Here is a 72,089-nt window from a genome sequence, read left to right as displayed (position 1 = left end):
TTAATAACATAAAAAAATGCCTTCCAATAATGAGCACAAAATGCTTTCGCTCATACAGAATTAAAAAAAAAAAAAAATTAAATAATAACAATCTCAAATATTTGTTGAGGCAGTACAAAACCAAACTCTGGGAAGTATGCTGTCTGTAAGCATTTGCTGTGTAGAGCCCACTCCTCGTCAATGAAATGAATCGTGAGACTCATATATGGCTCCGATGTACGGCTAGACCATAGATCGGTGGTGGTGGCAAAGTATTTAATATCATTCAGATGAATTTCCACCTTACGACGGCATTCATCCTAAACCTGTGGCATCGCCGTCCGAGAAAAGTATTTTCTACCAGGGAGCACGTACCTGGGGTCTAACACTTTGATCAGTTTCCAGAAGCCTTCTTTTTCCACTGTGTTCAGGGGCATCATATCTTTAGCGAGGCAATAAGTGATAGCGCTCGTTATAGTTTTGCTCCGCTTTGACTGTTTTTCATACGGGGCAATGGCTGCAAAGCACGACTAGATGGATTGTTGTTTATTGATGCTACCGGGCGACGTGTGTGTGTAGCTTAGCTGTGTGTGTGGTTGTGCCTGCTTGAGCCCGCAGTGTCACACTCTCTGTGTAGTTAGTGGGGTGGTGCCGTTTCAGGTGATTGAAAAGGTTAGTCGTATTCCCCGTCCTGAATGGTACTACCCACCGGCATATTTTGCAGACCGGCTTCGCCTGTTCCTGGTCGCTTTTGCCATAACCAAACCATGTCCACACAGCTGACGTGGTGTGACCTTTTTTATCAACAATGTCTTCGAGTAAGGTGTCGCTTTCACGTTCGCCAATAGTTTCACGGTCCTCAACTTCATTTTCGCTCATTTTTTACTTCTTTCCCTTTCTCCCTCTGTCTTAGTCTCACTCTGTTTGCAATGGTAGCCACGCTGCTCGCTCGTGGGCGTGTCCTACCGGCATACAGCAGCCGGCAAACTGATACTGGTGTTGTTGCGCGGCGCCCAGGCCTACTTTTTAAAATGTCATATCGAATAATAAGTCCCAAGCATATTATCGAAATTGATCAAAATTTTATCGCGATCCCGAACCGAGATCAAATTATCGCCCTGCCCTAAAAAAGGGCATAAGGTGCCAGACTCAAGGCTTCATTCCTTCTTTAGCACAGGGACTTTTGGTCTACCAAAGGAGACGAGGGTTCAAATTCCACTCCTGACATTAATTCCATGCTTAAATCTTCCTTGCATATTAGAAGACCATGAAGAAAGCCATGTCAGGCCATGGTGAAAAAGGGCATTTATCTCTGAAGACGGGCCTTCAGTTCCTCCCATTAACATACACAATTCTGATGTGCGATGAGGCAGTTCTCCTGCAACATTAAGCTCTTTTCCACTAGTACTTACTCACAACCACCTCAATGTGGGTGGGGTCGTTATAGCAAGGAGGTCCAAAAGTCCTGTGATGTCAGTTTTATGTGACACAAACATGACACAACAATTTAGGACATCGAGGCGAAGGTTTACCTGCTGCTTGGTCTATGTCTTTGCGTCTAGCAATCCACCTCGTTGACGATCACAGAATACATAAAATCCAACTGTTGCTGTTGCCGGTTCTTGTTAAGGAGTAGCTTTCATGACTCATCAAGTGACATCACTCCCTGGCCAATCAGTTGCCTGCAGTCTCTAGATGTCACATTTTCGGCTCGACTCAACTCGACCCCGACCGAGTAGGTGCTAAAAATGTACCACCTGGTGCCAGGAGGTATTACCTCATGGAAAACCCTAACAGCTGAGTGGGATCCAGTCGAGTGGAGTAGGCAGAGGTTGAAAAGGGAGGAATGTGTTCCGATGTCATTCTAAATTTCAGAAAGTTTACTTAGACTTGTTTTATCTCTTCTTTTTTTTCGGAAGGCATGTTTTAGAACATGCGATTAGCCCGGCTAGCTCAGTCGGTAGAGCATGAGACTCTTAATCTCAGGGTCGTGGGGTCGAGCCCCATGTTGGGCGTAGCAGTTTTAATAATCAACAGATGTTTGATCCAGCACTTAAAGTCAAACTTCAGCTCTGTTACCACCATCACAGCGTCCTCACTGGTGCCTCTTTGAATGATCACAAACCTCCTGAAATGCACAATATGAATCAAAAACATTCAAACTTGCGCAAGAGCATTATGTTTACCTTTCTTTGTGCTCATGTCATTTCTGTATTCCCTTTTTGCTCAAGTATGATCATTCACTTTAAAACAAAAGAAGGAAAATCTGAATAACGACCCATGGCCTCTGGCCCTCTCTTGCATTCATTACTCATCCAGTGACATCACTCCCTGGCCAATCAGTGGCCTGCAGTCTGCAGACGTCACATTTTCGGCTCGACTCAACTCGAATCCCTGCCGTGTAGGTGCTAAAAATGTACCTGCTACCAGCTGTTACTCCCTCATGGAAGACCCTAAAACATGAGTCGAATATAGTCAAGTGGAGTAGCGTTTTGCATTTTGGTTCACGTTTGTCGTATTTTACACAGTCAGGGAAGTAATGGTGTCAGGATGGCCGAGCGGTCTAAGGCGCCAGACTCAAGGCTTCCTTCCTTCCTTACCACAGGGACTTCTGGTCTCCATTAAGGAGATGTGGGTTCAAATCCCACTCCTGACATTAATTTCATGCTTAAATCTTACTTGCATATGTTGTGGAGAAAAGGAGTCGAATACGCGTCGGTCAGCCTTCCATAGGGGAATTTATTGAACAAGCCGTCACAGCAAATATGCGTACAGAATGTTCACTGATCTCCAAAGAACTCATTTTGCGACACCCTTTTATACTGCCTTGGATCATAACAAGCGTACGTGGCCCTCTCTGGAGGCGCCTAGCTTTCGCCGTAATCATAAACAAGCTCATTCTAACTATCAACAATATTCATATGAACCAGTCAACAAGGCAAACGATGTAATTAGGCCATGTCATGAGGACTGTCATGACATTCCTCTCCCACATAGTCCCCCCTGAAATCACTTATCAGTGATTTAATAAAGAAATAATCTAAAATGAAAGAAAATCATCCCATATAGTTAGTTGAGAATTAATTAATAATCAACACTAAATTATTCTAATCTCACTCTCTACACTCTCAATCCACGGGAACATTTTGAATAAATGAAAAGGAATATATATATGTACCCGAATCACATTACATGATTAAATGAATTCGACAATAACACAAATTTCAACATCGCCATCACACTTGTCCACTGTTCGCAGTGCATAGGAGCGAAAAACCCACCGGCTGCTACTTTCGTAACTCATGTTCTTATTTTGGGAAAACTCACCTACGGCCCCACCCCACTTGGCGACCGACCACTTTACCAAAGGTCGCACTCCCGAACAGTTGACTAACACAACTGGCAATGGATATATTAGTGATTAGTTCTAATTGATAATACACATAGAATGAATACACCACCATCAAATTAATTAATCACTGTTTTGTACCAAGTACAATACATAAAATGATGGATTATCACACAACAATAGTAATAAAATGCAATGTAATGTGGCTTTTCCAGTCCTGTCCCATCTCCCGTACTCTGGTGTCGTCTGCTCCTGGCCGAACATCCATCCGGCTGGGTCTGGAACTGCTAAGCTAACTCTGGGAGGAGAGGTCGCCAGTACGTCACTCCCAATTAAAGAGGTCTTCAGCATCTCTTCTCCCTGTCAGGCTATACTTGGTTCCACCCTCTAGGAAAGAAACTTGTGAACCGTCCGTTGGTAACCTTCACTCGTTGGCCAGCTCTTCCATGCGTTGGTCCTCAGACCCGGTCTGGCATGGTCATCTGCCTCCAGATTCCTTCCACTGTTTGTTTGAACATCACTTGCAGCAAACACCTTCTCAGAATGGGTATAATGCAACACACCAATAGGGAGACCATTATCACTATCAACAATATAGCTATTCCCGCTTTAACTGTCATCGCTCCCCCTTCTCCCAAAATCCCAAGCAGACCAGTCCACCGCCATCCACCCCCACCAGCATTACTCTCCAGCTCCTCTTTCCGTTCTCTGATCTTCTTCATGGCCGTTGTAAACGTTCTATCAGCTGCCGTGTTCCCAGGTACAAATGTACAACATTTTCCCCAACCATCTGGTAAACACCACTTTTCCCTCTAATATTCATTCTAAAACTTGTCTGTTCTACCAAGCCATCATACTCGTCTCATGTAGTTGTTCTCCAAAGGCTACAAGCCCTTTACTCTTGTAGTTACGAATTCTCTGTTGGTTGTAGTATATGTAATTAATCCACTCCCCATTTTGTTAATTGTGATCCACGACAAAATAGACTCAAATCCAGCCGCAATCTCACTGCGTGCTTTGAACTCGAAAGGAACCCCTCTCGGCTGCCCTATTGTATCCAAGTAAACGTGCTTATCCATGATGTAGTTACCACTAAATCTTTTAACTCTCCCTTTTTCCACATCCAAACCCCAGTAACTCGTTTACGTTGTCATACACTAACACAAACGATGTTTTCATCCTCACAAGTGCACACAGACCTATCCACCTGTTGGGTAACACATTCAACAAAACATCATCTCCACACATCCAGTAACTATCAGCTATTGGGTGTGTCTGATCCCCAAACAGGTAGAGAGTCGGAATTGTCATTTCTATATCTTCACATTTTTGATCCAAAGGAACCGGATTTTCAAACCAATGGCAATTTTAGGTAGTGGCCAAGGGTTGCCAGGGCCACCACTGAAATGTCATTGGTCACCCCGATGGCCACCCTAAATCTGATAGGTAATTGATCAAGTTCGTCCACACAACAAACAAGAGAAACGCTGTCAGTCAATGGTGATGGCTGGCTGACGGATCAGTTTTACATTTTGAACTAACACAATAATGGTCGGACTGATGCTGCAGAGAGCTGATTTCTGATCAGTTTTTCGAGTGACCATGCAGGTCTGGGCGGCTATGGCTTATTTTATCGTTCAACATCTGGATACCCTGCTCAGTAGAGCCAACGCGAGATGAACACTGCCTGTCACCTGCAGCTCGCGCGAAACAGGATCAGAGAGCCCGCATTCATTAACTGGATTTATCGGATTCATACAATAAGGTATGGTAATATAATGATTTATGTTGTAATTTTCTCTGAGTGTGCAGGGGAACTCTATTCAGCAAACTTTATGTAAGAGGAACAGCTAAAAGACGAGAGGAGGGCACACGTTTTAGCTACAACCGCAGCCTGCAAACCAGTTAGCCAGTTTCTTTTTTGTTGTTGCTAACAGGATAAATTGAATATGAAACCTTTCAGGACAGGAGCAGCATACGTTTCTCGAAAGTTGGGTACTTTCATGAGTAGGATACAGACAGCAGTAGGCTAGCAGCTAATTTATCCTGCTGTATGTCAAAACCTAGCACATGAAGTGAACGTTTGAAGCCGGACTCTGAAGTTGTGGTGACTTTGACAGTGAGGAGCCTCTTGTCCGTGTCTTCAACCTATTTGAAGAAGTAACAACTATAGTTTAAGTAAAGTTGGAGTGAATCATTGAAGTGAAGTCCAGATCACGGTCACCAGCCCCCTGTAACCCACAGCGCAGGTCTACTTCAGAGTGTGACTTCACCCACCCATAAACATGCGGTACATATTTGACCACAAATGTATATCGTAATCCTGTTGTTCAAACGCAGCGAAAATAAATTGTCATTCACACAATATCATGATACATTCATCAAAGTGTAATATGGTTTCGAAACGTTTATAATTCCTCTTAGATAGAAGGCGCTGTACAAAATAAAAGTATTGTAACAACCCAAAATTAAGGTAAAAGCACACGGACTGGCTTGTTTCCTCCTCTCCCTGTCAATCACTGGACCGCAGGTCATGTCACTCAGGTGTGGGCTGGTGATTGGGGGAGAGGAGTGGGCGTGGGCAGGTCTGGTGCTCTCCTGGGGTTGGTTGTGGAGCAGGACTGAGAATCACCCGTGTTCTGTGATTGTACTGCTAGTGTAAAACTTAATAAAGAGCAGTTCGGCAACCGCCGGTCTCAGAGCCTCTGTGAAGTCATTACAGTATTATCATTATTATTATTATTATTTTCAAGCCAGTTCGGGTCTCATTCATGAAACGGATTTGCACAAGAAAATCTCCAGATAACCACTAGCTACGTTTTACCTCATGTCACGGTTAGCCACAAGATAGCTTTTCAAGCCAGTTCGGTAACTAGATAGCTGGCGCTACCTAACTGAAAAACTTTGATAACTAGCTAGCTACTGGCTAGCCTTTGACATATTGAGCTGAAACCAATTGAAGTTGTGGCATTTCATATCATTTTTGTTTTCGTTCTTAAAAAGTCTGCTAGTTGGCGTTGGCTAATATGCTAGTGGTGGCTAAGGCTAGCAGAATTTCCGTGTTTTTTGGAACCATACAGGAGTTTTTCAGCTCTTAAACTCATCAAAAATCAACTGCGTTCAACTACGTCAGAGAACAGACTCACAGGTTTAGCAATTCTCAGTTTGAGATTGAGTCTAAACGTGCAAAAAAATTAGATTTGGATGAGTTTGTTAAGAGATTTACTGCACAGCACAGCAATCGTCACATACAGCTTCTGTAAATTTGATACTGAATAGCAATCAGTTGATTTACATATTTTGTTATTGTTAATGGGGGGAAAACATTTCTGCTGCTACAATAATCCCAAGGGAAACACTGTTTTAATATACTAAAAAGTGGAATGCTCATGTATGTAGACCAAATATTGAATTTATCACACTTGGGTGTTGAAAAAAACTGTTGTATATGGGCTCACATAAAGTACAAAGTACGATGGGCTTCCTAAAAGAATTGCCACCCTACAATATATGCCTGCCACCCCTCTACCACCCCATGTATAAATCTCTAGAATCGCCACTGTTCCAAACCACACAGGTGTCCTGATAAATATTGGTTTCATATTTGCGTATGGAAACCAAGATAAAACCCATGTGACATTGCATTTAACGGTAGTGTTACCTACGTGAGTTCCACTGTCATTAGTAAATCCACCACTCGTAAAGCATTCAAATTCACCATCGTAATCTACTTTATAATCAGTCGGAGGCCTATCCTGTGATGTACTATGATTAAATTCAGCACAAGAAGACTCCAATTTGTGGCCCTTATTTTGAAAACATTTATATAATTTATTTGGCCCACACATCAACCTGCACTTAATCCCACACATAGGAAACAATAACCCTTTATCCTCTTCCGATGTGAACCTACCTCCTCTGCATTCCCGTTGCTGGACCACCGCACCGTCCCTGAAGGTGTGTGGCTCTGACACAACAACAGGCAATGCTCCTGGAGCATGATTATTCTGTCCTGTAGTGCTAATGGTATCAAGTCCCCCTAGACCAGGGGTGTCAAACTCAATTGCACAGGGGGCCAAAATTCAAAACACACTTTAGGTCGCGGGCCGAACAGAATAAACATTTATTGAACACACTAAAACATAGTGTTTGAACGCAATTTGAACATAAATATGAATAAAAACAGACAGGAATGTTATTCTGGAATAAATAAACTTAAACTTTAAATAACTTAAAATATCTTGCTCTCCATAAAAATATCCATCCATTATCTATACCGCTGAATCCGTCGATCGGGTCGCGGGCGGGCTGGAGCCTATCCCAGCAGTCAATGGGCGAGAGGCGGGGTACACCCTGGACAGGCCGCCAGTCCATCGCAGGGCCACATAGAGACATACGAGACAAACAACCATGCACGCTCACACTCACTCCTAAGGACAATTTAGAGATGCCAATCAACCTAACATGCATGATTTTTTGGACAGTGGGAGGAAGCCGGAGTCCATAAAAATATATCCACTCAAAATTATACAAGTTAGAAATATGAACATGCTGCAAAAAACGCCTGAAAAAAAAAATTGTGACAGTGTTTGTGCTTTTAGTAAACATTAAAATAACAAATCAAAGCATTTGCATTTCTTTGCTTTTATGTCATTTTATATAAAAAAACTTAAATTTTAAATATCCCAGATGATTTTACTCTCCATAAAAATATCTCCTGTCAAAGTTATACAAATTAGAAATATGAACATGCTGCAAAACAAAACAAAACCTGGAAATGTAAATTAAAAAATTTATGCTTTTCAGCAATAACAAATCAAAACATTCAGTTTTCTTTGCTCTTATGCCATTTTATCAGAGCTGGATGCTTGGCATCTTTTTTTGGCAACAAGTTTGTTTATGTCTGGCGTGAGGTCCCGTGTTGTGGAGACTCTCAGGATGGACTGCAGGTGCTCATCAGTGAGACGACTCCTGTGTGCTGTTTTGTTTGTCTTCATCACTGAGAACAGCTTCTCACACAGATATGTGCTACCAAACATGCACAAGGTTCGAGCCGCATGTAGACGGAGCTGGGGCATTGCTGCGGGACTGGAGTGAATACACTCTGTGGGCCCTGCAGTGTCGTACTTTGCCTTCAGTGTCTCATTACACTGCAGCTCAATCAGCTCCATCTGAATCTGCACAGGTGCAGTTTCCACATTGACGGCAAATGGGTTGCGAAGCAACTCGAAATTCTTTTTTTGCTTTTCAAAGTCACCAAAGCGCCGCGCGAATTCCATGCGCAGTGCGCTCAGTTTATCAGCAAAGTGTGTATTTGGGAACACCGTTGTGCCGACTTGGTTCAGCATTACTTGGCAAAAGGGAAAGTGGGGCAAGTTGCACTGGTGCATTTGTGTCTCCCATAAAATCAACTTCACTTGAAATGCCTTCACTGCGTCATACATGTCAGTGATCATGCGGTCACATCCCTGGAGCTGGAGGTTTAAGGCATTGAGATGAGCTGTTATGTCAGCCAGAAACGCCAACTCACATTTCCACTTTTCATCCCGCAAAACGGTGGAGTCTTTTCCTTTACTGTCCATGAACTGACAGATTTCGTTGCTGAGCTCAAAAAATCTGTTGAGAACTTTTCCCCGACTTAGCCAGCGCACCTCTGTATGATAAGGAATGTCGGCAAACTCTGAATCTATCTCCCGCATAAAGGACTGAAATTGCCGGTGATTAAAACCTTTACTTCGGATAAAGTTTACGGTTTGCGTTACAGTGCTCATTACATGGTCCATCTTCAGGACTTTGCCACATAGTGCTTCCTGGCACTGCATGAAAAGAGGGATTTGTGGATGTATGTGGCCCCTTACATGTCCGCATACGTTAAGCCCCTGCATTTGCGGTGGTAAAAGTGAAAACTTGGCCCAAGTTGTCGCAAATTGACCTGGCAACTGCTCCCCCATGCCCCCCTCCCCTCCCCTACGGATGAACCGCGGATCGGGCGGATGACACGCCGAAAAATCGTATTTTAATTAAATTCGGGCGGGTTGCGGTTGAAACACCAAAAAAAACAAAAAAACCCATAATTTTCCAAAGGTAACGAACGAAAACATACATTACAAACAGTATAAAACAAAACCAGGTTTTAGATTTCCTGCGTAGGTCTTCTCGTTTGTTTGTGTCCGTTACTAAGGCCATTCGTGGCCTACAGTTAGCACATAGGACCCTAGTTCTACGTTGCTTGCTAGCAGTGTTGGGTGCGTTAAACCGTGTGGATTAAAGTGGAATAATTGCAAGAATCCTGTGATCAAGACAGCGTTTTAAGGTAGGCCATCTGGTTATTCATTTTGCCCGCCGTGGCATGTTGATTTGGGCTTAGACTATGTGCTTTGAAGTTGTTTTACATTCTCTGAAGTAGGTTGGGAACATTTGCGCTAAAGGATGGATTTATCGTGCTATGTAGACGGACTTTGTTGTCTAGATTCTTTAAAAAAAAATTGTACACTCAAAACGGTGTGCCCGTGCTCATCATGTTTTCCTTTTTTCTTGATGGAGTGTGAAATATAGCTGCAGATAGTATTTCAATGCAGACATGTCAAAACGACAGTGGAATGCACATTTTCAAGGTGATAGAAGGGTCGTGTGATGCTTGGAAATAGATCGGTTAAAGGATAAGACCGGTTTTTTGACATTGGGCCCTTGATTTCACATTATAACATGATGTTCTACTCACCCCTGCTTGTTGTTGGTCATTTGGAGCTGTTCCGAAGATATTCGAGAGGCGTCTGGCTGCTCTCTTGAGATATTCGGCCATGAAACGGTTTCCTATGGGCAAGTTTATACAGGCACAAACTATGCTGTTTATAATTTATTAATTACTCCACACTAGCACTGATAACGTGGAGGTGCGTCGCTTACTTAAAAAAATCCGGGTTACTAATTTTGAATTTTAGCCGAATGAATAAATAGGCAGCAGGTCTGTGGGCTGTCTGTGGCAGTAGCACGACGAGGACGTCAGTAACACCCACTTTACGACAAAAAAAATCAAAATTACAGTAACCCGGATTTTTTTAAGTAAGCGACGCACCTCCACGTTATCAGTGCTAGTGTAGAGTAATTAATAAATTATAAACAGCATAGTTTGTGCCTGTATAAGCTTGCCCATAGGAAACCGTTTCATGGCCGAATATCTCAAGAGAGCAGCCAGACGCCTCGCGAATATCTTCGGAACAGCTCCAAATGTTCAACAAGCAGGGGTGAGTAGAACATCATGTTATAATGTGAAATCAAGGGCCCAATGTCAAAAAACCGGTCTTATCCTTTAATCCGAAATGTAGAACTATATAGTTATATTCTGTATTAATGTTTCACATACAAGTGGGGAGACGTAGGGTATGCTAACCTGTGACTAGTGATAGTGTGAATGCCTTGGAAGGAATTCAATCGCTTGTGACGGCTGTGTGTCTTAAAGGTGTTCAATTTAGCTCCTGGGAGTGATTTTGACAGCACTATTATCCACTACATAGTAGTAGGCGGACTTATTGGCAAGACATAATGAACTACGCTGTTTGAAAAAGCCGATACAAATAGCCAAGGCACCTTCAATAGACCTACACCTATCGGCGGATGGCGGGCGGGTTCGGTTTTGAAAATCGGTGAAAAAATGTTTGTGCAAATGGATAGCGGGCGGATATATATTTTTTGCAGCGGTTGCGGATGGGAAAATACGTCATCCGCGCATCTCTAATGTAAATGCCAGTGATCAGGTCAGGAGCTGCCACAGTCATTTTCAAGTGGGGTGGGGTGAGGTGAGGTGGGGGGTGGGCAGGCCTGTTTCTACACGTTCACCATCACCTCCAACACCAGCCAAGTTTGTATGGAAGCAAATCGTAATCAAAATTCAAATTCAAATGCATTATCAGAAATGCTTTTTCATTTTAAGAATGTGGCTGCATTATTTGACTCATAAATAAAATTACTAATCAATCATCCTATTTGCATTTCAATTTTCTTCTTAAAGACTGCTCATTCTTTCACTTAATTCAAATGAAAAAGACAAAGACATTTGAAATTTAATTTTCAAAATATGCCTCAGCAAATAGATACCAAAATTCAATTTGAAATGTAAAAGTTGAAAATTCAAATGCATTATCAGAAATGCTTTTTCATTTTAAGAATGTGGCTGCATTATTTGACTCGTAAATAAAATTACTAATCAATCATCCTATTGCATTTCAATTTTCTTCTTCAAGACTGCACATTCTATGCCATAATCAAAAAGAAAACAAAGCGGACATTGCTTTTTCGTTTTCGTTGTCTGCATGCAAAATACTGCCCACAATTCGATAATGAAAAAGCAATCTGAGTGGCGCAGGAGAGTGACGTCACGCCTGCTGACCGTGCTACCCATCATGTAGGCTACGGTAGGGGGCGGTGTGCATATTTGCTGTACAGTTTAGCTGGCCAGGTGGAGTCAAACAATATATCCGATTCTGATGCCCGTGACCGGGTTGAACGGGTCACAGAGAGCTTGGCTGCATACTCTGCCGTCACAGATTCAGAGGTTAGTGCAGCAAGGGCTAGCGCGTCGCGGCTACGACCGGCCATGACTTTCTGGCCGCGGCCATTACTGAGGGAGCAGCCATTAATGAGGCTGAGACAGAAGTTGCGAACAGGAGTCGGGGGATTACCTTTCACAGGTAGGATTCAACATTATTATTGGTTGTATTTTGTCAATAGAATATTATTGTACTGTATTTGTGTCTGCCGGCGAAATTGTAGCCAGCAAATATTAAACTAGGATATGTTTATAGCCGGTGTTATGCCGAGAAGTGCACCCCCTGCTGGTCGTACTTTAAGGAGAGTCTGTGATGGAATGATATGATAAAACTACATCATAATTTGTTTACCTAATTGAATTAACGGATGCAAATCTCAATAAGTCCAAATTTATATATAAAATTAAAATAACCAAATTTCATAGTTTCAGGTTCATTTTTATATCGTTGCATCTGGGCTATAATGAGTTGAGATTGTTAATAGAAAATGTATCCAACCGTCTTTCGTGTTGACTACAAAAGTATTAGTCACAGCCCTTACTTTTGAATATATGTCCAATAATATAAAAATAGTTAGGAATAGGAATACTCTAAACTCTACAATTGTCGGATTATCATAATTGTACACATATTATTAATTTACATGAAGAGATGTGAAAAAAGATGCACGAATGAAACACCATTGTCAGCTGAATATTATTTTTTTTGGATAAATGTAGTAATCCACACCTGAAATGGTTTACGCGCGCTCCGTGAATGGGAATGCACTTCTCGGCAGAACACCTCTGTTCACATGGCTATTAGGCCAACGGAGACTTCATAAATCATATATTCCATAACACAGGCTTAGATTACAACTAACACAAGAAGGCTACTTTTGAAATAATGCAAATATTACTGTTATAACATTGACCATCAGATTTTACTCAGGTTTATTAATGACGTTTATTATGCCTGTATTATTCACATGTAATTCTTTCATCCTAACAAAAGTATTTACCTCATGTCTCATACCCACCCCTCAGATTGTCCGACTGAGAGTTGGTGTTATTCCTTCCATCTTGGGCTTACAGGTTCACCTAATAAGAGTAGGTGTATCATCATAAGGCTATTAGCATTCCTAAATTGAAATATTATCAATAACAGGGCAGGGTGAAATACTTATCCCTGTGTGTGTGTGTATTTTTATATATTTTAATATTATGCTTCTTCATTTTAGCCAGAAAAGGGCAGGACTACATGTTCTTCCAGAAAAGCTGAAGAGAGCCTGTCTGTGGCCACTCAGGATGACAGCAAGGGCTCGCACATTTTCTGGTGGGGGGGGGGGGGACACACACACTAGGGCCAGAACACCAACTACAGGTACCGTACATTAACAGCAGAATGACAGTGTGTGATAGACTGGTCAGTAGGCTATATTTATAAGACACCGATGCCCGTTGTCAGCTGCCGCTGTTTTGGCAGCTCGAGCCTTGTCGTAATTTTGTAATTTGGAACGGATGGAATGAGAATCCAGCTTTGTTATATACATATGTATGTGTATATATATATTTCTAGTTTTCGCCAGCAGACACAAATACAGTACAATAATATTCTATTGACAAAATACAACCAATAATAATGTTGAATCCTACCTGTGAAAGGTAATCCCCCGACTCCTGTTCGCAAAGTCTGTCTCAGCCTCATTAATGGCTGCTCCCTCAGTAATGGCCGCGGCCAGAAAGTCATGGCCGGTCATAGCCGCGACGCGCTAGCCCTTGCTGCACTAACCTCTGAATCTGTGACGGCAGAGTATGCAGCCAAGCTCTCTGTGACCCGTTCAACCCGGTCACGGGCATCAGAATCGGATATATTGTTTGACTCCACCTGGGCAGCTAAACTGTACAGCAAATATGCACACCGCCCCCTACCGTAGCCTACATGATGGGTAGCACGGTCAGCAGGCATGACGTCACTCTCCTGCGCCACTCAGATTGCTTTTTCATTATCGAATTGTGGGCAGTATTTTGCATGCAGACAACGAAAACGAAAAAGCAATGTCCGCTTTGTTTTCTTTTTGATTATGGCATAGAATGTGCAGTCTTGAAGAAGAAAATTGAAATGCAATAGGATGATTGATTAGTAATTTTATTTACGAGTCAAATAATGCAGCCACATTCTTAAAATGAAAAAGCATTTCTGATAATGCATTTGAATTTTCAACTTTTACATTTCAAATTGAATTTTGGTATCTATTTGCTGAGGCATATTTTGAAAATTAAATTTCAAATGTCTTTGTCCTTTTCATTTGAATTAAGTGAAAGAATGAGCAGTCTTGAAGAAGAAAATTGAAATGCAAATAGGATGATTGATTAGTAATTATATTTATGAGACAAATAATGCAGCCACATTCTTAAAATGAAAAAGCATTTCTGATAATGCATTTGAATTTGAATTTTGATTACGATTTGCTTCCATAAGTTTGTTGCTGTGTTGTCTTGAAAAAGAAGAGGTGCACGCTGTCTGCTGGTGACAGGTGATGCATATCTGTTTTTTTTTCTCCCAAACACCTCTTTTGTAACCGCTTTTTGTGGGCAAAATTCAAGGATCCAAGGATTCAAAGGTTTATTGTCATATGTGCAGTTAGAAACGTGTTTCCCTGAACAATGAAATTCTTTTCTTTGTTGCCCGCACTGGATGTCCAAATGTATAATAATAAAGATAAGATAAAGATAAATAAGCATGCAACAGCAATATTCTAAAAGGTTTCTTAAATAAAATAGAAATATAGAAATAAAAATATAGAAATCTGGCATGTATACATAATGTGCAGTAGTGCGCTCAGTGTTTTATTGTGTATGGCTTAATTCGGTGTCACAATGGTCACAATATCGCCGAGGTCTTTTCTTTGTCCTTGAGGGGTCCATTTTCCAAGGAGCAGATCTGGCGGCAGAAAGGTAGACAGAAATCGCTGAGGTCCCGTGCTGTGAAAACTGCCCTGGTTTGCGGAATACAATGGCTGGAAGACGACTTGCTTTCAACTCCCCAGCAACTCTCTGCGGGTCTACAGGTTTGTGTGTTTTTTTTCTACTTGCACATGACCATTTGATTGTTTAATTTTAGTCTTGTTGACACTGTACAGCACTTGGGACAGTTCTCGCTGATTTTAAATGTGCTGTATATTAAACTTACTTACTCACTTGCTTACAGGCAGATAAAAGTCCTGTTGAATGCTATGACCGGGATGTCTCGTATGGTGGCCAGCACTGTGGATACGGTCGTGGAGAGGGTTCTGGAGGGAATCGACCAGAGATTCGCTAGGTTGGAGGCAAGATGGCCGTCGAGAACGGACTGGAGTTACATTCCAGAGAAGTTGAAGAGCGCACCCCCAAGAGAAGGCGGATACAGAATCCGAAAATCGCGGTAAGAGTAGGTTTTTGACTGTGGCTTTAGGCTAAACTCAACTTAATTGTGTCCATCACGTGAAAACCAGTGTGAGTTGCTTTATTTAAAAAAATGATTTTCGTGTTTTCAATTTATAGGAAGCAGTTCGCCGCCTGCATAACTCACCGTGGCATTATAATCAAGATCAAGGGTAAGAATAAGTGAATGTTCTCCCAATATCTAGTTGAGTTGGACCCGATGTTACGTTACGTCAATGCAGTTTATTTTTATTAACCATAGGCCTGTTGTTTTTACAGGCTACTGTCACCTCACAATGTGGATGTAACGAGTCGCTTGAAGGAGGCGGTGTCAAACAGTCCGAACTTCAGAGAGGTAGACGGAGACACTATCGAGGGTGAGCGGCGCTGACTTTTACCACGGCTGGCACTGATACTTTTAAGCACTAGTCATTTTATTCATTCCTCTTGTTTGTTTTTTTTTAGCTGCGTGACGGACCTGTGTATTGTGCTACAGGCGCGTCTTGAAGCCAACCCGAAATACTCACAGTCTCACCACAGAAGAGTGAAAGAGAGTAAGAACATATACGCTGTCAATATGACTTTTGTTACTTTATAGACAAGTTGTCAATATGCTGTGCATGGCTAGACTATGTTTTCATTATTTATTGGTTATTCCAACAGCTCCCAGAAGCCAGCTTCTGATCCAGGATGAGGACGTCTGACAACTCCCGCAGACCCTGCAGGGACCGGAGTAATGCGAAGAATGCGGATTCCAAACGGCGGCGTTTAGGCTTATTGTGTATATTATAGGCTACAGCAGTGTGTGTGTATATAGTTTTCAATTCTTTATTATCAATATGGTTCTTATTACAATGTACGCTATCTACATTGTGTGGTGTGGCAATAAAAGCGCTTTAAAAAAAAAGTTTCCTTTTTCATTTCCTCAATAGATTCACGTCATTCATGCCTGCATTAGCCTAGTCATAGTGCAGCTTATAAGAATGACGTGAATATATGAAGTACACAAACATCCCAATCATTCTAATCACAATTATTAATCATAATTGCTGAGTGATATGACCATATAAAGTATGCATATATTAACCTTATTGGCCAATGGGCAGTCAGCTTTAAAGGAGCTTTTTTATGTAATCACGTGCCTTTTTCGTCCAATACCAGCGAGGCCAGTGAGAGGTCCAGGCACTCTCACAGCGGGGTGCTAATCGCTGGGCCATTAGCATCCCGCTGTGAGAGCCCGCCGCGAGTCGGGTTCGTTTCTGATGATTTTCTCGCTCAACAAACTTAAAGTTTGTCTGCCTGCAAGCGCCCAGGTGCGTCCGAAAATTAGGCGAATTCGCGGATGTTCACTGCCGTCCACAGTGACACAAATCCCTCTTTTCGTGCAGTGTGGTGTATGATGCAGTGATATGCTGTTAACTCACCAGTACAGTTCTCTTCCTGCATCTTTACTCGCATCCTTCGCACTAGTCCACTTTTTTCACCGCACATAGCCGGTGCTCCATCAGTTGTAAGTCCAATAAGTTTGTCCCAGGGCAGTTTCATGTCGGTTACACTTTGACGTACGTTTTCAAAAATGTCCTTTCCAGTCGTTGTCCCGTGCATCGATTTAATGTCCAATATTTCCTCTGTAACGCACAAATTGGAGTCCACCCCACGGATGAAGATGGCTAGCTGTGCAGTGTCAGTCATGTCAGTACTTTCATCCACAGCAAGAGAGTATGCAATAAAGTCTTTGCTTCTTTCACAACTGTGTTCTTAAATCAGTGGCCATCTCACAAACTCGATCAGCAACCGTATTTCTACTCAGGCTTAAATTTGCCAGCATCTGCTTTTTGTCTGGACATACGATGTCGCACACCTTGATCATGCAGCTCTTCAGAAATTCTCCCTCGGTGAATGGCCGGGCTGCTTGAGCGATCTCCTTCGCCACAATAAAACTTGCTTTCACAGCAGCTCTGTAAAAGCGCTCTGCAAGGCAGCTGAAGCGCTACAATAGCCGCTTTCGGACAGACAGTTCTAAGAAAGTAGTTATCAGAACTACCCTCCTCGAATTTCGTTCTGATAACTGTCCTTCCCCAGCGGAACTGTTTCAGTCTGCATTCGCACATGAGTCGGGACTTGATAGGGACTGATGCGGCGCGCGCAGCCGTCTGCTTCAGTGACGTGTTAGCCGTTAGCGCTACATTCAAACACAAAATAAAACGGTAAAAGTAAGGAGAGTAGAAAAACACCACCAAGAAGCTAATATGGAGAGCGGGAGGGAGGCCACTGTGTTTATGGTCTGCATGATGGTGATATTAGCCGCTTTCGGACAGACCGTTCTAAGAAAGTAGTTATCAGAACTACCCTCCTCGAATTTCGTTCTGATAACTATCCTTCCCCAGCGGAACTGTTTCAGTCTACATTCGCACATGAGTCGGGACCTGAGAGGGACTGATGCGCCGCGCGCAGCCGTCTGCTTCAGTGACGTGTTAGCCGTTAGCCGTTGAGCGCTACATTCAAACACAAAACAAAACGGTAAAAGTAAGCAGAGAAGAAAAAACACCACCAAGAAGCTAATATGGAGAGCGGGGAGGCCACCGTGTTTATGGTCTGCATGATGGTGATATTAATCATGGACAATCACATCAGGCGTCTAATATCGAGGCTGGAAAAGCTCACAGAGAGAGTCAGGAGACGATACTTTTTTATTTCATGAAGGAAGAAAGGAGAGCAGCGCTGCAGACAAATGAGACCAGTGTAAGTTTAACTTATTAAACACCCGCCGGTTGTGTCTGTGTCATATGAGGAGACATTTCAGCCGTGATAGCATGACATGGGGCGTAGCTACCGACCACCACACACCTCCGTTAGAATAGTTCTATAGAACTATGAAAAGACCCGACCTCGGAGAAGGAGCTAAATAGTTATAGGAACTAAGGGAGAAAGCCCCGAGTTCTGTATGTCCGAACATGGGAGAAAACGGCCCCGCGGATTAAAAGGTTATTAGAACTGCCAAAGGTTCCTACAGTCCGAAAGCGGCTATTATGGGATCTGTAGTTTATTGTGTTACCAGCGCTTCATATTGCCGGGCCATTAGTATCAATATTATAAAATGATCTGGCGGGCCGGATATAATTGCAAGCCGAGCCGGATGTGGCCCGCGGGCCTTGTGTTTGACACATATGCCCTAGACTTTCACGAGAAATCTTTCTGTTCTTACAACCATTGTGAACAACTTCTTCTGACCCAAGGACAACATGATCTCCCCAGATTGCCCCTTTGTCGTGGCGTCCGGAGGCGGTGATTTGGTCGTCTCCTCCTGCAGACCCATGAGCCACACTTCCTCACACTTCCTCACACTTCCTCTCACTTACTCATACTTCCTCACACTTCCTCTCACTTACTCATACTTCCTCACACTTCCTCTCACTTACTCATACTTCCTCACACTTCCTCCATCCTTTCTTACACTTCCTTTATTCCCACGTACTTATCTTCTTCACGCTTAACCGATAGCTCTTCACGACTAGCTCTAGTGTGTATTGCTGGCAACGTTCGTGGCGTGGCATGGTCTGAGTTCATCCTTTCCCTCGGACTCAACTCCGTCTGTGTCTTTAGCCCGAACCTTAGTGCAGTGATTCAAATGGTTCAAATGGTACCATGTGTTGCTACCTTCCATTTGAACTGCTGTTGGCGTTGCTCGCACCATTGTGTACGGTCCTTTTCATCTTGGCTCAAGCCACTTCCTCCGGAACACTCTGATGTGCACCTGGTCGCCTGGCACCACTGGCCTCTCAACCAGCTGTTCGAGACTCAAGTCTCTGGTCTCCTCCTGTAGATAGATTGTTCTGTGGATTGCAGTTAATTGCTTCATGTCTTCAAAAAGTGATACATCAGCTATATTCCTGAGGAGCCCTCTCCACATCTGCTGAATACAGAAAGTTTGGACGTGTTTGTGGCTGCTGCTGCTGTCTCAGCCATGATGTGTCCACACTGCGTGTTGTGTTAAGAAAGAAGGATCAGAAATGAGGACAGAAATGAGTGGATCTGAGGTGGAGGCCAGAGGCAGCTGGGAACAGAGGGACAGCAAGACGCTCCTGGACTCAACTGATGCATGTTATAGAAATAAGAGTTAAAAAAAGATAAGAATGCTCAGTGTGAGCAGCAAACAACATATTTCCTCTGAGTGAGGAGTCCCAGCTGCAGCAGAGACCTGGGATTGTTCCTTTTCCAACAGTTGGTGGGTTCCTCATAACTTTCCTCACTGCCAAAAGTAATGGGACACGTGGAGAAACCCTCGGGCAAATCGTCGTCTGCCATGTCACACCACTGAAGTGGAGGAGATGATTTCTTGGTTTGACTCATTTTGTTTGTTGTTTTTAAGAACTTAAAATCAAAATGACTTTTTAAGATAGTAAGTAAGCGTTGTTTCTAAGTGCTTGTTAAAATGATTATTTAAGACAGTAATTTAGTGTTTTTTAGGCGATGTGAAAACCGTTTGCTGTGACTTTCAAATATGCTTCAAAAACTGGACGTGTTTCTTCAGATAAACTCCTGACCAACTGTGAAAAAGCAGTGAAAATGTCTGGCCTGTATAAACTTTGTGATGTCAAACAAGATCAGAGATGACATCGATTGTGATGTCACTACAGTGATGACATCACAGCTTTGTGAAGGCTTCTGTTCTGTCTCTTCTGGTCTGTGGTTCCAACCACAGATTCTGGATGGAACTGAAGTCCGGATTCCAGAATGTTGATTTGTGTTCTCTGTTAATCTCTGGACGACTTCAGCTGATTACTTCCTGTCACTGTCACGTTGGAAGGTCCACTTCTGCCAGTTTTTCAGCAGCCAGCATCATGTTTTCCACCAGCAGTGTTTCCCAAGACAGAATAATGTCAGTTTGTTTTAAAATGTTGCCAAAATAAACTATTACAATTACAACAAATGTCATCTCAGGGCACTTCAATAATAAAGTCCAATTCAGGCCAATTGGAGTTCAATTCATTGTAATTATAATCCAATTAATTCAATTCAGAATGAATCCAATTCATTCATACAGAGCAATTCAAAAACTATTTCCGGGCAAAGTCAAAATCAAATCAAATCAAATTTATTTATATAGCACATTTCATGTACAAACAGTTCAAAGTGCTTTACATAAAATAAACGCATTGCAGCAGGGAGTGTAAGAAGCATTAAAAATACATAAAATAATATAAAGAGAAACAAATTAAATAATTTAAATGAATTTAAAAACAAGCAACAGTCAAGATAAGTTAAAAGATATCGTGCAGATTTCATGCATAGACACATGAGAAAAGTAATGTTTTTAAGCTGGATTTAAAAATGTCTACATTTGGTGAAAGTTTAATCTCCACTGGCAGTTTGTTCCACTTATTTGCAGCATAACAGCTAAATGCTGCTTCTCCATGTTTAGTCTGGACTCTGGACTGGACCAGCTGACCTGAGTCCTTGGATCTAAGAGCTCTGCTGGGTTTATATTCTCTGAACATATCACAGATGTATTTTTGGGCCTAAACCATTCTGGGATTTGTAAGCCATCAGCAGGCTTTTAAAATCTATTCTGTGACTGACTGGAAGCCAGTGTAAAGATTTTAAAACTGGTGTGATGTGTTCAGATCTCTTAGTCCTGGTTAAAACTCCAGCAGCAGCGTTCTGGATGAGCTGCAGATGTTTAATGCTCTTTTTGGGAAGTCCAGTTAAAAGAGCATTACAGTAATCGAGTCTACTGGAGATGAATGCATGGATGAGTTTCTCCTGGTCTTTTTGGGAGAGGAAACCTTTAATTCTGTTGATATTTCTGAGGTGGTAAAAAGCTGCCTTGGTGACAGCTTTGATGTGGCTGCTGAAAGTCAGATCTGAGTCTATCAACACTCCGAGGTTACGAACTTGTTCAGTGAAAAAGTCGGATGGTATTATGTCCAGAGTACAAGTGGTTGATTTCAGCTGCCGAACTGTTTCCTCTAGGATTTTTAAATCTACAATATTAAATTGTGACATAATGTCAGAGTTATTTCTAGGTTTTAGACACAGATTAGTTTTCTTGTTTGTCTGTGTTGCGTTAATGTTTTGTCTAATTGTTTTGATTTTTTTGGCTAAAAAAGTTGGCAAATTCGTTGCATTTCTCAGTGGAGAGGAGGTCTGGGTTTGACTGTTTAGGAGGATTTGTGAGTTTTTCAACCATAGCAAACAGAGTTCGAGAATTGTTGACATTCTTATTAATCATTTCAGATAAATGCAGCTGTTTGGCCTTGCACAGCTCATTGTTATAACTACGCAGGCTTTCTTTGTAAAGCTCATAGTGAATCTGAAGCTTTATTTTCCTCCATTTACGTTCAGCTTTCCTGCATTCTCTTTTCAGGTTTTTGACCGTAGTGGTGTTTCTCCATGAGGTTTTCTGTTTGATCAAGGTGCTCTTGATTCTTATCGGTGCAACAGCTTCCATTACATTCAAAATTTTCAAGTTGAAATGATCCAGCAGTCTTTCAACAGACTGCCATGTGTTTGCTGAGGAATTGTGCGTTACAAATATCCTCCCGAGGAAACTGTAATAGTGCAAAGTTGGCTCATGGACGGAAAAACAGAAGTGCTTTGAGCTTTCCACAAATGATACTCAACACAGAGAGGGACATGTGCTGCCTGTGCATATTTTTGCCTTTTAAGGCAGGTTAATTTTTTTGAATCACCAAAAAACTTTAAGTGCACCATTTCTGTTAATGGAAACTAATGGAAACTAATGGAAACTCACGACTCCCGCAAACAAAGCCCAACACTGACACGTACTGGCAGGAAACAGCAGAGGGTGCCCGAAACTAACTCAATTTGTTTTCACACTCAGGTGGTGGTAGGTGGCAGTGTTCTTCCCCAGGTGGCGGTAGGTGGCCGTGTTCTTACACAGAGGTCGATTTTTAAAACGCCCCCCAACCTTCCCCTGGGGCTGCCTTACACACAACTCTCTCGGCCGGGAAGTCGGTAGAGAGTGTAATGTGGCTGGCTTTCATGGTCAACAAAAGACAGACAGACAGATACAGACATGTTTTCAGCAGTACGTTTATACATTCTGTGTTGTTAGTGAGTGAGGCTATCGACCGCTGGGTCACCTCGACCCGGAGGACAGCACAAGGTATAAGAAGAGAAAAAAAGACGGTTGTTGCTCTCGTTTATTTTGTCGACAGCCATTCAGAGCAGCCTGAAGATGTTTGATTCTGCGACAGCCAATCAGAGCAGCCTGAAGATGTTTGATTCTGCGACAGCCAATCAGAGCAGCCTGAAGATGTTTGATTCTGCGACAGCCAATCAGAGCAGCCTGAAGACGTTTGATTCTGCGTCAGCAAATCGGAGCAGCCTGAAGACGTTTGATCGTGCGACAGCCAATCAGAGCAGCCTGAAGATGTTTGATTCTGCGACAGCCAATCAGAGCAGCCTGAAGACGTTTGATCATGCGACAGCCAATCAGAGCATCCTGAAGAAGTTTGATTATGCGACAGCCAATCACATGATGACGTGATTAGTTAACTGAAAATCTTTTCTTTTTTGGTTCATAATTGTTAATGGTTTCTTTTAGTGGTTATTCTGTTAGTTAGTTAGTTAAGTCAGTTATAGTTATGAATGGGAATGTTTGAATTGCTACCAGTGTGTGTGTGTGTGTTATATAGTTCCGTTGAGATTGTGTTTTGAATAAAGTGTTTGTAGTTGTTTGTACTATTTTGTTTACTGGGTACTCCTCTGGTTCCTGAGTTGTGCGTTTGGGTTCAAGTGCTAGTTCTATTAGTTAAACACATGCCACACAGACATGAGTTGTTTTGTTTTAACACATTCAAACCATTAAAATGGTTCTCCACTTTGTCCGCACACCTGCAACATTTTGGCTTCAAAGGAGCAAAATGCAAGGTCACATTACAGGGTCTGACATGTTCACTCTTAACTGTAGGCTATGTCAGGGTGTATTTTACTGTAATCTCAAGCAATCCTGACATGGGCCCAACAGTGAGGAGGACCACCACATTGTCCAGATTGAACATTCTAGACACCAAACTGCTGAAGACCTTGTATTGAGAGCCCGCTGGGACTTGCACTGAGGCAGACAGGAAGAGGCTTCAGTGGGTAATCAAAGCAGTAGTAGTATTAGCTAAATGAAGGAACAACATGAACTTGAACGTGAATAAGAAAAATCTGTGGAACTCTGTTATTTTATGTCAGGGACACTTTGTTTTGTCCATTTCTCAACATATTCTTATTCCGAATCATACAAGGCTGTAAGACAAAACATAATAAATCCCTGGAATATGGGTGAAGCTTGTCCACTGACATGTATACATACACAACCGCCATAAGCAAAGAGCAAAAGTTGGGGTAGTTTTGCATATTACATGGTAAGTGTCGCGGCGAGTTATGCTGTAAGACTGGAGAAGGTGGGAATTGACCAGGAGTTAGGCTACACTGGAAGTCCGGGAAAAGTAGGAAATAAGTGAACGGGATGTACACTCTAATACACAGTCAGTATTGTGAAGTGTTACCTAAAGTCCTCTGTCATTGTACAGAGACGCTATGATTTGCTTTTACAGAACCTAAAAAAAAACCTTACTGTTGTCTATATTCATAGACACACCCAGCCTCGCTTTCAATATAACACAAGCACTCACGTTCTATAATTGCCATCAGCATATTATATGAAAATAATATAAAACATCTTTTAAGAAGAAAAAAAAGACGGTTGTTGCTCTCTTTTATTTTGTTTTAAGGTTAGTAGATGTGCAATGTTCAGCTGTCAGAAATGAAAGGCAAGCCTAATCTTCTTTCATATTTGGCTGTGATCAGTTTTTTGTAGCCTATCATAATTTATATAGGCTATGACGTTCTCCCAAACAACCAGCTGTTGTAGTTTTACATAACTAAAATAAATGCAGCCTACTACCTACAATGGGTGTATAAAAAGCGGAAAATATGTTTGATGTTAAATTAGCACGCTACTTTTATTTTGGCGTTACTTCCGCTTCCGGTCTGCCCGCCGTCATGTTCGAATGTAAGAAACGAAAAATGAAAAAAGTATTTTCCAAAAACCAAATTTTGTCCGTTATTTGATTTTGGGTTTTCGTTTTTTTAGGAAGACAGAAAAATCCGTTTTTGGTTTAAAACGAAAAATGGAAAAAGGAAAGCTATTTCCATTTTTTCGTTTTGACAGAAAAACGGAAAAAGGACAGCTATTTCCGTTTTTTCATTTTTTCGTTTTGACAGAAAAACAGAAAAAGGACAGCCGTTTCCGTTTTTCGTTTTTTCGTTTTGACAGAAAAACGGATTATACTTTGGTACCCGGACCTGACAGCCAATCAGAGTAGCCTGAAGACCTTGGATCCTGCGACAGCCAATAAGGGCAGCCTGAAGACGTTTGATTCTGCGACAGCCAATCAGAGAAGCCTGAAGACGTTTGATCATGCGACAGCCAATCAGAGAAGCCTGAAGACGTTTGATCATGCGACAGCCAATCAGAGCAGCCTGAAGACGTTTGATTCTGCGACAGCCAATCAGAGAAGCCTGAAGACGTTTGATCATGCGACAGCCAATCAGAGCAGCCATAAAAACGTTTGATCCTGCGACAGCCAATCAGAGCAGCCTGAAGACGTTTGATTCTGCGACAGCCAATCAGAGAAGCCTGAAGACGTTTGATCATGCGACAGCCAATCAGAGCAGCCTTAAAGACGTTTGATCCTGCGACAGCCAATCAGAGCAGCCTGAAGATGTTTGATCCTGCGACAGCCAATCAGAGCAGCCTGAAGATATTTGATACTACGACAGCCAATCAGAGCAGCCTGAAGACCTTTGATCCTGCGACAGCCAATCAGAGCAGCCTGAAGACGTTTGATCCTGCGAAAGCCAATCAGAGCAGCCTGAAGAAGTTTGATCCTGCGACAGCCAATCACATGATGACGTGATTAGTTAACTAAAAATCTTTTCTTTTTTGGTTCATAATTGTTAATGGTTTCTTTTAGTGGTTATTCTGTTAGTTAGTTAGTTAAGTCAGTTATAGTTATGAAAGGGAATGTTTGAATTGCTACCAGTGTGTGTGTGTGTGTTATATAGTTCCGTTGAGATTGTGTTTTGAATAAAGTGTTTGTAGTTGTTTGTACTATTTTGTTTACTGGGTACTCCTTTGGTTCCTGATTTGTGCGTTTGGGTTCAAGTGCTAGTTCTATTAGTTAAACACATGCCACACAGACATGAGTTGTTTTGTTTTAACACATTCAAACCTTTAAAATGGTACTCCACTTTGTCCGCACACCTGCAACATTTTGGCTTCAAAGGAGCAAAATGCAAGGTCACATTACAGGGTCTGACATGTTCACTCTTAACTGTAGGCTATGTCAGGGTGTATTTTACTCTAATCTCAAGCAATCCTGACATGGGCCCAACAGTGAGGAGGACCACCACATTGTCCAGATTGAACATTCTAGACACCAAACTGCTGAAGACCTTGTATTGAGAGCCCGCTGGGACTTGCACTGAGGCAGACAGGAAGAGGCTTCAGTGGGTAATCAAAGCAGTAGTAGTATTAGCTAAATGAAGGAACAACATGAACTTGAACGTGAATAAGAAAAATCTGTGGAACTCTGTTATTTTATGTCAGGGACACTTTATTTCGTCCATTTCTCAACATATTCTTATTCCGAATCATACAAGGCTGTAAGACAAAACATAATAAATCCCTGGAATAAGGGTGAAGCTTGTCCACTGACATGTATACATACACAACCGCCATAAGCAAAGAGCAAAAGTTGGGGTAGTTTTGCATATTACATGGTAAGTGTCGTGGCGAGTTATGCTGTAAGACTGGAGAAGGTGGGAATTGACCAGGAGTTAGGCTACACTGGAAGTCCGGGAAAAGTAGGAAATAAGTGAACGGGATGTACACTCTAATACACAGTCAGTATTGTGAAGTGTTACCTAAAGTCCTCTGTCATTGTACAGAGACGCTATGATTTGCTTTTACAGAACCTAAAAAAAAACCTTACTGTTGTCTATATTCATAGACACACCCAGCCTCGCTTTCAATATAACACAAGCACTCACGTTCTATAATTGCCATCAGCATATTATATGAAAATAATATAAAACATCTTTTAAGAAGAAAAAAAAGACGGTTGTTGCTCTCTTTTATTTTGTTTTAAGGTTAGTAGATGTGCAATGTTCAGCGGTCAGAAATGAAAGGCAAGCCTAATCTTCTGTCATATTTGGCTGTGATCACTTTTTTGTAGCCTATCATAATTTATATAGGCTATGACGTTCTCCCAAACAACCAGCTGTTGTAGTTTTACATAACTAAAATAAATGCAGCCTACTACCTACAATGGGTGTATAAAAAGCGGAAAATATGTTTGATGTTAAATTAGCACGCTACTTTTATTTTGGCGTTACTTCCGCTTCCGGTCTGCCCGCCGTCATGTTCGAATGTAAGAAACGAAAAATGAAAAAAGTATTTTCCAAAAACCAAATTTTGTCCGTTATTTGATTTTGGGTTTTCGTTTTTTTAGGAAGACAGAAAAATCCGTTTTTGGTTTAAAACGAAAAATGAAAAAAGGAAAGCTATTTCCATTTTTTCATTTTTTCGTTTTGACAGAAAAACGGAAAAAGGACAGCTATTTCCGTTTTTTCATTTTTTCGTTTTGACAGAAAAACAGAAAAAGGACAGCCGTTTCCGTTTTTCGTTTTTTCGTTTTGACAGAAAAACGGATTATACTTTGGTACCCGGACCTGACAGCCAATCAGAGTAGCCTGAAGACCTTGGATCCTGCGAAAGCCAATAAGGGCAGCCTGAAGACGTTTGATTCTGCGACAGCCAATCAGAGAAGCCTGAAGACGTTTGATCATGCGACAGCCAATCAGAGAAGCCTGAAGACGTTTGATCATGCGACAGCCAATCAGAGCAGCCTGAAGACGTTTGATTCTGCGACAGCCAATCAGAGAAACCTGAAGACGTTTGATCATGCGACAGCCAATCAGAGCAGCCATAAAAACGTTTGATCCTGCGACAGCCAATCAGAGCAGCCTGAAGACGTTTGATTCTGCGACAGCCAATAAGAGAAGCCTGAAGACGTTTGATCATGCGACAGCCAATCAGAGCAGCCTTAAAGACGTTTGATCCTGCGACAGCCAATCAGAGCAGCCTGAAGATGTTTGATCCTGCGACAGCCAATCAGAGCAGCCTGAAGACCTTTGATACTACGACAGCCAATCAGAGCAGCCTGAAGACCTTTGATCCTGCGACAGCCAATCAGAGCAGCCTGAAGACGTTTGATCCTGCGAAAGCCAATCAGAGCAGCCTGAAGACGTTTGATCCTGCGACAGCCAATCACATGATGACGTGATTAGTTAACTGAAAATCTTTTCTTTTTTGGTTCATAATTGTTAATGGTTTCTTTTAGTGGTTATTCTGTTAGTTAGTTAGTTAAGTCAGTTATAGTTATGAAAGGGAATGTTTGAATTGCTACCAGTGTGTGTTCGTGTTATATAGTTCCGTTGAGATTGTGTTTTGAATAAAGTGTTTGTAGTTGTTTGTACTATTTTGTTTACTGGGTACTCCTTTGGTTCCTGATTTGTGCATTTGGGTTCAAGTGCTAGTTCTATTAGTTAAACACATGCCACACAGACATGAGTTGTTTTGTTTTAACACATTCAAACCTTTAAAATGGTACTCCACTTTGTCCGCACACCTGCAACATTTTGGCTTCAACGGAGCAAAATGCAAGGTCACATTACAGGGTCTGACATGTTCACTCTTAACTGTAGGCTATGTCAGGGTGTATTTTACTGTAATCTCCAACAATCCTGACATGGGCCCAACAGTGAGGAGGACCACCACATTGTCCAGATTGAACATTCTAGACACCAAACTGCTGAAGACCTTGTATTGAGAGCCCGCTGGGACTTGCACTGAGGCAGACAGGAAGAGGCTTCAGTGTGTAATCAAAGCAGTAATAGCATTAGCTAAATGAAGGAACAACATGAACTTGAACGTGAATAAGAAAAATCTGTGGAACTCTGTTATTTTATGTCAGGGACACTTTGTTTTGTCCATTTCTCAACATATTCTTATTCCGAATCATACAAGGCTGTAAGACAAAACATAATAAATCCCTGGAATATGGGTGAAGCTTGTTCGCTGACATGTATACATACACAACCGCCATGAGCAAAGAGCAAAAGTTGGGGTAGTTTTGCGTATTACATGGTAAGAGTTATGCTGTAAGACTGGAGAAGGTGGGAATTGACCAGGAGTAAGGCTACACAGGAAGTCCGGGCAAAGTAGGAAATAAGTGAACGGGATGTACACTCTAATACACAGTCAGTATTGTGAAGTGTAACCTAAAGTCCTCTGTCATTGTACAGAGACGCTATGATTTGCTTGTACAGAACCTAAAAAATAAAACCTTACTGTTGTCTATATTCATAGACACACCCAGCCTCGCTTTCAATATAACACAAGCACTCACATTCTATAATTGCCATCAGCATATTATATGAAAATAATATAAAACATCTTTTAAGAAGAAAAAAAAAGACGGTTGTTGCTCTCGTTTATTTTGTCGACAGCCATTCAGAGCAGCCTGAAGATGTTTGATCCTGCGACAGCCAATCATAGCAGCCTGAAGACCTTTGATCCTGCGACAGCCAATCAGAGCAGCCTGAAGATGTTTGATCCTGCGACAGCCAATCAGAGCAGCTTGAAGACCTTTGATCCTGCGACAGCCAATCAGAGCAGCCTGAAGACGTTTGATCATGCGTCAGCAAATCAGAGCAGCCTTAAAGACGTTTGATCCTGCGACAGCCAATCAGAGCAGATTCTGCGACAGCCAATCGGAGCAGCCGGAAGACGTTTGATCGTACGACAGCCAATCAGAGCAGCCTGAAGATGTTTGATTTTGCGACAGCCAATCAGAGCAGCCTGAAGACGTTTGATCGTGCGACAGCCAATCGGAGCAGCCTTAGAGACGTTTGATCGTGCGACAGCCAATCAGAGCAGCCTGAAGATGTTTGATCCTGCGACAGCCAATCAGAGCAGATTCTTCGACAGCCAATCAGAGCAGCCTGAAGACGTTTGATCGTGCGACAGCCAATCAGAGCAGCCTGAAGATGTTTGATTCTGCGACAGCCAATCAGAGCAGCCTGAAGACGTTTGATCATGCGACAGCCAATCAGAGCATCCTGAAGAAGTTTGATTCTGCGACAGCCAATCACATGATGACGTGATTAGTTAACTGAAAATCTTTTCTTTTTTGGTTCATAATTGTTAATGGTTTCTTTTAGTGGTTATTCTGTTAGTTAGTTAGTTAAGTCAGTTATAGTTATGAAAGGGAATGTTTGAATTGCTACCAGTGTGTGTTCGTGTTATATAGTTCCGTTGAGATTGTGTTTTGAATAAAGTGTTTGTAGTTGTTTGTACTATTTTGTTTACTGGGTACTCCTTTGGTTCCTGAGTTGTGCGTTTGGGTTCAAGTGCTAGTTCTATTAGTTAAACACATGCCACACAGACATGAGTTGTTTTGTTTTAACACATTCAAACCATTAAAATGGTACTCTACTTTGTCCGCACACCTGCAACATTTTGGCTTCAAAGGAGCAAAATGCAAGGTCACATTACAGAGTCTGACATGTTCACTCTTAACTGTAGGCTATGTCAGGGTGTATTTTACTGTAATCTCCAACAATCCTGACATGGGCCCAACAGTGAGGAGGACCACCACATTGTCCAGATTGAACATTCTAGACACCAAACTGCTGAAGACCTTGTATTGAGAGCCCGCTGGGACTTGCACTGAGGCAGACAGGAAGAGGCTTCAGTGGGTAATCAAAGCAGTAGTAGTATTAGCTAAATGAAGGAACAACATGAACTTGAACGTGAATAAGAAAAATCTGTGGAACTCTGTTATTTTATGTCAGGGACACTTTGTTTCGTCCATTTCTCAACATATTCTTATTCCGAATCATACAAGGCTGTAAGACAAAACATAATAAATCCCTGGAATATGGGTGAAGCTTGTCCACTGACATGTATACATACACAACCGCCATAAGCAAAGAGCAAAAGTTGGGGTAGTTTTGCATATTACATGGTAAGTGTCGCGGCGACTTATGCTGTAAGACTGGAGAAGGTGGGATTTCGCCAGGAGTTAGGCTACACTGGAAGTCCGGGAAAAGTAGGAAATAAGTGAACGGGATGTACACTCTAATACACAGTCAGTATTGTGAAGTGTAACCTAAAGTCCTCTGTCATTGTACAGAGACGCTATGATTTGCTTGTACAGAACCTAAAAAATAAAACCTCACTGTTGTCTATATTCATAGACACACCCAGCCTCGCTTTCAATATAACACAAGCACTCACATTCTATAATTGCCATCAGCATATTATATGAAAATAATATAAAACATCTTTTAAAAAGAAAAAAAAAGACGGTTGTTGCTCTCTTTTATTTTGTTTTAAGGTTAGTAGATGTGCAATGTTCAGCTGTCAGAAATGAAAGGCAAGCCTAATCTTCTGTCATATTTGGCTGTGATCACTTTTTTGTAGCCTATCATAATTTATATAGGCTATGACGTTCTCCCAAACAACCAGCTGTTGTAGTTTTACATAACTAAAATAAATGCAGCCTACTACCTACAATGGGCGTATAAAAAGCGGAAAATATGTTTGATGTTAAATTAGCACGCTACTTTTATTTTGGCGTTACTTCCGCTTCCGGTCTGCCCGCCGTCATGTTCATGTAAGAAACGAAAAATGAAAAAAGTATTTTCCAAAAACCAAATTTTGTCCGTTATTTGATTTTGGGTTTTCGTTTTTTTAGGAAGACAGAAAAATCCGTTTTTGGTTTAAAACGAAAAATGGATAAAGGACAGCTATTTCCATTTTTTCATTTTTTCGTTTTGACAGAAAAACGGAAAAAGGACAGCTATTTCCGTTTTTTCATTTTTTCGTTTTGACAGAAAAACAGAAAAAGGACAGCCATTTCCGTTTTTCGTTTTTTCGTTTTGACAGAAAAACGGATTATACTTTGGTACCCGGACCTGACAGCCAATCAGAGTAGCCTGAAGACCTTGGATCCTGCGACAGCCAATAAGGGCAGCCTGAAGACGTTTGATTCTGCGACAGCCAATCAGAAAAGCCTGAAGACGTTTGATCATGCGACAGCCAATCAGAGCAGCCATAAAAACGTTTGATCCTGCGACAGCCAATCAGAGCAGCCTGAAGACGTTTGATTCTGCGACAGCCAATCAGAGAAGCCTGAAGACGTTTGATCATGCGACAGCCAATCAGAGCAGCCTTAAAGACGTTTGATCCTGCGACAGCCAATCAGAGCAGCCTGAAGATGTTTGATCCTGCGACAGCCAATCAGAGCAGCCTGAAGACGTTTGATTCTGCGACAGCCAATCAGAGAAGCCTGAAGACGTTTGATCATGCGACAGCCAATCAGAGCAGCCTTAAAGACGTTTGATCCTGCGACAGCCAATCAGAGCAGCCTGAAGATATTTGATACTACGACAGCCCATCAGAGCAGCCTGAAGACGTTTGATTCTGCGACAGCCAATCAGAGCAGCCTGAAGACGTTTGATCATGCGACAGCCAATCAGAGCAGCCTGAAGAAGTTTGATTCTGTGACAGCCAATCACATGATGGCGTGATTAGTTAACTGAAAATATTTTCTTAATTTGGTTCATAATTGTTAATGGTTTCTTTTAGTGGTTATTCTGTTAGTTAGTTAGTTAAGTCAGTTATAGTTATGAAAGGGAATGTTTGAATTGCTACCAGTGTGTGTTCGTGTTATATAGTTCCGTTGAGATTGTGTTTTGAATAAAGTGTTTGTAGTTGTTTGTACTATTTTGTTTACTGGGTACTCCTTTGGTTCCTGATATGTGCGTTTGGGTTCAAGTGCTAGTTCTATTAGTTAAACACATGCCACACAGACATGAGTTGTTTTGTTTTAACACATTCAAACCATTAAAATGGTACTCTACTTTGTCCGCACACCTGCAACATTTTGGCTTCAAAGGAGCAAAATGCAAGGTCACATTACAGAGTCTGACATGTTCACTCTTAACTGTAGGCTATGTCAGGGTGTATTTTACTGTAATCTCCAACAATCCTGACATGGGCCCAACAGTGAGGAGGACCACCACATTGTCCAGATTGAACATTCTAGACACCAAACTGCTGAAGACCCTGTATTGAGAGCCCGCTGGGACTTGCACTGAGGCAGACAGGAAGAGGCTTCAGTGGGTAATCAAAGCAGTAGTAGTATTAGCTAAATGAAGGAACAACATGAACTTGAACGTGAATAAGAAAAATCTGTGGAACTCTGTTATTTTATGTCAGGGACACTTTGTTTTGTCCATTTCTCAACATATTCTTATTCCGAATCATACAAGGCTGTAAGACAAAACATAATAAATCCCTGGAATATGGGTGAAGCTTGTCCACTGACATGTATACATACACAACCGCCATAAGCAAAGAGCAAAAGTTGGGGTAGTTTTGCATATTACATGGTAAGTGTCGCGGCGAGTTATGCTGTAAGACTGGAGAAGGTGGGAATTGACCAGGAGTTAGGCTACACTGGAAGTCCGGGAAAAGTAGGAAATAAGTGAACGGGATGTACACTCTAATACACAGTCAGTATTGTGAAGTGTTACCTAAAGTCCTCTGTCATTGTACAGAGACGCTATGATTTGCTTTTACAGAACCTAAAAAAAAACCTCACTGTTGTCTATATTCATAGACACACCCAGCCTCGCTTTCAATATAACACAAGACTAAATATATTAATATGATGATCACAAATCAACTCATTCACTAACAGAGACTTCGAAAGGAGAGATCTGATATTCAGCAAACCACATTTAATAGTTTGATGTTTTTGTTCAGTTAAAGTTTTTGTTTTAATAATTTCTTTTTGCACAAGAGGATTTGCTCCTTTTGTGTTAATTGATTGGGTGGGTAGCAGCAGGTGGGAAGCTGCAGAGAAGTGTGTAAGACTACAACTCTGCATCCTGGTCTGAACCCTGGGTTGTCATGTTTTAGGGTGGCAAATCAATTCTTCCATATGTCTAAAAATGTGAGCTGCTCCTTCCAAAGTGGGATGGATGCCGTCTCTCCTCATCAGACCAGGTTTTCTCCAGAAAGATTGCCAATTATCTATGTAGCCCACTTCGTTTGCTGGACACCATCTAGACAACCAGCGATTGTAGGACGACATGCGGCTAAACATGTCATCACTGGTCAGATTTGGCAGGGGTCCAGAGAAAACTACGGAGTCTGACATTGTTTTGGCAAAATTACACACCAATGCAACATTAATTTTAGTGACCTCCGATTGGCGTAACCGGGTGTCATTAACGCCGACGTGAATAACTATTTTACCATAGTTACGTTTATCCTTAGCCAGCAGTTTTAAATAGAATTCTATGTCGCCCGCTCTGGCCCCTGGAATGCATTTGACTATGGCCGCTGGTGTCTCTAATGCCACGTTTCTGACTATAGAGCTGCCAATTTAGCACGTGCACCACCACTTTAAAAAGCCAGCATCAATGGAGCCCCGATTCGACGAGTCACCATGGCAACAGGGAAGAGGCGGGCTACATATTTTACAAATATAGAATTGGAAATTTTAGTGCGCTCTTACGGCGAGTTTGAACATGTTTTTAGAAAGAAGTGCAACACCGCTGCAGCAGCAAAGGAGAGGGAGACGGCGTGGGAGAACATTGCTGCTCGCGTCAATGCGTAAGTTTGATATTCCTTTGCAATCAATCGCAATAATATTACAGGGAAAACTGCTTGAATGGTAGCTTATTATTTATTTCATTTAGGTGCAATCCCGCGGGGGAGAAGCGCACTTGGCAGCAGTTTAAGATGAAGTATAAAAACATTGTTCAAACAGGTGAGATCTCGGCATGGAGGTACCTCATTTTGATCATGTTTTACACTGTGAAATAAATATAAAGTGGCTATTTGACTGTGCAGTCGTTTTATCCCCAACATAGGCTAATGCTGTTTTCACACACATAAATGTCTTCTCATCTATACCATGTTCTGTTAAATAATTTAGCCTATTTAAACTAACATAGACTTCTACTCAGCCAACAGAAAGAAGGCAGATGCCCGTAAAACGGGTGGTGGGCCAGCACCTCCACCTCTAACGGAGGCAGAGGAGCTGGCAATTGCAGCGGCCTCCTGGCTGCATCAGCTGGAGTCGCTTTGACGGGAGTATCCAGTTAAGTTCTGACGCGCGTTCTTATTTCTCAGTGCTCGAATTTATTTTCTTTCGGGTCTCTTTACGTTACAGATCTTCTTGTTTTCTTCTCAAACTCAATTAACACTGTTCAGCATGTTTACACGACATCTACACGGTCAAAAAACTGTTTCCCTTCCAACACCCGTCATCAGAAATCCAATTCATCAGTGAGCCACCTGTGCTCCGGTTAGATAGGCGAGAGTCAGGAGGAGAAACCAATCAGAGCCCACTATAGCCCAAGCACCAGTGCCGCTCCCAAATGCATAGTACATTTACTAGATGTTGCTAAATTAATAATTATCAATAAGCAGACAAATCTAAATAACTAAATATCACCATAAAGTGAGAAAAATAGAAAATGGCTCCAACACTGGCCCTAAGCCAAAACTTTGGAAGGCCAGTGGCTGAGGGAATCCCTGGAGGAAGCTCATCCTTCGAGTCCACCCCCCAAGACACAAGTACCTTTATAAAATGTAATGGGCCTATAGATATATTTTTTAAGCCTATTTATACAAATATTTATTTGTCTTTTTCTTTTGTCCCAACAGATTTGGATGGTGCTCTCCGCCTGGTGGAGCCCCCTGACGCCACAACAGATCTTGTAACTGTAAGTTAGCAATACTCCAATGATTTTACCATATAGTAGTTTAAGTATACTGAAAATTACCTCTCATCTGGGAAGAACAGGATGAGGAAACTATGTCTGCTGCCTTTACTGAGGGGGATCCAGAAAGGTCTATTGAGGTAACATCTTCATTATACTGATAGTTCTCTTCCCATTCCCATTTCTTAACATTCTGGTGGAATATGACTTTTAACCTACACTGAAGTATTAACACATTCTCATCATTTTATTATTTTTAACAGAGCATGGCTGGGCAGCAGCAGGAGGGTCCCTCAACTTCCACTGCACAAATTGACACAGTGAGATGGATGTTCAGTAAACACCAGAGATTCATTCTGTGGAATGCATGTGCAACTGTATAATTTAATGTCGTCCTTATGTATTTCCAGTTGCCGGTAAAAGAGCTTTACAAAATTCACCTGCTGAAAAACATACAAAAAACTGATAAAGAAATGCTCTACTTAGACCGCCAGATGAGGAAGACAGATCTGGAAATTGAAATACTGGAGCACAAGTTAAAGGTGGGTGCATGGTCACAGGTGAATTATGTTAACTATTGGAACATTAACTGAACTAGCTCTTGTATTTGTAGGAAATAAAGAAGACCAAATGAAATTTGTATTTATATTTATATGTCTTTATTTGACTGCTGTGGTGGTGATGATGGTGATGATGATGATGGTGGTGATGATGGTGACTTAAACCCTAAAGGGATTATTGCATATGGTGTCTCTGACTGCTCTGCCATCCTGGTTAGCTGGCAGGTGGATGGGGTCATCATCAGCGTCTTCAATTTGTAGGGCAGGGTGTTGCTCTCCTCTAATAGTGGCGATATTATGAAGAACAACACATGCCACAATTATATCACAGGCCCTCTTAGGGGTCACCCTGACGTGACGTAGGCACTGGAAACGGGCTTTCAACAGGCCTATGGTCATCTCCACCCGGGCTCTTGTCCTGCAGTGAGCCCGGTTGAAGTTTTGTTGGGGGCCTGGTTCAGGGTCAGGGTAAGGGGTCAGCAGCCTAGGTTGGCATGGTAACCCCTGTCACCCAGCAGAAGGCCATCAAACTCTCCTGTAATGCGTAGTGGATACATTGGAGTGTATTAAAGGAGGGAGACAAGTGAATTATATTGTGCAAATCTTTAGGCTGCTTACCATGTTGTAGTCTGTTGCTCAGGTTAGACTCGCGAAAAATTCTTGAGTCATGAACAGACCCAGGCCACTTGGCCTCCACATTCGAAATGATGTTTGCAGCATCACATATGATCTTGACAGTGCAGAGAATGAGATGTTGGAACTATGATGCAGTCTTTAACATCTTGAAACAGTAGTCAGTCTACATGTACCTGCACATTTATGCTGTGAATGGACTTCCTGTTCACATAATCGGCTTCATTTTGTGAGGGAGCCTTGATGGGGATGTGTGTGCCATCTATGCACCCAATCACACTGGGAAATCCTAAAAGAAAGTAAAATTACTAATCCCAGTCTGAGGTTGCAGCACAATGTCATTAACAGAATACAATTTAAGATCTCTACATCATTCACCTGCAATCCTGTGGAACTCCTCCTTGATGGCTCTGACAGGTTTATGTCCAGGGAAAACCACAAACATGGGTAAAAGCCGTTTCAGGGTGAGGCACACTTTTCTGACCGCCCTGCATACAGTTGCCTTGCTCAAGTGTTCTGCATCTCCGACATTGTACAAAAAACTTCCATTGGCAAAGAAACGAAGTGCAACACACAATATCTGCTGAGATGTAAGAGCATGACTGCGGTTGGTAATGTTGCAAATGTAAGGACGGATTATGTTGTGTATGTAAATGATGGACTCTGACGTGAAACGATACCGATCAAAAAGAAAATTGTCTGGAAATGCTAAAACATCAATGCGTGGTCTGATAACCATCTCCCGACGAATATTCAATTCTCTGCGCAATAATGCTGCACCTTCATCCACGGGATCGTTGATAAACGGACATGCCATTTTCGTGGAAAAAGTCGCCTCCTACTGTACCTAATTATAAATCAACTAGAACTAGAAGAACTACCTGCTATGCCAAAACTCGCTCTGCTGACTGAATGAATGAGGAAATCAAAGGTCATGTGTGGCTGAAAGAGGGCGGAGACAGAAAGAAACTCGAGGTTTCTTGAATAAAACCTGGTCCCGACCAGGTTAGGTTCAGAGAGTCTGTTACTCCGGTAACTGACCGTGAAGTTAAGTTACCTCTTTGTGAAACAGGCTAGAGTTACCCCTCTTTCTCGGGGTTGAGTTACCTCCCTTTGTGAAACGGAAAACTCAGGGTTTCCCTCATTTCAGGGTTAATCAACTCAGAGTTTTCACTAAACCTGCTACGTGAAACGGACCTCTGGTGTGCAATTAAATGCAGTCAACACACACGAGTCCATTCTTCCAGATATACCCAAAACACTAGTGATATAAAGATGTAGACTTCAGACACCCAAATCATGCTCTAAAAGCACAGGTGGGAAAAACAAAAAGTTATTTTAACATAATGTCCCCTTTAACACTTTCTCTGAGCGTCTCAGGGATTTGCAGGGCTTGTGACTTTATAGAGCATTTTTCAAGCAAAATGTAACTCAATGTTTGATATAGCAATTAAAAAGGACAAACATGGAATGAAACAAAATACAAGGATTGTAAAATGACCACACTAATAAAAGCATTTGCAGAAAACAGTAAAATATTAACTCAGCAATAAAAACAAACCGTGTACAAGACATGAAAAGAGCACATTAAAACAAGGCAAACAGGCCAGTTGAGGAATCTATGGAATAAATTGAAGCTTATTTAAAAAAAAAAAAAAAAAGGCTAGAAATTTGAAAGCAAAATGAGGAGCTGGGTACTGGGAGAGCACCATTAGTTCTACCAATACTTTGCTCAGTGAGTTAGAGCAGAACAGCAAATGAAAGATTTCACGTTTACTCAGTAAACCATGTACACTTCCAACTGTACAAGGACTTGATAAAGCTTACCAGGATACCAACAAGGAAATTTGACTTCCCGTTTAGAAGTTGTAAATTCAGAGGATGCAACATCAATAGGCATGTTCTGGCACAACTGCAGAACCTGCCATTACAGAGTGGAAAGGCAACAAGTTGCCTATTAAAGCACAATAGTAGAGTGGTACAGGGCAGGGTTGTCAAAGAATATTCTAAATTTGAATAGGTTTTAAAAACAGACAGTCGGGGGTCAAAATTATTGCTTGAAGGTGGAAAAACACTGCTTTGGCGAGTCAGCGCACTGCATGACGGGGTCTGGCACAGCGTCACTGCTGAAAGTCGACTTACGTGAAGATGGCAGAAAGTTCAGAACCCAACTTGACCGCAGGCTCAAAGAAAGTGATTTTAACCCCCAAAAATATATATCTTTTTATAAATATATAAAGCCCTGTCTGGAAATACTTCAGATTTGTCAGTTGATGGAAAACAATTGTGGAGCCTCAAGACAAACGTGTATACAAGCTACAGTTAGCTTTTCATTCAACCAGCAACATGGTTAATTCTTTAAGATGTTCACCCAAATGGACTTGGCATAACATGAAACAAATTGTTAAATGTTTAAACTTGAATAAACTACCTATACAAGTAGTTAAGTTGGTTTGTCCCGTTATTGACGTAAAGCTGCCGTTGCCTGACAGTTTGGCTGGTTGAAAGCCCCCAGATGCGCATCATTGACATAATGTGCTAATACAGATGTCTGAATACATTGTTTTAGAAGGAATATTCAATTTTTATTTAAATCCCTAGTATATGGATACCCAGAGACAAAAATAGAAATCATGTTCATTATCCACTGGCTCGCCATTACTTTAGCATTCCATCTGCAGGGTTTGGGGGAAAAACCCAGACATCATGACAAGACTGCCGAAGACAGCACTGGCTGTGGCTTAACTGCAGAAGAATATTTAAGGAGTATCCAGCCAAGTATTTCAAGAACAATGTTTGTTTGGCAAGCCTTCAGGTTGGCTACCGTGCACTCTGCAATCTATAGAAGGGGTTGTGTCTGGCTGCCATGTACAGGTGTAGAGAAATGGCTGTAAAGGATGCTGTAGCCAATTGAGCAAAGGGTGCAACCATTTAACACTTCCATAGCAATTCCTCTCAGGATTCAGAGCTTTGAGAAGCCATGTTTGAAACCAAAAGCAGAACGTCCGAGTCAAATATGACAGGTGATGCCTGCCATTGCCTTGAACCCAGATGGTGTTCACAGGCCATTGTTTCCCTTAGTCAATCATTCTGAAGCGAGATCATTTGACAAGATTTTATTCAAAGACTAAAAAGAATCTTGTGCCGTTGGATTCAGCTTTCCAATCTGAAACAGAACCAGATTAGTTCAAGCATTGAGATAAAGACATTTGCAGGTACCACTCCCAACATACCCTCTGCACATCATGTTCAGCTCTAGCGGGCACTTGGGAAGAACTTTCTGCTGCCCAGAACCATGGCTGTCAGTAATATGCTCCTTCAAGTAGTGGACATTCTGAAAATAGTCTTTGCCCTTCTCGTGCTGCAGGTTCCAGAGGGGTACAAGCCATACAAAAGCCTGTAGTCATAAGCCCCTTTCACACTGCGACCCGCTATCTTAGTGGGTCCAAATTGCACCTTTGACAGGCGTCGAGCAATGTGAACGCTTGGCGTGTTCAGGTGACCCGTGTCGCCTGAAGCCGAGTTTAGGGGGCGTTGCCTAGTGGCAGAACGTCACACGAAACACATAAAATGCTGGGCGTGTACAATGATGTAGGCACAAGCCATGCATCGGAGGTAGGGTGAAATACACCTGTCTGCATCAAATTCTTCAAACAAACGATGGCGGGACACCTTGAGAACTCATTTTTGCAATGCAGTTCATGGAGATGTTACTTTACGGTGCGTCTTGCTGCGTGGGAAACCTCGCGCTCCCATCTTTCGCCAGCCCTTCCAGCAGAGGTCCATCTTTCACCGTCCCCAAAATGTGGCGGAAAACAACGTCCTCTGCTCGGAGGCTGAGGAGCTCGCGGACCTCCTTGTCTCACCAGTTGGCCATATTAAAAAATGTCTCCAACTTGATGTAGGCTAAAACAGAGTAAAACTTGTCCTCACCTGTCGCTGTTGTTCTGAATCAGTTGTCCATTCTGTCTTTTAAACTCCTCACGTCACGCCCACGTCCGACCCGCGTCGATTGTGTTCACATCAAACTCAGCAAAAAGACTAGGGTCCGACGCGGGTCGAAAGGCGAGTCGAGTTGACGCGCCAGCCCGGGTCGGCAGTGTGAACGCAACAGCGGACACGCTAAATTCACGAATTAAACGCGAGTTATTCGGCAGTGTGAAAGGGGCTAAAGTTAGGAGATCCACCCACACCAAAGCGTGGCACCAGTACGGTTGCGGATCCCGGTCCAGACCCTTGGCGGTCATCCGGGTAGCCGAATTCCTCCGTCTGCTGCTGGTAATTCCAGAGTTCAGCTTCCTTCGTGACACTGGAGGTCTCCCCTGACTGGAGGAAAGGGCCAGGTGGTGACAGAGGGGCTGCAGGGAGAACGTCAGTGAGGCTGAGGGCTTGGGCTGACGCATCCTCAAAGACTGAGGGAGCAATAGCCCACTGGGTTTCTGTGTGGAGACATTTCACAATTAGGCCTTTTCACAGCAGAAGTTCTGATAGCACAGAGTGCTGACATCCCAGTTTCCTAGGACGTAGAGTTAAAAGCTCAACTCCCCTCTCCAGAGATTTTGAGCAGGCCAAATGAAAAGTACAGGTGCAATGCTCGGGTTCTCTTTGGTGCCAAAGTAAGGCTGCTTAAAGTGAAGGGCCTTTCCTCCAAGCAGAAGGGATCCATTATTACACCACTGAGCATCAATTTGTTTTAATACATATGTTCTGAATTTTTTATAATTCAAACACAGCAGGTTTCGGCTTCAGAATAGAGTTCGGCAAAATTTGCTAGTGACTACATGAAAACGCACAGACACCTTTAGGGTTCCAAACATTTTGGGCCATCTACACTCCAAGCAGAAGATTTACCTTGTGGTCCAGATTGGGCAGCTCCAGGTTGCAGAGCGCCAGCGTCAGATCCTACGTCAACAGGCACATAAGTGACAGTAGAGTATCCTGTTGCAGGCAGGCCAGAGCTCAAGCTGCTCAATGCTGGACCCGTCTGAACAGCCTGTGGGACACCAGAAGCTTGCACAGCCATTTGCACGGGCACAACGGAGCCAGAGCTGCTGAATCTTGGGTCTGGCTGAAGAGCACCTTGGACAAAACCGGGAGTTTGGACAACCAGTTGCGTTGGCACAAATGAGCCATAGCCGCTGAGTCTTGGGTCTGCCTGAAGAACAGGTTGACTTTGACCAGAGACCAGCACAGGTGTCGTCCCATAATCACTGTAGGGCACAGTCACCGGGCGGCCAGCGGCTGCTCCCTGGTAATTACCTGCAGCTCTTGTGCCGCTGCTGCTCTGGCCTACTGATTTTGAACCTGGGTGCATGAGAACAAGTTTAGCAGAAGCTAATTCAAACAAGCATGTAATGTTTTACCACAACAGATGATAGCACACCTTTAGTGAGAAAACCCCATGTAGCAGCAGTCAACAAGGCAAAGAGGGAAACTAGTGATGTGGCGTTTGAAGCGAGGCCTCGGAGCATGTGTCGAGCAAAAAGGGGCGAGCCAGATAAAGCGTTGGTTCGAGGCTTGTATCGTTTCCATAAAAATCACGTGACTGATGACAAACGAGGCCTCGGATTCAGCGTACATGTCACTGATTCATTTTGGGCATCACTATCGCATAAAAAGGGTTTGAACCTTGCAGCACTTCGAGGGTTTTGAGTTGGCGTTTGGTATTGGTGTGTGCGTTGGTTGTATCAGAGTTAGTGGTTAAGTTCAGTTATTATATCATCTATTATACTGCATTTAGAATATATCGTAATTAGGTTAGAATAGTGTTAGAATAGTTATATAGGATATGAACCCTCGTTTTTCGCAGGGGTTACGTTCCAAAAAGAACCCGTGATAGGCGAAATCCGTGAAGTAGTAACCTTTATTTTTTTTTACAAATAACTACTGTAGGCCTACTGTAACATAATAATTTGAATCATCAATACGAACTGAAGGCTTCAAATTGCGGAGATCAGCACCGCCCCACCGCGACCCGAGTCATTGGATTAGAACGGGAGAAAATGAAAAATGATTATGAAAACAAAATACAAAGTAGGCTACAGTAGGACAAATAGTGACTCGCGTGTATTTCACTGCTCTTCTGACTGAGCCGCTGCATTCCTGACTCAGCGTTTTTTTTCTTCTAAAGCCCGCGGTGCAGTGTGTTTTTTCGAGAGAAGAACATAGGTATCGGTAGTTGTTGTCGCTCTTTTTTCTTCTGGGCATATTAAACCGCAACGTTATTGACACACATTTTTTAAAATAAAAAACAATAACTTATATTTGTCTTGTTGCCCATACTGCTCTGTTACAGTTTATTCCTGACTCCCGGTCCCATAAGCACTTTCATACTCCCAGTTCCATAAGCACTGTAGTCAGTGTACATCATTGATATATTTCATTTGAGTGATCAACACCATAGCACTCAATAATACTTCCATATATGCAGTTTTCACACATTTATTTTCATTGAGACACAGTGACAACAATTGTTTATTTTATATTGCATGATGCTCTAAGGCCCAATCCCAATTCTATTTTCTACCACTTCGCCTACCCCTCGCCCCTTCAAACGTAGGGGTAGGCGAAGGGCTAAGAATGTCACCCCTTCGAATTGGGACAGCACTTCACACTCACGAACGTAATAAGTCCGCGCCGTCAGTTGTTACGTAACCAAAAGCGACAGCTTTAGCCAGAAGTAAACAAACATGACCGGTGCTGTGGTGTTTGCGCTGTCCTGGGCTATTCGGATATTTTTAGAAATATCTGCGTCGAATCGACGGAGTGCCATCAGGTGAACGCGTCTTCGACATGTGGGAGCATTGCTGGATCTTGTTACGGTATGTAGAATAAGAAGTTAATGCAAATAACGTGTGTGAGTGAGCAGCTGGTAGCTTCCAGAGCCGGCGTGTGAATATGATAATGTGTGTGTGTGTTTGAAAGTGCTTCTAACTGTACATTTGTGATATCGTGTAATATAGAAACAATTTGCTTGTCTCGTTGGATTTGCTGATTTATTGACTGGAGTAGTATCCTACCTGGCTAACCTAGCTGAAAGCATGAGCTAACGTTTAGCCTTTGTTACTCGCCTCGTTCCGTTTGGAATAAACATGCAGCTCACGCGTTTTTGAAGCAGTTTTCTTTGTACCAGGTTCAGATTTGATGACATAAATAAATGCACTGCATTGTGTGTGCTATCAATGTGTTGGTTTGGGAGGATGAAAGCCTGATCTTTCCATGTTTTTCTTTCCTGCAGACGGGTCGTCCTACAAATTATTGCCCATTGGACCACAACATGTACCCCAATTTTTTTCTTAACCCTTGTATAATATATCTCTTCATACCAAGGCAGGAATTTCACGAGGGCCACGAGGGCCATGTCATGCGTAGCCAGCTGATTCTCCGCTCAAGAAAAGGCTGAGGAGGTGAGGTAAGGTTTTGTGATGATCCTGTTTGCCGTTAAGTTTTTCATTTGTCCAGCTTTAAAGGATAAGACCGGTTTTTTGACATTGGGCCCTTGATTTCACATTATAACATGATGTTCTACTCACCCCTGCTTGTTGTTGAACATTTGGAGCTGTTCCGAAGATATTCGAGAGGCGTCTGGCTGCTCTCTTGAGATATTCGGCCATGAAACGGTTTCCTATGGGCAAGCTTATACAGGCACAAACTATGCTGTTTATAATTTATTAATTACTTTACACTAGCACTGATAACGTGGAGGTGCGTCGCTTACTTAAAAAAAATCCGGGTTATTGTAATTTTGTTTTTTTCGTCGTAAAGTGGGTGTTACTGACGTCCTCGTCGTGCTACTGCCACAGACAGCCCACAGACCTGCTGCCTATTTATTCATTCGGCTAAAATTCAAAATTAGTAACCCGGATTTTTTTAAGTAAGCGACGCACCTCCACGTTATCAGTGCTAGTGTACAGTAATTAATAAATTATAAACAGCATAGTTTGTGCCTGTATAAGCTTGCCCATAGGAAACCGTTTCATGGCCGAATATCTCAAGAGAGCAGCCAGACGCCTCGCGAATATCTTCGGAACAGCTCCAAATTACCAACAACAAGCAGGGGTGAGTAGAACATCATGTTATAATGTGAAATCAAGGGCCCAATGTCAAAAAACCGGTCTTGTCCTTTAAGTGTAATTTTATGGATAACATTACTATTTCTTGCTCGTATGGTAATACATAATTATAATATTTTGAAGTGTTTTTGTTACTACTTGGATAAGTTACGTTGCAGTTAGCTAACAACTAGGCAGTTAGCGCTGTGTTGTTAGCTGTCAAAGACCTCTGTGCAGACTAGGTTTGTTTGCTTCTCGTTTATCCAGGGCTCTAAATTAACACCCGCCAAATGCGGGTGAAAGTTATTTTTGGCGTGTATTAAAAAAAACTCACTAGCCGGCTTGGCCGATGATAAGTTAGGAACTTTACCATCTATTTCGCGGGACGCGCGAGCGCAGTTTCTATGGGAACGCATAGAAACCGCCGAGGCTGCCGTACTAGGGGAGTGGGTCACTCTGGTTTGGAAATACGATCACAGCCCTTTTACAGATACTCATAATAGAGACTCTCTGATACGATAGACGATAGATTTCTCCTACTTGTCGAGAATTACTACTTTGTGCATGCGCCGAGCCGATTTTCTAAGTTTCGTTTTCACGCCCATAATGTTTTGCGACCCTGCGTCTGATTATTTTCTCTTTTGGAAGACATGCAAAGTAATAAAACACTTAGGCCTATCGTATTAACAAGCAGTTAGCTTATGCACAAATGGGGTGTCATTCACCATTTGATTTTTGTATTTGGGACACTTCTGTCTTTATTTAGGTGACTCTGCTCCATCATTGTGAATGATTGCATTGAGAAGGGGGAGCATTATTTGACAGCATGTTATTGGTACAAATACAGACGCAAACACTAACAAAATGTGGCGATGGTTGGGACAGCCGGCCGTGAAGAGAAAAGATATGCCTGCCAAAGGAGGGGAGGAGGATGATATTTTGAATATATTGAATCTGGCATGGTGACAGCTTGCGCACACGCTGGCCACACTTTGTGAGAAAATGAAAAAATGGAACTGATTTAGATGGATCCGAAGACAGTTCAGAGAGCTCGGACGATGTTTAAGCATTTCACAGTATCCATAATTCCATAATTAGTCTCTGCACATAGTTTTGTGTTTAATTTTCTGCATTATCTGCACTAAAACATGGTTAGAAAGTTGTTAAATATTTCCATTTTTGTAGATTCAGGGTTCACATGAATATAAATCAGTTTTAAAGTTATTTTTTTATGTACAAAGAATGTGACCCTGAATAGTATGCAAGGGTTGAGGAGTAATGAAATGTTTGAATAAGTTTTGTATGCACATAAGTTTAATTGCAAATTGGTCCATTGAATGCTTAATAAGTGTATATATAAAAGTATTGTAAATGCATATACAATCGTAGTCACTTCATATCATAAGTTAAATCATTGTTTTAATTTATGGCCTTGGTGCCCTGGCTTTTGGCCTTTGTGCCCTTAAAAAATTGACAACACAAAAGGCCAAGTGGCCTTGCCCCTAAAATGACGAAATTCCAGGCCTGCTTCATACCAATATCCGTTCCAGTCGTTAATATGATGTTGATGTGATAATCATGCTCACAAACCTTTTGTCCTTAATTTCTTTTATTAGGTTCAAATTACAGACTGGTAAGGCAGCTTGTTTTCAGAAATAACAGCTCAAAGTGTCTGCTGTAAAGTGTGTGGTGCAAATATGGACAATAAACAGTATGAATATAAACAATATGAATATAAACGGGCAACAGTGCAATCATCAAGAACGAGATGACCAGAGCAGGAACAGCGGAGGTGCTGCATGGGCTCAGTGATGTTCTGGGGGAACAAGACACGACATGACATTATAGCATGCACTTTCATCCATTGTAAAAAATTAAAAAAAGGTGTTTCAGAATGCGGTAGTGGTGGCTGTGTGTACAATAGGTGCATGGCGCATCAACTCACCGTAAAGTTTGTCTATCATGCGCTCAAACAGAGCTAAAAAGCGCTCCGTTTTCTGCTCGTGGCGCTTCTGCTCCTTCAGGCTCTCCTGTATCAGGTAATCCATTATGGGAATGGACTTCCTACTTCTTTTTGGGGATGGGGATGACTTTAGAAACAGATCTTTGTTTTCGGCGCTAAACCTGATCAGGCTCTTTGTTTGTGCTTGAGTCCCTGTGAATCAGTCACGTATTTGAATACTTGTGATGATAGGTAGCGAAATGACGCTCAAAAGGAACTTCTCTATGGTTAACCAACTACATTGCTTGTATTACTCGCGTTACAATTTAAAAAACGACAACTCTTTTGCAGCACCTTCACATTCATTGACCGATTACTCCATGTAAAATAGCGACTTTTCCCATGTGCAGTAGAAAACAACTACACATTGCCACCATGTTAAACTCACACAATACACCAGTTATCACAACCTAAAACGGTTAAAACAGTTAAATTATGGCAAAAAGATAGAAGAACTTACATTTGTGTGGTGCTCTTGCTTCTGCCATTTTTAAAAAGACTCACGATCTCCCGGTAGTCGCGTTGTACTCTGGGAAATATATCATACCCAGGGCTGGACTGGCATCTGAAAAGGGCCCGGGCACTTTTTGATCACTGAGGGCCCAGCGCGCATATATGTATATTTATATATACACACACTTCTGTCTAATTATCATTAATCCTCCATTTAATCCTTGTAAGGTGTTCATGTTTTTGTTACATAGAAGATATTCTGGCCCAGTGGACCTGGGACTAAAGGAGGGGAAATAAGCTGCTGTGCACCCTCATGTTCCCTTCATCCTGTTTGTGAAGTTCTGAGTATCTTTGTTTTTGAGGATAAGAGATAGAGAGAGGAGGATAACTAACTTTATTTTCCAGATGATGAGCCCTGGCCAGTGAATCTCATTGTGAAAAAAGTATTCATACCATTTTCCTTCAGCAAAACCTGAAAATGGGTCCCACAGACCCAAGCCAGGGATAAGCAAAGCAATATTTCACCAACACACACAACACTGTATAGAAAAGGAGCACCAGCACCACACACACACACTATTGTATGTTCTAAGTCTTACTGAATCAAATTAAACATGTAGTAATAATTTCCTGGGTTCAATTATTTTATTTATTGCTCAAAATTGCTCCAGTCCACAGATACTGTCAGTGAGCTTACTGAATGGAATGTTAACCCCCGCCCCCCAGGCATGAACTGTAATGCAGACTGATCAAAAGAGCCTAAGATAGTGCTTATGTCTGTGTGTTTTTTTTCTCGGACACGTCATTTTTAACACTACAGCAAAACCAAAAAATTATACCAAATGGGTATGTTTGTGACTGATTTGATGAAGTCAGGATGACAACTTGGTCTCGGTTTCAAACTTTCAGGCAATGGGAAACGAAACGCTGAAGCGCCCAATAGCTACACTGCATTGGCTAGCGGGTGTGTTGAGATGAATTCTAACCTCAATCTCTCCCTGCTGGGTCACGTCTCCTATCTCCGTCTCCTCCTCCTCTGGTTCCCCAGCTGGAACCATCTCCTCCGCCTCCTCCTGTTCATTCTCCACCACCTGTGCGCTCGTTGATGATGTACCGGCGGCGGCCCCACTGCTGCCCCAACCTGAGGTCGAGCAGCCAGGTTCCGCATCTCCCACGGCCCACTAACCGAACCTGAGCTCGAGCTTGTGCTTTTAAAAAACATATCGGTGATTTTAGCGCATTACTGCGTCGTCTCTTGGTTTTTGTTTTCTCTTTTCTTTACGTTTGTCATGGTCACTCTTTTGTTTCTCCATTTCGCGTCCTCTTTCCACCAGAGCTTTAGCCGAATATATCCAAGTGAAGTCAGCTAAACTTGGGGTTATAATGATGATGATGACTTGGGTCAAGTGGGCCTGTAGGGAGGGCGGGCCTTTAACAACGTTAGGCATTCTCATTGGACTAGCGCTCTGTGCGTCAGGAGAAACATCCAATGGGCCCCGACGTGTCATTGTTTTTTTTTTACCGTCGCAGTCAAAAAAAAATATAATATATATATGTATATTTTATTTACGGCCCTCGGAGGGCCCAGAGGGCCCAAATCGCAGGAGGGCCGTTCGGGATATGCCCGAACGGCCAGATAGCCAGTCCAGCCCTGATCATACCCCTTCAAACGGAGTCTGCCTGGCCGAAGCCCTCCGTTTCAAGGGCTACAACGGAGGGGTAGGGTTAAGGGGAAGGGCTTTGGAAGAGTATTGGGACAACACTACCCCTACACGTGAACGCGCAAAACGGAGGGGAAGGGGTAAGGGGTAGGGCCAAGGGGTGAATTGGGATTGGGCCTAACTCAGGGTTAATTTAGTCTGTCATATATTCGTTTTGCACAGCAGGTGTCACTAGAGAGACCATTTCAATGAGGCTTCGGGTAATGAACCTTTTGGCGAACCTTTGGGCTGGAAAGCCTCATTGGTTCACAAAGCCTCATTTTGCCATCACTAAGGGAAACCCTGAAATTATGTACAGCAAAGAGTAAGAATGCAATATGAACTAATGTTTCCAATCAATCAAACAAAAACTGTAAAAGGCAGCTTGTGCTTATACCTCAGGAAGAACCCAGCAGCTGTCATGCTGAAAACAAGCTATGAGAGGAAACAGCAACGGTGAAGGTTTATAAATAATGCCACAGACCAGCCCAGACCAATCAAAGCTTTACGTGCTGACAACAGACAGCTGCTTGTGAGGAACTATCAGGACAGGTGGACGCTGGAGGCTCATCTGGTAGGTCTGGTATCAGCCTCATTGTCTCCTCGCCTCCACCCTCCTGTCTGTGCTAAAGGCACTTAGTCACTGCCAAATATTTTACTGTCGTAAAATAGCTCTACCCAAATTGTCGTAATTCTCAGATTTTCTATTTCAGTTAAACGTAGAAGCTGGAAATAACATCCTAGATGTTGAGTTTTCACACCGACCCACTCACACATTTAACAAGTTAACTGAGGCCTGTAGAGTCTGAGATGTAGCTCTTATTGGTCCTTTAAAGGAGACATGTTTTGCCCTTTTTGGTACAATTTCCCGAGGTCTTACTGAAATGTATGAGACAGGTCAGAAGCTCCTGGTCTTGTTGGCCAAGTTTTTCCCCCAAAAGTGTATTTTATTTCCTACATGATGTTTTTCTAACTTTAACCCAGTACTTTTCATGTTTTACACCTTTCGACCAAGTAGTTTTGGAAAAAAAGGTGAAAAACGAATGAAGGAAACAACGGTCTCACAGCAGTTCAAAGACTGGTGTCAAACCCAAGTCCCGTGTTTAGGAGATGGTTGACTATCCTCTGCATCCTTTTTAATCTCCTGACTTGGTCAGTATTACTTGTTGATAATCCAGCGGTGCAGGATGATGTTTCCTGTTAGTTTTGGCAGAACTGGTGCTCAGCTGCTGGCACAGAGGAATAACTGGCCCAGCAAAGAGCCTCCAACAAATAACCAACCGGATGATCCAGAACTTCCTGCAGCTAAACAAAGATAAAACAGAGGTCATTGTCAGCTGTTAAAAATCTGAGCACAGCTTCAGGCTGTGATGTTAAAAACCACAAACCAAGCAGGAATCTGGGTATTATTATGGACTCAGAGCTGAACTTCAGCAGCCAGATCAGGTCAGTTAGGAAGTCAGCCGACTATCACCTGGAGAATATTTCCAGGATTAAAGAACTTCCTTCCCTGGTTACCTGTCAGATTTTATTACTCATTTTAAAAGCTTTGAATAGTTGGACAGTTGCCTCTGTCTATGATCTGTGAACTCCTTACTCCCCTGATTGCTGCTCACACGGCCCACTGTTTAATATAACTGACCTGTTCATTAGATGGAAATGAATCCTTGCATACTCCTAAAAATCACTTTATTTTGAGCCTTTTTCTTCAAATTAAAACCCCACTTTCATAATTACTCGGGACTCTTTGTAAAATGCAAATAAAGCCAGAAAGATATGATCTTAGAACTATTAAAAAGTTCTATCTAATTAGAAATAGTGCAAGTTCTGTGCCATCTGTTGGTTTCCTTAGCGAGGAAATAGTTTTTGAATTGCTCTGTATGGATGAATTGGATTCATTCTGAATTGAATGAATTCCAATTGGCCTGAATTGGACTTTATTACTGAAGTGCCCTGAGATGACATTTGTTGTAATTGTAATAGTGTGGAAGTTGCCTTTAGGCGAAAAGATGAGCCGAAAACTTCTCACATTAAGACTCTGTGAGTCGCGTTTATTAACTGACAAAAACTCACAGTTCCAACTGACAAAAACTGACAGTTCCAACTGATAAAAACTGACAGTTCCAACTGACAGCTCGCGCATCAACAGAACAGCTGTTATCATGAAACGTCACCGGATCTCTTAAAGAGACCGCAACTATTAAATGCATCATAACATTAAAGACGATGAACCAACAACATAACAGATAACAGAACACATATAAGAAAGTGAATTATGCCGTCAGTGTTGAGAGCACTACACATGCCCCCCCAGAATTCACTCTAACAGAAAACCTGATAAAAAAAATATCAACGGCGTGGGGGGCGAATCAAACGTCCAGTGCGGCTCCGCCGAATTTGAGAGTGCGGAACCGCCACCTCAGTGGCTGTCTGTGGGGCTCCCCTGCGGCATGGTCGAGGGGCAGGAGGAACGGAAAGGAGGCCTAGTCAGAGGCCGTCCCCGTTTTGGGGGCTGCGCCAACTCAACTGGCCTGGCCAGATTAAGGTGAGCTGGTTTAAGGCGGTCCACAGAAATACACTCCGGTTTGCCCCCAATGTCCACCACAAAGTGCTTGTCCCCAGTTTCCACAACACTGAAAGGGCCCTCGTAAGGCGGACGGAGAGGTCCGCGGTGCCCATCCACACGAATGAAAACATACCCAGCAGACTGTAGGCCACTGGGGACGTGAGAGTTTGGTAGACCATGGCAGGAGGTAGCAAGTGGAGCAAACAGCTTGGCATTGTCTAACAAGCTGGAGCGCTGGAGTGTGGCTGACCAAGGGGTCGTGGTGCTGGGGACAAAATCCCCGGGGACCCGCAGTGGCTGACCGTAGACCAGCTCTGCGGAGGAGACCTGGAGGTCTTCCTTCAGCGCTGTCCTGATGCCCAGCATGACCCATGGGAGCTTGTCAGCCCAGGAACTGTCCTTCAGGCTGGCACGCAGGGAGGCTTTCATGGACCTGTGAAATCGTTCACAGAGGCCATTGCTCTGGGGGTGGTAGGCCGTGGTGCGGTGGAGTTTAACTCCCAAGCTCCCTGCGACAGCGTTCCAAAGCTCGGAAGTAAACTGTGCGCCACGGTCTGAGGAGATGTCTGAAGGGGCGCCAAAACGGGACACCCAAGTGCCAATAAATGCCCGTGCCACGTCCACTGATGTTATGGATGACAGTGGAACAGCCTCCGTGTGGTCCTGTCAACCATAGTGAGTACATGTGTGTAACCCTGCGAGGGTGGAAGTGGGCCAACTAGGTCGATGTTGACGTGGTCGAAACGTCGTTCAGGCACTTGAAATTGTTCCAGTGGCGCTTTGGTGTGGCGGTGTACTTTGGCACGTTGGCACTCTACACAGGTGTTCGCCCAGTCCCTCACGTCCTTTTTAAGTCCGTGCCACACAAACTTTGCTGCCACCAGCTGTTGTGAGGCCTTGGTTCCGGGGTGTGAGAGGCTATGGATGGCGTCGAAAACAGGCCGCCTCCACTTCGCAGGCACAACAGGCCTAGGGGAGCCCATAGAGATGTCGCAAAGCAGAGTGGTGCCAGCGTCGTCGAATACCACATCCTGAAGCTGCAGCCCAGTAGCGGATGAACGGCAAGCCTGCACGTCCGGGTCTGTGGCCTGCTCCGTTGCCATGCTGCCGTAGTCCAAATCGAGGTGGACCGCCCCCGCAACAGCACGGGAGAGGCAGTCTGCAACCTGGTTGTGCTTCCCAGAAAGGTGTGCAATGTCCGTCGTGAACTCTGAGATGTAAGTCAGCTGCCGCTGTTGCCTGCCGGACCATGGCTGAGTGACTTTGGACATGGCGAAGGTCAGAGGCTTGTGGTCCACAAAAACGGTGAACTGGCGTCCTTCCAGCAGTGAACGAAAGTGTCGGATGGCGAGGTACACTCCAAGTAGCTCCCAGTCGAAAGTGCTATACTTCCGTTCACTGGGACGTAACTGCCTGCTGAAAAAGGCGAGAGGCTGCCAAGCATTACCCACCCACTGCTCGTAAACCGCACCGACCGCGTAGTCCGAGGCGTCTGTGGTAAGTGCGATTGGGGCAGAGGAGGCGGGATGGGCCAACATGGCAGCCTTAGCCAGGGCTGTCTTAGCGTCCACAAAAGCCTTGTCTCTTTCCGGGTTCCAGTCCACAGTGTGCTTAGGCTTGGCACCTTTCAGAGCCTCGTACAGGGGATGCATGGTTTGGGCAGCCCTGGGGAGAAAACGGTGGTAAAAGTTAACCATGCCAAGGAACTCCTGTAAGGCTCTGACAGTGACTGGGCGTGGAAAAGTGGTGATGACCTCCACTTTTGATGGAAGGGGAACAACCCCGTCCTTCGTGACTCTGTGCCCCAGAAAGTCTATGGTGGACCGACCGAACTCGCACTTGGCTGGATTGATGATGAGCCCGTGCTCGGTAAGTCGCTCGAACAGAGTGCGAAGGTGCGAAAGGTGCTCTGGAGGTGATGAACTGGCCACGAGGATGTCGTCAAGGTACACAAACAGAAAAGGCAGATCCCGTAACACAGAGTCCATGAGCCGCTGGAATGTTTGAGCAGCATTTTTGAGCCCAAATGGTGTGCGCAGGAACTCAAACAAACCAAACGGTGTGATTACAGCTGTTTTTGGAATGTTGTGAGGGCACTTGATGGCATCCTCTGATCAGGTCCACCTTCGAAAACATGACCTTACCAGCCAGGTGCGCTGAAAAATCCTGGATGTGCGGCACTGGGTAGCGGTCAGGCGTTGTCGCGTCGTTGAGCCGTCGGTAGTCCCCGCAAGGACGCCAGCCCCCCCCTGGTTTGGGGACGAGGTGTTGGGGAGAGGCCCAAGGACTGTTGGAGCGTCGAACAATCCCCAGGCGCTCCATGGACTCGAACTCTGTCTTGGCTACGGCAAGCTTGTTCGGCTCGAGGCGTCGAGCGCGGGCATACACAGGTGGGCCAGTGGTGTCGATGTGGTGCTCTACACCGTGCTTGGCTGTAGAAGAGGAGAAAGTGGGCTGGGTGAGTGCTGGAAACTTGGCGAGCAGCCGTTGGAAACTGTCCGTGACAGAGAGCAGGCTGGAGAGGTGTTCTGCACCAGAGTCGCTGAGCGCCCAGGCATAAGAACAGAAAGTGACGGCGTCGATCAAGTGCTGATTTTTAATGTCCACTAACAGTCCAAATGCACACAAAAAATCTGATCCTAAGAGGGGAACAGCGACTTTGGCAGTCACAAAGTCCCAGCCGAAGCATTGGCCGTCAAAACACAGTTCAACATGCCTTGTGCCGTATGTACGGATAGGGCTTCCATTGGCGGCTTCCATGGGGGGGCCGTGGGTGTCAGCCACCACGTCCACCTGTGAAGCAGGAAGTAGACTCCGCTGTGCCCCTGTGTCGCAGAGGAATCGCCGGCCGGAGATGGAGTCGTGGATGAAGAGCAGCCCGCCGGCATGGCCGACGCTCACGGCCACTAGTGAGCGCCAGCCTTGGCGTTTCCCGCTCCACTGAAGCTGCATGGAGAGCGGCATCGTTTGGCCTTGGGGCCAAACCTGGCATGGTAGTAGCACACACCTGAAGACTGCTGCCGACGCGGGGCTGCTGCCGACGCGGGGCTGCTGCCGACGCGGGGCTGCTGCCGACGCGGGGCTGCTGCTGCGATGAGCATGTGATCATCGGATATTTCTGATACAGCAACAGCACCAGCAGGAAGAAGGGCAGCTGCGCAGGGCTGTTGACTAGCCAGGAAACACTTGTCAGCCTCAGCAGCCAGTTCTCTACAATCAGTGCTGGCAGTGTTGGCCAAAGCAGCTCTCACATGAGCAGGCAGTTGGCGCAGGAAAAGGTGGAGGAAAAGGAAATCTGGCTTGTTGTCACCGAGCAGATCGAGCATTCGGTCCATTAGCTCTGAGGGCTTGCTGTCACCGAGCCCTTGAAGAGAGAAAAGCCTGCTAGCCCTCTCTGTGTCAGATAGTTCGAATGTTTTCAGTAAGTATTCTTTCAGAGTTTCATAGTTTCTCGTCAGAGGAGGACGTTTAAGAAGGCTCACTACTCTCGATGCCGTAGAACTTCCGAGAGCAGATACCACATAGTAGTATTTCGTTTCGTCGGCCGTTATCTGACGCAAGGCAAACTGTGCCTCAGTCTGAGCGAACCAGGCAGAAGAAGACAATTCCCAGAATTCGGGGAGCTTGAGAGACACAGCGTTTGCGGTCATGGCGATCTGGATACGTCCAGTAAACAAACGTCGGGGTCACCAGTGTGAAAGTTGCCTTTAGGCGAAAAGATGAGCCGAAAACTTCTCACATTAAGACTCTGTGAGTCACGTTTATTAACTGACAAAAACTCACAGTTCCAACTGACAAAAACTGACAGTTCCAACTGACAAAAACTGACAGTTCCAACTGACAGCTCGCGCATCAACAGAACAGCTGTTATCATGAAACGTCACCGGATCTCTTAAAGAGACCGCAACTATTAAATGCATCATAACATTAAAGACGATGAACCAACAACATAACAGATAACAGAACACATATAAGAAAGTGAATTATGCCGTCAGTGTTGAGAGCACTACAATAGTTTATTTTGGCAACATTTGAAAACAAACTGACATTATTCTGTCTTGGAAAACACTGCTGGTGGAAAACATGATGCTGGCTGCTGAAAAACTGGCAGAAGTGGACCTTCCAACGTGACAGTGACAGGAAGTAATCAGCTGAAGTCGTCCAGAGATTAACAGAGAACACAAATCAACATTCTGGAATCCGGACTTCACTTCCATCCAGAATCTGTGGTTGGAACCACAGACCAGACGAAACAGAACAGAAGCCTTCACAAAGCTGTGATGTCATCACTGTAGTGACATCACAATTGATGTCATCTCTGATCTTGTTTGACATCACAAAGTTTATACAGGCCAGACATTTTCACTGCTTTTTCACAGTTGGTCAGGAGTTTATCTGAAGAAACACGTCCAGTTTTTGAAGCATATTTGAAAGTCACAGCAAACGGTTTTCACATCGCCTAAAAAACACTTAATTACTATCTTAAATAATCATTTTAACAAGCACTTAGAAACAACGCTTACTTACTATCTTAGAAAGCCATTTTGATTTTAAGTTCTTAAAACAACAAACAAACAACAAACAAAATGAGTCAAAACAAGAAATCATCTCCTCCACTTCAGTGGTGTGACATGACAGACATTGATTTGCCCGAGGGTTTCTACACGTGTCCCATTACTTTTGGCAGTAAGGAAAGTTATGAGGAACCCACCAACTGTTGGAAAAAGAACAATCCCAATATGAATATCAGAGTAGAGCTTATGCTGCGTGTACACCAAGAGCGACCTCCGCTACCTGGTAACGGAGGTCGCTGGAGAAGCTTCGCTTGAGAATTTGCTTTGGTAGCTTTGGTAGCTTTGGTAGCTCGTGACGTCACATTTAGAATCTTCAATTTTTAAAGGCCCTGTGGCTGTGCAGCACCCCCGCGGAAAAAAAACATGAGGAAAGTGAGGGCAGGGACACGAATAAACGTGTTGTTATTTACAATTTGTTATACAAGATATATATCACGTTACAAATTATGTAAAACTACATTAGGTACACCTGAGAAGAGCAGGAATAGCAGAGGCAGCTGTGAAAAAGAAACTAAATTCGAAATAAAATCCGAAATAAAACTTAATTGCAGTGAGAAAGGTATGCGTGGGGTTACTACACTATTGTATTGAAGCACTCGACACGCCAATTGCAACAGTCTCAGGATTAAATGACTATTGTTTGGATAGGAACTAAAGTTTACACGTCTGTTTCCGCGAACCTCGCGGATTGTCGGACCCCTACAATCTGTGGATTCTCATTAGTTTTCGCCGAAACACGTCATAGCTCATTACCATAATGTTAACTTGAGTTTAATCGCTTGAATCCGCTCTGGTAGTGCAGTTCTCTTCGCCACTGGAGAATCCGCTCTGGTAGCCCAGGTAGCTCACCCTCCATAGAGAAATAATGATTTCCGGCGCTCAGGTAGCGTAGGTCGCTCTTGGTGTACACGCAGCATTAGGAGGAGCAGCTGAAGCTTCTGCTTCTTCCATCATTACTTAGAGAGATGACACTGGAATGACACTGAGATGCTTTGGTATTCAGAGCTTTTATTGATTCTTTAAGGGTGGCAGCTTCATGACACTTTCTCCAGTCTGACCCTCACTTGGAACACAATCAGACATACTGGGACATGTGGGGAAGGATCACAGTGTTCATACTGTACATATCTGAGAACATCCACAGGAAGACACTTTATCATTTACACGTTGATTCTGTCTTTCAAAGTCAGATTCTTACTGGAATCCATGTTATACACTGTATGCTGACACGTAGAAATAATCCCATTTTGCTTGTAAGCAGCTCTTTATAGAAACCAGCATGACTACACTGTTATTACTGTATTATGTTGATGCATGAAAGCAGCTGAATGATTGTGCTGTAAACACTGAGAACAAGCTGCAGATGTGGCTGTTGTGTTACTTTTGCTTCACAGTCAGTGTAGACAACATACAAAACAGCTTCAAAGATACTTCCAGGTGAGGCGTGAAGAAAGCAGCTGTGAGCACCGTAACATACAATAAATACATTATTACTGACCTGGACAGTGATGCATTCAGGTTCAGTTCCTGTTGTCCCATTTTAATCACATATATATAAAGGATCACTGCTTCTGTTTTCTCATACAGCATTCATACAACCCATGTTTGCCACCATTGCCTGGGCTCTATGAACATGTGTTGCATATTATTTACAGTTCAGATCAGAAAGCTGAAAAAGACAGAAAAACAGCACACGTGATGACTGCTGACTGAGAACAGAGCACCACTGCTTCTGAAATCACAAGAAGTGATGTCATTACTGATTATGACTTCACAGTTTTGCATGACATCACAGTGGAAACATGACATCACTGTAGTTTCTAAAAGCCTGAAAGACAAAGCGCCTGAAAAACAACACGTACTTAAAAAGTCATTTAGACAAACGCTAAAAAACAACAAGCAAAACGAGTCAAAGCAGAATATCCTCTCCTGCACTTCTGTGGGGTGACATAATAGATGAAGAGATTCTGGGAAATCTGCTGTTGTTAGAGGAGCAGTCAGAGGTCTCTGCTGCTGCTGGGACTCCTCACTCAGAGGATGTCCAGCTTGTGCAGAATCATCCCCAGGCCTCTGCAGCTCAACACGGAAAGAGGAAGTTTACAGATTCAGGAAGCTGTCCCACTCCCTCTGTGGGCAGCACTCAGAGGGAGTTTTGTTGTCGGCTCAGAGAGCTGGACTGGACTAAATACAGATCAGGTTTCTACACATACTTCTGCAGCTGTCACTGAGCACTGATGTTGAAGATGATCGTCCTGTGGTGACCAGTTGTGGGTCAGACTAAAAACAGAGCACCTTGAACTAATACACATCATCCCTTTCTTCAGTAAAGCATAAAGTATGTGCTTTTATAAAGTCCTCTAAAAGTGGTCTAAAGTCTTTAAACTCAACTCATTCCTTTATGTTTTGCTAGGAAAATGGGAAAAAAGATGGAGCAATTTATTGTAACACATGCAAGCATGAATGGAAATACAGCAGAGAAGATAATATATTTGTATAATTCCAACAAGACTGAATGTGGACGTTTGGTCTGAGCTCCTTTATTCTCCAACACAGCCTGAACCCTCTGAGACGAGCTTTCTGTCCTTTCTTTAAGGAGTCTTCCGGAACAGTTCTCCATGCTTCTTGAAGGACATCCCAAAGCTCTTCTTTGAACCGGGGTTCCAGAACCCCTCCACCAACACTGCCTTACTGTATACAGAAAATGAGCCTGTACTGGAAGTATAAGAACATTTATTCAAATGTGCACGAACCTCAACAGGTTCAACAGAGCTACAGGCTATCTCAGCAAATAAAAAGACCTGAGTTCAGCCATTTAGCTTTTCAATTCCTCCTTCTGTAGCTCATCAAACATAATCAAGTAAGCCTTTTACAAGAGGCAATATTACTAAAAAACACAGTATGCACAGTGTTACAACTTTCAACAGATCAACAGATACAAAATAATGAACAATATTTCAGTCCAGGAACTGAACATGTTTTAATCTCACTGTGGCACAGTCAATTAATACTTCTACAAGAGGGAATATTGCTAAATAAAAAGTCAAAATCTTAAATTAAGAGTTCCTTATATGGTCTCTGATAAGTTATTCCCCTGATTGAGTAGCCTTTTAAACTAGCCTACCCACAGTTTACCCATTATTAATGCCTAATGTAGTTAAGTAAATAGGCTATAATAGGCAGAATAGGATATTGTCTCACGTTTTTCATGTGCTATGGAACCAGACACTGTTTATTTGGTGTAAGAAATTGGAGTGGCCTATAGGTAGGGGTGGGCGTCGACACAACAGAAAACAAATCTCTCACCTCCCTCCACTTCATGCTCAGTTCTCCTTGTTGCTTCTGATTCTGTAAGAATTTCCTCATGTCCATGACCACGATGACGGCAACCCATCAGTGTGTAGTGGTTCATATAGCCTACTACGCTTCGAGTGGCAAAATGTGTGGGCTACTATCTGCTGATAAATATGACGAGTAGGGCCGCAGCATCTTAACTTCCAAATCGCGCGCTATGCGTCACACACGATCCATTCGCTGAACAGGCGACGCACCCAATGCCTGCGAATACAACCTCCTCACTTCACTCTTTGGTAGACCTATGCAGCATTGGCTAAAGTACGTTACGTGGTTGAAATAGGGAAAATCATGCCTATGTTATTCTTCCTTGGCACATATCAGTCGTAGCGTAGTCTGAAGGATGTATTTGGGAAATTTTACAAATGTGGAGCAGCATGAGTCTGGTCCTGGGTGGGTGTAGGTTGGGTCTTTGTGAAATGTTGGACCGAGATGTAATAAGGTATCAATTAGTTTTAATGAATTCCATGTTCTTTTTCATTTAATTTCATATTAACTACTTGTGTTTCTTTAGTTGACTGATTGATATTGATTTTCCAAGACAGTGAAAGTGGTGATATGATGACGGTCAGACATGATTTGAGACACAGCTAAGCTAAGCTTGAACGTTAGCTTGAACATCAACATGGTGCCCTAACTGTTTACAGCAGTGCTTCGTAGTGCTGGACTTCCAAAAGAGTCTGTACTTGGAGGCACTTCATCTCATGGCTTTAACTATTCTTGAGGTACAGAAGATTGAACTCGGACTTAATCCAATGTTTTCACATATGAAGATAATTTGAATAACATCAAGCCCTGATTTATGCAGAGATCACATGAATTTTGGGAATAAATCACAAAAACCACGTCCTGAGGTGGATCCAGTTCGTGCTCTTTATTCTTTCATCAGATTTATGAACCATGTGGTGCCGTGGCTTAGTTGGTCAAAGTGCCTGTCTAGTAAACAGGAGATCCTGGGTTCAAATCCCAGCAGTGCCTTAAGGTGTTATTATGTACGTCAACATGGTGCCATGACTGTTTACAGCAGTGCTTCAGGAGTGCTGGACTTCCAAAATAGTCTGTACTTGGAGGCACTTCATCTCATGGTTTTAATCAGTGCTTCTCAAAGTGTGGGGCCTAGCTGTTCAGCTAGTCCTTCAATGGCATCATGAGTGTAATTAATAAAACGCTGTTGGTTATAAAAAAGATAATTGATCCAGTCCACATTTTTGTTAATAGTAGGCCATAAGAAAATGGACTCAAACCAGCAGCTATCTGATTTCTGGCTTTGTATTCGTCAGGGACACCTCTGGGGACTCCAACTGCATCAACATAGACACGTTCATCAAAACTGCCAGGAATAGAGCGTTTGCGTACTGAGCGGGTGGCTTGAGGAACAAAAGGGTCAACAGCAGTACGGACATTATATACCAACATCACATGGGCACACCTACTAGTCCAATTGGCAGGCAAACTGGCATGTAGCTTACTGTGACGGCCACACAGCCAAAACATGTCAGCGACAGGGCAAGTGGAATGCAAAGTGTCATTAAAAATCCAATGAGACATGGAGGGAGAATCAATTCAATTCAATTCAAATTCAAAAATACTTTATTTATCCCAGAGGGAAATTAAATGTTGATGTAGCTCAATTAAATCAAGGAGTTATTATAGATGCTGATGGCTGTGGGCAGGAAAGATTTCCTGTAGCGGTCTGTTTTGCATCCAAACTGAAGAAGCCTTTGACTGAAGAGACTCTGTTTTCCGATAACAGTCTCATGGAGAGGATGTTCAGGGTTGTCCATAATTCTCTTGATTTTATGCAAAATCCTTCTTTGCATTATTGTCTCCAGAGGTTCCACAGTCGTCCCCAGAACAGAACCAGCCTTCTTTATCAGGTTGTTGAGTCTTTTTAGGTCCCTGGTTCTGATGCTGCTGCCCCAACAGATGACGCAAGAGGAAATGACGCTCTCAACAACAGACTTGTAGAATATCTGTAACATATTGTTGCTAACCTTGAAGGACCTAAGCTTCCTCAAGAAGTACAGTCTGCTCTGTCCTTTCTTGTAGATGACTTCACTGTTGTGTCTCCAGTCCAGTCTGTTGTCCACATGAACACCAAGGTATTTATATTCCTCAACCACCTCCACTTCTTCTCCCATGATGGAAACAGGGTTTGATCTGACCCTGTTTCTCCTGAAATCTACAATCATCTCCTTTGTTTTGTTAACATTCAAGATGAGATGATTGTTCCCACACCATGCCACAAAGCGGTCCACCAGCTCTCTGTACTCAGCTTCTTGTCCATCTCTGATACACCCGACAACTGCAGAGTCATCTGAATATTTCTGTAGATGACAGGAGTCTGACTTGTACTGGAAGTCTGAAGTGTACAGAGTGAAAAGGAATGGTGAGAGTACAGTCCCCTGTGGTGCTCCTGTGCTGCTCATCACCTGGTTAGACACACAATTCTTCAGTCTGACAAACTGTGGACTGTTTGTCAGGTAGTCATTAATCCAGGTGATTGTTGAGGCCTCCACCTGAGTGTTCTGGAGTTTCAGACGAAGCAGATCAGGCTGGATTGTGTTAAATGCACTGGAGAAATCAAAGAACATGATCCTCACAGTGCTGCCTGCTCTGTCCAGATGACAGTGGGTTTGTTGAAGCAGGTGTATGATAGCATCTTCAACTCCAACTCCATGGCGATAAGCAAACTGCAGGGGGTCCTGATATGTGCTGGTTTGCTTACACAGGTGGGTCAACAGGAGTCTCTCCAGGACCTTCATGATGTGGGATGTCAGGGCAACAGGTCTGTAGTCATTGATGTCTGAAGGGTGAGTTTTCTTTGGTACCGGAACCAGACAGGATGTCTTCCACAACAGTGGTACCTTCTCTTGGGTCAAGCTAAGGTTGAAAAGGTGTTGCAGAATCCCACAGAGTCGCTCTGCACAGGCCTTCAGGACTCGGGGGCTGACAGCATCTGGACCTGCAGCCTTGTTCCGGTTCAGTCTCTCCAACTGCCTCTTCACCTGACTTCTAGAAACAGAAAAGTGGGAGGGGGAGGCAAAGGGGACAGCAGCATCTCCTGATTGGGTTGAAGACAAACTAGTGGAAGCAGAAGAATCCATGACTGAGGTGGAGGTGGAGATGTTACAGGAAAGCTGTGGGTCAGAGGAGGGTGGGATGTCTCTTTGGCTGGGAACAGGAGGGGAGGATGGTGAGCTTGTTCCTGAACTGAACCTGTCTCGCTCCCTAAAGGCTCTTTTTTTCTTGTTCAATAGTTCCTTTAGCTCACTGGTGATCCAGGGTTTGTTATTAGGGAAGCATCTCACTGTTCTGGTGGGGATGGTGTTGTCCACACAGAAGTTTATATAGTCAGTCACACACTCAGTCATGGCATTAATGTCCTCTCCATGTGGATTACAAAGAGAAATCCAATCGGTTGCATCAAAACAACCCTGTAAGGCTTCTTCAGCTTCATGTGACCACTTTCTAACAGTCCTTTTTGTGACAGGTAGTCTCTGGACAAGGGGTTTATATGCTGAACAGAGAAAAACAAGGTTGTGACCTGATTTACCCAGGGGAGGTCTTGATTTGGAAATGTATGAATCCTTGACATTTGTGTAAAACAAATCCAATGTCTTGTTTTCTCTGGTAGAGCAGCTGACAAACTGTTGAAAAGTTAGCAGTGTAGCAGAGAGTGAGGCATGATTAAAATCACCAGATATTGCCACAAAAGAATTGGGGTGTTGTGTCTGTATCTGAGCAACAACGGAACTGATGACATCACATGCAGTGTCGGCAACAGCTGAGGGTGGAATGTAAACATCCACCAAAACAACACTGGTGAACTCTCTTGGCAAATAATTTGGACGAAAACCTACTGGCAATAGTTCAATGTCAGGACTGCAGAGACGACTCTTCACAGTAACATGTCCTGGGTGACACCATCTGTTGTTGACAAGCACTGCCAATCCACCCCCTTCCCTTTTCCTGCTACCCTTTAAATCTCGATCTGCTCGTACAGTCAGGAAGCCCGGCAGAGAGACGCTGGAGTCGGGGATATGATCCTGTAGCCATGTCTCAGTAAAACACATAATGCTACATTCCCGATATTCTTGCTGAGTCCTTGTCAATGCTAGAAGTTCATCCAACTTGTTAGCTAACGATCTTACATTGCCCATGATGACGGATGGCAGAGATGGTTTGAACTTCTTCTTTCTTTCTCTCCTCTTTGCTCCTGCTCTGCATCCACGACACCTCCTTTTCAATTCCAGTGGGATTTCTGGCTTCAGTTGTCGAATTATTTCTGCTTTTCCAATGTTAATCAGCTGCTCCCTGTTGTAAACCACCTTGTTGCTATGGTTATGCATCATAACAAAACAGCAAAATATACAAAAGTATTGGGAAAATCAATCCAGCTGCACAGCATCCAAGGCAGGAAGGAACAGTTGTCCAAAAAATGCAATTTCTTCCAAGAAAAAATAGGAATGAAATTTAGAAAAAAGAATAAATCTCAATGTGAGGTACAGAGCTACTCCAACGTGCTGCCACCCTCAGGAGCGCATTCTAGAACTAATTCAAATAGGCAATACAATGAAAATACAATGAAAAGCTACTGAATTCTGAGTACTACTCCTTCCCCATGTGACAGGGACGGTAACTGAAAAATACGGTTAGCTCTTGGAAGCTCTCACCCGTCTGCACGGTTGGCTAATGTAGCCCTCACCCATTGTTAGTGGTTAATAAAGGATTCAAACACGCTCCGTGATGTCCAGCAAAAGACAGACACAGTTGAAGTTGACTTTGAGAATGTTTATGTAGAAGCTTCGTCACCATCTACAAAATCCACACAATGTCACCAACAGAATATTTAAAGTGCATTAATGTGTGTGGTTCTGAAATGAAAATAATAAACATTGCTGATTATCAGATAATAACTTCTGAATATGCACAATAATTACAACTTCACCCATATGCACATTTAAATTAGAGCAATGTACAAATAAGAAACCTTAATTTCCTTAATATTAAATTAACTTTGCATATTGATGCAAATAGAAAGTATAAGCCTACAACTCTCACACAATATTAAGAATGAGTGACAAGCTCCAAAAAAAACGTCATAAATGAACTAACAAAGTTTCACTCAATAAGACCGACACTGACATACAATACCAGTCTCATTCACACCTTGACGTAGCACTCATTAGCATAACAATAAACGACATGAGAACTAGCAGAACAATTAAGCTAGCAAAAACGTGGTCATTAACAGGGCTCTCAAGTTTTCAAGTTTGCTTGGAGTGAGATTCGGGCGGGGCAGGGGCCGGGCCGTGTGCACGGCGGGGTTTCTTTCGTTTTTTTTTTTTGGGGGGGGGGGGGGGTGGTCCCTTGCAGTATCCCATCGCCATAAACTAGCTACTTAAAGAACAAAGAAATTGTTTTATTTATACCAAAATCACAAATCTTCACTTCTACACTAAATTCTGCTATATTTGAAAATAAATTGTTTTAGGTAGGCCTATGCAAAGTCTTAAAAAAAAAAAAAAAAAATGTATGTCTTGTTGTAAGTGTTTATGGCAGATTTTGATGCTTGATGACTGATATTGGGGGCTCCCATTTAAAGCACAGCCATTTCCCCAGTCATGATGGATGACAGAGTTCCATTCAGAAACAACGTGTTCCTGGTCTTGGTTTTATTGAGCCCCACCATGGAAAAAACCCTCTCTGCATCAGCATTTCAGTGTGGCAGAACTAATACCAGTTTGGCAATTGTAGATAGCCTTGGGAATCTGCTCATACCAGTCACCTTTGAAAGAAATGAACCATGGAAGCCTAATTACACTCCTACATATTTTTCATTTTTCATTAAGTTGCTCATGTCAAAGGGTGTGTGCTGAATATTTAGGTCTACTACTCCAATGAACACTTTAATCTTTTACAAGGAGTAGGAAAACTATAGTAACTAATAAAAGATTCAAATAAATGAAGATATGACCTGCTGATGATCCTGACGGTTATCTTCCACCTCCAGCTCGTCTACAACGTCTACAACGAGCTTCAGCTGCAAGCACGGGTGCTTGCAGCTGAAAGCTATTTCAGACCTCACCCGGCAACAAGAAATTCTCTTTTCTGATTGGCTGAGAAATTCTATTTTGTGATTTGCCGATGGGTTGCTAAATCAAGACGGCTGTACCAGAGCTATAGTTCTGAGCTGTTCGAGCGCACAGTAACCTGCCATTGGCTCGTTTATAGTATCGGCCATTAGAATTTCTGTGCGACGAAGTTGATCATTTCTCAGCATGAGAAATGGCATGTGTGGCGTGTGAGCGTGTGAACTTGTTGAAATGCGTGTGTCTCACGCTCAATGCGTGAGACTTGAGAGCCCTGAACATAACAACAAATCCCGCGATTTACATGACAAACTACAGTAACATTGCACACAAATGTCCTGAGCTCTTTACTCACAGTTTTCATGTACGCACAGGCAGCACTTTGATAAACTTTCAGCACTCCAAATGTCTGTGAAAGGCAGTCTGTGATCCGCGATCCTCATGAGAAACGGGAGCAGCAGTGGGCGGGGACAGACAGCTAGGAGTCCAGCGGGATTGTTTGACTGTGACAATGACTGACAGCTAAATTAGCTAATGAAGAACTACTGACCAAAATAATAAGGATTATGTCAGGTAGATGAGCCTTTTTAACATTAACATTACACATGTCTGGGGGGACACTGCCCAGGGCATGTCTGTTGAATTCATTTGCAGGTTCAGGTTGGGATTCATGGCAAACTATATAAGTATTTCGTGCTCTAGATAACTTAAAATGTGGCGGTGGTGGAATAATGCGACTGGTGAGTGGCGGACATTCAGTACTCCAAGGATAATGGTCTCCCTTACTATGATATTTGCCATCCACGCCCTTAAAATAACTTCCTCTCATCAGCCAACAATGTGTCAAACACAGGTGATAAGTACAATTCATATCATGGAATGGAGACGTTGTCATCTCAGGGGCAACTTCAGGCAGGTACAGCGTCACACAAGAAGCATCGGTGACAGATTTAACAGAATAATTTGCCAATAGATACCAAATGTTGCGTGTCACCCATTGTTCTTGTAAAACATTTCTGGACTTGCCACCAGGAGAGGCATCTTTAAGCAGGCTGATTTCAACGAGACTGCCGGGGGACTGAGGAGGTTGAAGAAGGGATCCGTACCGGTTTACTTTTCTTGGAATGGGTACGAACTACCTGTGCCCAGACCAAGTGTCTGGGAACGGCGTCCGCAGGCCGAGAGTCCTGCCCCAGAGTCAGACTCGGACTCGGAGATGGAGACCGAAATGGCTCCAGATCACGATTACTGTGTAGTCCCTCAAACAGGAGCGAGGGCGAGTAATTTAGCCGACGAGAACGAAGCTCTACGTCGTCAGGTTAGGGAGTTCCAGCAGCAATTAAAAGTCCTCAAACTTCGTCAGCATTTTGGCATCGAGCGTCTGTCTGCATCAGATGATGACGTGCGGTTTTATACCAGGTTTGTGTCCTACAGGAGTTTCATGGCATTCTGGACATTAATCGAACCCGCCGTGACCCACAATATGGTGCGCATAACTAGCGCCAAGACAGCCTCTGCCAGCACCAGCACAGTCCATAACCCAGCAACGGTGAGTGATGACGTAACGTGATGTGATATTAAAAGGTGTAGGCCTTTTTTGTTAATATATTTTTTATTGCTTTCACATAAAAAAAACAAATTACACACCAAACAGCAATGTATAATGTAAAACGTTACTGAAAACAAACAAACAAACAAAACAAAAACACACAAAAACAAGACAAAATTTTTCTGATTCATGCTTTGTAATAATAATGTCAATGTCAAGGTAACTAAACAGAGGCCTTTTGTTTATATATCTCAACAGAAACTGAGACCCATTGACGAGTTTCTTCTTTTCCTGATGTACCTGTCAGTGGGTTTTCCTCCCAGGGATCTTGCAGAGAGGTTCAGCATTCACCGCACTGCTGCAAGTCGAATCATCTCCACATGGACTCATTTCCTGTACTGCCTGTTAGGAAGCCAGCGCCTTTGGATTCCTCCAGCGACAGTGAGAGCTCACCTGCCAGTTGAGTTTGCAGCTTTTTCTGACACACAGGTGGTCCTTGATTGTACGGAGATATTTTGTCAGACGCCATCCTCTCTGCTCCTTCAGAGTGAGGTTTTTTCCACATACAAATCTCACACTACATTCAAGGCCTTGGTTGGCATGGCACCCCACGGTGCTGTCACCTTTGTGTCTGGACCGTATGCAGACTCTATGAGTGATCCCAGATCTTTAAGCAGTCCGGGATTGTAAAGCTGCTGAAGCCAGGTATGGCCATCATGGTGGACAAAGGGTTTGTTGTGGACAACCTTGCTCCTTGTAAGGTGTACCGGCCTGCCTTTCTCAGCAACAAACAACAAATGAGTCGAGAGGATGTCAGACAGGCGCAGTCAATTGCACGGCTGAGAGTGCACATGGAGAGGTGCATAAGGAGAGTGAAAGAGAACAAACTCTTCGACAAGGAGATGCCACTGTCTATATGTGGGAACATTGACGAATTGTTCAGTGTGGCCTGCTTCCTGGTCAACTATCAGAATGGGCCGTTAGTGAAGGCATGGGCAACTCAGCAATGAATTGGGAGCACTTTCAATCAGTTCAATCAGTTAAAATGATTAGTTCTTTCAGTCAGTTCAAACCATCAGTTCTTCCAATCAGTTATTGTTCATTTTTAAAAATCTATACAAAACCTGAACTGATCTTTATTGTTTGTTTGTGCAAATCTCTACCAGTGTAGAGGTTGTATTGTTCATTGTTGTAATGAGATGTGTCTTTTGAATATGTAATAATAAATGATTAATTCAAAAACAGTCTTGGTGTCATTGTCATCGTTACATTAGCTTTGGGTTTTTCCTGACTTGAAATTAAAATGAAAACGCACAGAGATGATATTACAACATGTAGAATTTACTAAGTAAATATTGAACAACACTTATTCAATAATCCAATATCAACAATCCACATAGATTTTTACACTCGGGCTCTCATTTCAATGAGTACAAAAGGTATGGTCTCAGGTCAGTTGTAAGCCTTCATTAGTGATCATTATCACTTCAGGTTTTGTGTAGATTTGTAAAGATCTATACAAAACCTGAACTGATCTTTATTGTTTGTTTGTGCAAATCTCTACCAGTGTAGAGGTTGTATTGTTCATTGTTGTAATGAGATGTGTCTTTTGAATATGTAATAATAAATGATTAATTCAAAAACAGCCTTGGTGTCATTGTCATCGTTACATTAGCTTTGGGTTTTTCCTGACTTGAAATTAAAATGAAAACGCACAGAGATGACATTACAACATGTAGAATTTACTATGTAAATATTGAACAACACTTATTCAATAATCCAATATCAACAATCCACATAGATTTTTACACTCGGGCTCTCATTTCAATGAGTACAAAAGGTATGGTCTCAGGTCAGTTGTAAGCCTTCATTAGTGATCATTATCACTTCAGGTTTTGTGTAGATTTGTAAAGATGAACACCACCACAACCAAGCAAGACTGTGCTTGTATAGCTGTGTAAACCTGATTGAATCGTTACCTCTAGTTCTGAAAAGTTTGTACTTTTCAGGGTGCTGCGTTTTTGTTTAGGTCATATACACCTCAACTAAAAAAAAAATAGAAAACAATTGATAATTCTACAAATCTAAAGTATCTACAGGACAACTGTCCTAAATGTTATCTACACACAGTACATACTTACTACTATAAATATCAGAGAGAGAGAGAGAGAGAGATCTATCTAGCCATACGTGTCTGGCTACTGCTAGGTAGTTAGCGATAGCACCAGAAGGAGTGGATCACACACTCGAGAAAGCGGAAGTAGAACGGGAGTAGAGTCTTGCACAGAGCGAATTGGCTAACAGATGAGCCTGGGGTGCAGTGCACGTGAGCAACATGTTTAGTGACAGCAAGTGGACAGTGACAACGGTGAGTTCATACACTAAGAGTGACTTGTGGCTCACGCTCCTCGGCGGCTCCGTCACGAGCCGTCGCTGGGCTACCGACGGAGATGCTCCATTATTTATTCAGGGTTGCTAAAACAATGCTTTTGTCGCAATATTTTTATTTGCTTGCACTAGGTTCATTTGGGCGATTGAATCTATCATGAAGAATTTTGAGTCTGACTTGAGGCTAATGTGAAAGAGCTGTCTTTCTTTCAGTTTGCACCCACCTTTGCTACATGTAGCTGTTAATCATTTCTTCCACAGAGGACAGAGGACAAATGAAAGACGACTGGAGAACGCGGGTGTTGATCCCGCTACCTCTCACATGCAAAGTGAGCGCTCTACCATTTGAGCTAATTCCCCTTTAATTGTTGCATTCTTAGCGCTTCCAAATTAATGAACCATTTCTGACCAAACGATCCATTCCTTGATACATCACAAGGAATAGATCTCACAACTGAAGCTTGTTGGTTTTTCTCAGTGTTTTTCAGAGTGGTTGAATGTATCAAGTAGAGTCTTGCGTTCGATCAGTGAGACATGGAAAATCCGTAGTGTTTCATGGTTTTGCAGATTCTTTTTTCTTTCCGTTTTTAAACAAATTTGAATTTGCACATAGTTGGTTTGCCTTTATAAGATGACCATTAAGGCCTCTCACCAGAAGAGCACATAAAAGATTTCTGAGGAGTGTGGACATAAATCCCGCCACATTTTTCCTGGAAAGCAAGTCCTTTATAATTTGACCTAATTTGTCTTCCATATTTGGGTATATACTGAAGAGATTGTAATAACCCCAACCTTAAATTTGACTTATCCTAAGTGCAATTGCTTTTGTTTCACCCAATTTTAAATCAAACAACCTCAAACATCCCTACATGAAACCACATTTAGATAATAATGATTCTATTTTTGTGAAAGGAGGATGAATTCATACCCTCTGCACGCAAGGCCATTGTATCTAATGAGGCTTCAATTTGAGATTGAAATTATACCAGCTGTAGTTTAAGACGGAAATTTTTATGGTCAAACTTATAAGAGAGAGGACGAGGTGGCTGAGAGGTTAAGGCGATGGACTGCATAATTTATATATATATAAATTATGATAGGCTACAAAAAAATGATCACAGCCAAATATGACAAAAGATTAGGCTAGCCTTTCATTTCTGACAGCTGAACATTGCACATCTACTAACCTTAAAACAAAATAAACGAGAGCAACAACCGTCTTTTTTTTTCTTCTTAAAAGATGTTTTATATTATTTTCATATAATTTGCTGATGGCAATTATAGAATGTGAGAGCTTGTGTTATATTACATGCAGCAAAGGGCCATCCGGTGCAGGACTCAAACCGGGGCCGGCTGCAGCAAGGACTGTAGCCTTTGTACATGGGGAGGCTGCTTAACCCACTACGCCACCGACAAAGAGAGAGCTCTCCCTTTAGACTTTTAATGACTGAAAGCAACAGATGTTCTTCTCTTCCATTTCCTTCATAAATAATTAAATCGTAGAATAGTATGTTCCCCAGCGTTTGTTTAGGCGAAATGCTTCACTTTCTGAACAAACGAGTGGTGCGCGCTCGCTCCCGCGAGGGGGTGCATCTGACGGCAGGGGTGCCGAATTCGGCACAACACCGGCTTTTATTTTCATGTGGCCCATTTAAGTGTCATATATTTGATGTGGTTTGCATTCTGAAAAGTTTTGAACAGAAAGTGTGGATCTGTTGAGTGCATATTCTGATTTCATAAAGGTGATTAAGAATATTTTGAAGTTAAAAACAAAGGTTTAAGGAAGAATATCCATATTTCTATTTTATTTTATTAATTAAATGATTGAGATATACTTTTCTAAAAGCTTGTGTTGTGAACTTTATTACTTACCTGCTACTTACCTAAAAGAGGACTTCATAGGTAAGTTAAAAGAGAAACCTTGTGGTAAAAAATAACTTGATTTAAAGGTGAAGTTTCACCATATTTAAAAACCACTTTCCCAATTATTTTTGTTGTATTTTAAGTATTACTGAAATCCAAATCTTATTGTTTTGAAAGAACTCAGGTTAGCCACCTCTCATTAATAGTTCAACCCACTAGAGAGGCGCTACATACAGAACCTGGTCAACATCAAAATAGCAAATGCCACTTCACTACTCACTGAATTCCACTGGCTACCCATGGCAGCCCACATCACATTCAAGTTAGTAATGCTTCCTACAGTGTTCCTAGACTCAATGTTTCCCCAATCGCTTGCTTTTGTAATCTAACTCACAGATTGTCTGATTTTGACTCCTGCCTTGAGCACAAAGAGGTCTAGAGCTCCCCCTACAGATAGATAAAGACAGTGATTTCCTCAGTGTGCCATGTGACCAACAGCAGGGTCAGTGTGTGTGATGGCAGCTCTGACATCACAGCACAGATATGAAGACTTGCATATGTGAGTGTCACATGACTGTGAGACATTGTCAGCTTGTACTTGAGCTCCCCCTACAGGAGAGCAGATAAATACAGATGGGAACAGTGTGCAGAGGTTTTTGTTCAGAGTTCACATGTGTTTGGATCACTGTGTTGACTCACAGCACAGAAATACCAGCCTTTATCTTCTGGCTGCAGATTCTTTACTGTGAATGTTCCTCTCTCAGCTTCAGTCTTGGTGGCTGAGAATTTGTCTTTGCTGAATTCTCCAAAGTCGTGATCTATTTTAGCTGTAATTGTGAACACGATAAGTTTCATAGTTTCTCCAGGCAGCTGTCTGTACCAGTACATCTGGTAATAGCCTCCACCCTTTGTGTGGTTACAGTGTATTGTTGCATTTTCACCCTGCTGCTCCCACAGTACGGGAGTCTGGTAGACATCACTTCCATCAACATGACCTGTGAGTACAACAGAGAAAGTTACCACAAATGAGCATTTTACCAGTTAACGGTTTCACCGGTGCAGACACCATCTAACTGCTGAAATGAATCTGCTAATAACATACTACTTTACCTTTGATCCAGTGAGCAAGCACCAATAAGCTG

General features: G+C 42.9%; 1 long non-coding RNA gene and 3 other non-coding genes across 4 annotated transcripts; 3 read left to right on the top strand and 1 right to left on the bottom strand.

The window, feature by feature from the left end:
* The first annotated feature begins 1,921 nt into the window (after positions 1–1,921).
* trnak-cuu (transfer RNA lysine (anticodon CUU)) lies at positions 1,922–1,994 on the top strand. Its single transcript has one exon. It is a non-coding gene; the product is annotated as a tRNA-Lys (tRNA).
* A 529-nt stretch (positions 1,995–2,523) lies between these two features.
* trnal-caa (transfer RNA leucine (anticodon CAA)) lies at positions 2,524–2,635 on the top strand. Its single transcript has 2 exons — positions 2,524–2,561; positions 2,589–2,635. It is a non-coding gene; the product is annotated as a tRNA-Leu (tRNA).
* A 43,447-nt stretch (positions 2,636–46,082) lies between these two features.
* LOC142366766 (uncharacterized) lies at positions 46,083–46,949 on the bottom strand. The gene is made up of 3 exons (XR_012766870.1): positions 46,869–46,949; positions 46,352–46,561; positions 46,083–46,222 (listed from the first exon to the last, which is right to left on the bottom strand). It is a non-coding gene; the product is annotated as an uncharacterized LOC142366766 (long non-coding RNA).
* Positions 46,950–59,956: 13,007 nt separating this feature from the next.
* On the top strand, positions 59,957–60,030 carry trnat-agu (transfer RNA threonine (anticodon AGU)). The gene has a single exon. It is a non-coding gene; the product is annotated as a tRNA-Thr (tRNA).
* Positions 60,031–72,089: the final 12,059 nt, after the last annotated feature.

Source organism: Odontesthes bonariensis, chromosome 17 (assembly GCF_027942865.1).
Source record: "Odontesthes bonariensis isolate fOdoBon6 chromosome 17, fOdoBon6.hap1, whole genome shotgun sequence".
NCBI lineage: Eukaryota > Metazoa > Chordata > Actinopteri > Atheriniformes > Atherinopsidae > Odontesthes > Odontesthes bonariensis.
Note: the sequence above shows the minus strand (reverse complement) of the source record. Positions and strands in the feature narration are given on the sequence as shown.